The sequence below is a fragment of the Psittacula echo genome (genome assembly GCF_963264785.1).
Source record: "Psittacula echo genome assembly, chromosome: 5".
NCBI lineage: Eukaryota > Metazoa > Chordata > Aves > Psittaciformes > Psittacidae > Psittacula > Psittacula echo.
The window spans coordinates 72370679-72442767 of NC_137739.1; the positions used below are offsets into that span (position 1 = coordinate 72370679).

At 40.7% G+C, this 72089-nt stretch overlaps 2 protein-coding genes across 2 annotated transcripts; one reads left to right on the forward strand and one right to left on the reverse strand.

Moving 5' to 3' along the window:
• Positions 1-154: 154 nt before the first annotated feature.
• DHRS7 (dehydrogenase/reductase 7) lies at positions 155-20104 on the forward strand. The gene is made up of 7 exons (XM_080619025.1): positions 155-412; positions 4372-4524; positions 10467-10573; positions 11514-11753; positions 17012-17134; positions 18957-19172; positions 19900-20104. Exons 1-7 carry the CDS (start codon positions 277-279, stop codon positions 19933-19935), a joined length of 1011 nt encoding a protein of 336 aa, XP_080475151.1. The 5' UTR covers positions 155-276; the 3' UTR covers positions 19936-20104.
• A 3456-nt stretch (positions 20105-23560) lies between these two features.
• Positions 23561-40552, reverse strand: PCNX4 (pecanex 4). The gene is made up of 11 exons (XM_080618781.1): positions 40440-40552; positions 33862-34588; positions 32067-32246; positions 31461-31975; positions 30524-30624; positions 30254-30376; positions 29635-29998; positions 26925-27028; positions 25436-26472; positions 24716-24902; positions 23561-24350 (listed from the first exon to the last, which is right to left on the reverse strand). Exons 2-11 carry the CDS (start codon positions 34548-34550, stop codon positions 24099-24101), a joined length of 3552 nt encoding a protein of 1183 aa, XP_080474907.1. The 5' UTR covers positions 34551-34588; positions 40440-40552; the 3' UTR covers positions 23561-24098.
• Positions 40553-72089: the final 31537 nt, after the last annotated feature.

Sequence of the window (72089 nt, forward strand, 5' to 3'; positions counted from 1 at the left end):
GGCCACGTCCAGGGCGAATCAGAGCGCCCTAACCCCGAAGAAGACCTTCATCCTTGTCACACGCGTGGCCTCTCACCTGCAGCCTTGACTCCTCCCGCCCCGCCAGCCCGGGCCGCCTCGGACAGGACAACGAATGGACAGGGGGCCTGCCCGGCGGGTAACGGGAGTGGAAGGGGAAGGAGAGGCGGGGAAGGGGCCGGCCCCAGGCAGCGGGGCGGCTCCCGCCGTGTTGCTGCCCTGATAAGTGGGCCCGCATGCCCATCCGCGGTGTCGGTCATGGCGTGGGGCTGCGCTCTGTGCTTGGCGCTCGCGGGTGGCGTGTTCCTGATCCTGCTTGTGCAGCTGCTGCGCTGGCTGCGGGCCGATGGCGACCTCACGTTGCTGTGGGCCGAGTGGCAGGGCAAGAAGCCAGGTAAAGCCGTCAGCCAGCAGCCGCCGGGAGCGTGGCGGGGGCCCGGGGTGGGGCGCGGTGGTGGGTCTGTGGCGACCCGTGAGGGGAGAGGGAATGGCGGTTTATGGGGAGGGGAGGAGAGGGGACCTCAGCGATGGGGATGAAGTCGCCTCAGGCTCGGTAGAGCCAGTCCTCAGCCCCTGGCCGGGGGCTCGTCTGTAGAAATAACCCCAAAGCATAGTTTTCCTGCCCTTACCCAGCAAGGTGTGTGGTGCTTATCATGCCAGTAAAGCAGTTCTAAAAGCAGCTTGAGAGAGTAGTGAGCTCCAGCAGATTTATGGGGAGGGCTGGCTTGTTTGGCCCAAAAAGGCTTGTTTTGTACTGTTCTGGGCAGATATCCAGTTCTGGCATGAGCGTGCGGAGGAACTGAGGCTGCCTGGTGAACACGTGATTGAGGGACAGTGTCGAAGGAAGGGCTGATAAGGGCCTGTAGTGGTGGTAATAAGATACATTGCTTGCTGTATTGTGCACCTGCAGTTGGTAGCCACAGTTACTGCATCTTGGGCCTAGGATCAAGTGACCCTCTTAAAATAATAAGGAACTCATGGGCACAACCAGATTCTGTTTGTGTTTGAAGGATCAAAGGACAACATCCAAAGTGACTATTCGATTAACTAATTTGACAAGAGAACTAACATTTTGAATTGTCCGACAGTGACCTGTCATCATTATAATACTAAAAATCATGCCCACAGCTAAAAAAAAATCCTGGCCCAGGTGGAGACCCTTCCCCTAAGCATGTGTAGGAACTAGAAGTATCACAGCAAATACTACAATTATATGTAGATTACAAACAATCACTGTAACTGGGAGTGTATGACCTTTTGTAGTAGCTTTTGTGTATAAATGTACAGAAGAAAGCCAGCATTGATGTGCTTGATTTGTGGAACAGTCCACACTCAGACCTGAATAAACAGTATCTCTCCTGAGCATGTGGAATTGGTTTACTGCATGCTGGGCACAAATCTGTTTTTCGGACAAGAACAGGGTGAGGGGTAATGGCTTTAAATTTAAAGAGGATAGATTTAGATTACATATAAGGAAGAAGCTCTTTACTGTGAGGGTGGTGAGGCGCTGGCACAGGTTGCCCAGAGAAACTGTGGCTGCCCCATTCCTGGCAGTGTTCAAGGCCAGGTTGGATGAGGCTTTGAGCAACCTGGTCTAGTGGAAGGTGTCCCTGCCCATGGCAGTGGCATTGGAACTGATGAGCTTTAAGGTCCCTACCAACCCGAACCATTTTGTGGTTCTGGATTCTGTCTCTTTCTCGTGTGCTGTAAACCGTAATTATGGAGAAAGGTCTTAATACAGGTTAGACTGGTTTTATTTCAATCATTCAATTCTAGAGGGAGAATTCAGTTCTGGATTGTGTCACTGGCAGGTGCTGTATTGCTTCCCATCTTCTAAATACTTGTGTGGACAGGAGGCAAGGGTTTCTGGGTGCTAGGTAACTTTCCTGATGGGTTATGTATTTCATTACCTGAACAGCAGTCACTCTAAAGGGTGTGCTTTTCACAGGCAGAGTAATATTATCAAGACAAGGAGGATCCTTTTACCTGTGACAGCTTACATATCTGAAAGCCAGCTCCTAAAGCTGGGAATAATGGTATGATTCTTTACGCCTGTGGGGAGGAAGTTCTCCTTTAAACCTTCCCACCCCAAAGTTTTTTCATAAATGAAAGGACATGGCAACCTTGTGCTACAGGAGCTATAAAATGTTGGGAAAAAACCCTAAATAGAGCTACAGAAGCATTTCCTGGATTACTTGTGGTACTACTCTGTTCAACCTCTCGTGTGCTATACCTTGTAACACAGTAGTTAATGGTTAGTATAATGTTTTTATTTTTTAATTTGGCAAGGTTAATTTTTAAACTTATTTCCAGTAGCAACAGGGCTTTAATTGTGAAGCACGCTGCTGGTTTGATACTTGTTCTACATTGGCATTTGAGCTAGTTTTTCTGTTATGTTAACTCCAGTAACTCAGTGCTTAGTAACTGTGAGCATTGGGGAATCAGTGGAAAACCTTCCTTATCTCAGTTAATTAGTCTGCCCATAGAACACAGTCCTGAATAACTGCAGTGAAGCTGCCCAAGACAGGTTGGGAACAGTGAAACTAAGTGGTAGAGGGAAGCGAATTTGTTTTCAGTAGCAAGAAGAGATAGATGAGTGTGGTAAGCAGGATTCAAAGTATGTCTGTGTGTTGTTTTGATCACGTAGTGTTTTGTCTACATGGGTTTTCTGCCAAAAAAGTAACAGGAGAGATGAGCCCCCATGTTTCTTGTGGTTAATTCAATGAATTTGTAATGTATTGGAATAAAACTGTAGGAAAGAGTGTGAATAGAATTTACAGACAGCAGCTGTTTGGTATAATGATTAATACTGTGATCATTCCTACAACTTCAGCAACATCCCTTTCCACTTCACAAGTTCATAACCTTAGAATACATCTCTCACTTAGAAAGTGATTGTTGTTGCTGTTACTGGTTTTGAAAAAAAAAAAAAAAAAAAAAAAACCCAAACCATCAGTGCTTGGTTTTAGGAGGGGTTTTTCTTTGGCTAAAATACAGTCAGCTTAAAAAAAGATGAACTTACTGAAGTAAGCAGGAAGTAGAAGCACTTTCAGCCTGTGGCTGCAGTGAAAAAGAGGTACTTTTGATAACTTTTAAAGGAGTGGATAGATTTCAGTGAGCTTAGAAGTGCTGTTCCGACCTCTTTTTAAGAATAGAGCTGACTTTAATACTCAGGAACTGTATTTGGATCTGCTGTTTGAATTATACCATGAAAACTTTCTTGGTATAATATTGTTGGAATGTTCTTCTCTACAAACTTGAAAAATAGAAGGAAGAGCTCCTGTCAGTGCTCTGAGTACTTGAGTCAGATTTTCAGTAAAACTAGCATTCACTAATCTTGAACTCATACAGGTGTTAGGCAATGATGTGTTCTGGAAAGTGCTCTGATATTAGTGATCATTCATCACAGAATCATCGAATGGTTTGGGTTGGAGGGGACATTTAAGGATCATATAGTTCCAACTCTCCTGCCACAGGCAGGAACACCTTCCACTAGAGCAGGTTAATCCAAAGCCCTGCTTTGAATACTTCCAGGAATGGGGCATCCATAAATCCTTAAATCACATTCTAGAATTAAATGGGTGTTTTTCAGGCATATGTTGTGTTTGATTATTTTGGATGTGTGTCTGGAAAGCTAAGCCTCTTCCCAGTCCCCAGGTGTATCGTTGCAAACAAGGGGAACAGGCATATAAGCAGAGGAGTAAAAGGAGTAATTTTTACTACCAGTTGAAAAAGCATGTCTGAGCTGAGGCTATGAGTACATGGAAAATTCACATGAGCTTACACCTTGGGAACTCAGTATACTGTACTCTGTCCAGTGCGAGAACTAACCTGCATCAGATACAAACCAAAGTGGATGAACAGCCATTTGGTTTGTTATGATTAATTGTCTTTGTTCAGAGAGTTCTATTCTGTTGGCAGTTACTTGGGAACATTTTTGAGGTAGAACATTGTTGGGAAAGGTTTGCATAGGCTTTTATTTGGATCTGTGATACAGTAACTGTTTCCTGTCATTCTCAAGAATTCTCTTGTCCCTTTTCTTCTGAAGCTCTTCTTGATGAGATTAGTGAAAATGGTGTGTGTGGGTGGCTTGCAGAAATGCCATGCTACTATCAGGTCGATAAGCAGTGTTTATTCAGGTTAGCCTTGGAACAAAGTTCAAGTGGCAACAGAACAGCTATGAACAATTTTCACAACTCCATGTGACCAAAACATAAAGAAGCCAGGATTTTGTAATAGGCCCTCCAAAAAACCATATTTCTTAAAAGCATTATAATATTATACCCCTGCAGTGACTTCATGTTTCTCCTAGCATTGGCAGTGTGTAAACTGCTGTCTTGATTCTTTTGATAGAAAATGAACTGTGTGGAAAGGTTGTCTGGGTGACAGGAGCTTCGAGTGGAATAGGAGAAGAACTGGCTTACCAGCTATCAAAGATAGGAGCCTTGCTTGCCATCTCAGCAAGAAGAGAGGATGAGCTGGAAAGAGTGAAGAAGAAATGCCTTCGTAAGTACAACTTACTACTTCATGTGAGCAGTTTTGCTCTTGCTGTGATGAAGTTGCTGCAGAGATATTAACCCCCACATATTGCAGGAATGAATTTCATGGTGAAAGTAAACTTTATACATAGCTTCACTGTACAGTTGAAGCTGGAGTTTTCTTTTTGTGAGTGAGAAGCCCTTGTGCATTATGAGTTTCTTCATAAGCCAGTGTTACCTAAATATCTTGTGATCATTTGCAAATGGTCTTGTAAGATACTAGATTAAGAAAAGTAATAAATACTGTGGGGAATGGAGGAAACAGTCTCATGGGTATGATCCTTTTAAGAACCAAGCCATATGACTGCATGCTGCTAAGAAGTCTTCTTTCTTCAGGTTTGTGCCTGTTACAGACAGACTGGCAACTGACTTTCCTTTTTGGAGAAGGAATTAATAAAAATGTTCAGAAGTTGTTCTGAGCAAGTGCAAGAAAGGATCTCCTGTAGATCAAGAAGAACAAATGTAAAGCAGAATGTTAAGCTATTTCAGTTATCTTTCATATGCCTGCTGAGTCAGCAGGCTTTCATTTCTCCTGTCTTTTTCCTTTCTGTTTTTGTGCTCAACAGTGAAGGAGATAGCTAATTTATGCTGATAAACAGAGGTTTTGAATGTGATTAACATACCTTTATCAATCTTTTTATCCTACATAGCTCAGTATGCAGTGTTTTATACTGTATTACCACAGTTCATTCTTGGTAATGTTAATAGAGTGTCCGCAGTCTACTTGGAATGTATGCTAGTGAATAATGATGTTTGTCTTGGGTTAGCATCTCAGCATTTCTAGAAATCTAAAAGTTGGCATACTCCAAAAATCTGTCAGGAAGCTTTCAAAACTGTGCAGCTCCTTAGTTCTATTTTCTGATGCTTAAAAAGCTCACTCAAGTAGTTATCTTCAAAAAGGAGGATAAGACATAAGATGACAATGTGGTTAAGTGGTAGTTTGTCAGGGCAAAATTCCAATGCTATATGGTGCAATGTTTAGTGGTCAGTAGAAGTACACAACTACATTTGTGTCTGTGGCTGGTTTTGACATTGCAAAAACCCACTAGATAGCCACAGTTATGGCTCCTGCCAGTCTATGCATTTTCAGACATTTGTATGAGAGTGCAATGTGCTAAGGAATACTCAGAAATAATATTTAAATACATGTGAACCAATTTATCTAAGATGATTTCTGCCTCTGTTGACTTTTAAGTGACCTGTGAAATGTTTTAGCTGTGGTGCATACTGGCTTTATAGTCTTATGTAGCCATGTGTTTTGCGAGGATATGCTACTGAACTGTAACTATAGGTCAGATTAGATATATTGAAACTCTTCAGTGACATAGTTATTCCACATTTTCTATAGCCAGCATTTAAGTAGTGGAAGAGAGTAGGTGGGGCCACTTCCCCTCTTATCCTTCTCTTCTCAAGACTATATAAACCCAGCTTTAACCCCTTTCTTCGATTATTATGTGCAGTAGCCACCCCAGCCATCTTAGTGGCCCCCTATGCTATCTCCAGTTTATTAGTATTTGTCTTGAGCTAGTAGTGTCCAAAATTGCACACAATACTCTAGATGCAGTCTTAGAATGCTGTGAAGAGGCATTTAAAAATCACCTGCCTCAATCTGTTCTCACTAGTGCAGCCCACTAACATCTGTAATTGCCAGAGCTAGTCGCTGAATTACATTCAACTTGCTGTTGTCCTTCCATCTGGACATTAGGTCTTGTTTGGAGAGCTGGTAGGTAGCCATTTGGATGTTGGCCTGCAGTACTGCATAGCATTACTCTATCCCAGGTGTGAAATTTTGGATTTGACTTATTGAGCTTAATGAGGTTTGTCAGACCATTCTTGGAGCTTGTTAAAACACCCCTGAAATGACGGTCCTACCCTTCAGCACAGCAACTGCTCCTTTGAACTTGATGTTAACTGAAAGTTTGATGAAAACCTGTGTTTTGTTCCATCATCTGGGTCATTAATCAAGACATTAAAAGATACTGATCATGGAGGGATACCACTGGCCACTAGTTAGACTTTGAATGGTTGGTTACTGTTTTTTTTTCTCTGGTGATCCAGCCTGGTTTTCACTGGCATTGTAATCCACTCACCTAGAACCCTGATATTTCCCCAGTGTAGCGTCCAGGATGCTGTGGAAGACAACATAGAAACCTACCTAGTCAAGGTAAAGAACCTCCACTGTTCTCCCATTGTCCCCAGAGCCAGTCATCACATAAAGCAGTTAAGTTGGTCAGGCATTATATGTTTGTGCTAAACCTATGCTGGCTTTTCCCATTCACCTTCTTGTCCTTTGTGTACTCGGAAATTGCTTTCAGGAGGAATTGTCACATAATTTTTCCAAGGACTGAGGTTAGGCTGTGTGGCGGCTGTGTGACACTTGGTTTTCTCCAGTTAATGGAGAGCTACTTGACTTACCAAGTACCTTCCAAAGATGAGTGACATTGGTCAGCTCTTTTGAATCTTGGATGTATATATTGCCTGCTTGTATGTGCAGTTTGTCCCTAACTTGGTCTTCCTCTGACATTTCATAGTATTTCTTTCCCCCGGAGTCTAGCTTCAGGAGTGCAGGAGACCTGAGAGGAGATCTTGCCAGTGAAGACTAAGGCAAAGAAGGCAATGAGTACTTCATGTTTTTCTGTGCCCTTTGTCACTTCCTCACCATCCCTATTCAGCAGTGAGCTCCCTCTCCTGTCTTCCTTTCGTTGGTGCTGCACCTATACGTCCTTGTTGCCTTTCACATTCCTCACCAGTTTCAACTCTGAGAATTATCTTCTTGATCCCATCTCTGCATGTTTGGGCAGTGGGTCCATGTGCTTCCTGGGTGGCTTGTGTCTGCTTCTACCTGCATGTTTTCTTTTTGCAACTGAGTTCAGGAGTGTTCTGTATGGTTTGAGTAGTGCAGGATGGATTAAGATTGAGCTGCAGCATGTAACATCAATTTGAATTTGTCTGAATTACAGGGCATAATTTGAGCTAATGGGCTTTAACATGCCTGCTGTAGATGCTGTACACAGCAGCAATGTAACTAGGTGATTTTTGTGTTAATGTCAGAAACCAGCACATGTATCTTGGTCAAAATTTAGAGACACCAGCCTGTGGTACATGTTTATGCATCATGCACTGCTTAAAAGCTAGATGAGAGAGAGAGAGAAGGAACGTACCGTAAAAGCTATGGTAATACCTGTTGAGTCGTGCATATGCCAATTTAACACTTCATTGCACTTCTGCAGGAGGGAGAGAAAACAGCTTGTATAGCTTACGTGGTTCCTGCGGGTGGCTTCTACAGAGAAGTAGGAACAGTTCCCCCAACCCCTCTCTGCAGCATGAGTTGAATTTCACCAGTAATGTTGGAGGCTGTTTTCTCTCAAAAGCCTTAAAAAGTAAAAAAGTAGGTGGGGGAGAGCTTTCTTGGTTTGACAAAGCTCAAATAGGATTTAAATATGGATAGGCGCAGTGAATGGCAGTTTGTAATTTGTGGAATTACATAGTAATTGAGGTTGGAATGGACCTCAGGAGGTTATGTTGTTCAGCCTCTGCTAAAAGCTCATGATCTATTAAAGGGCACTATACAAGATAGAAATAAAAGGTAGAAGAAGAAATGCTGAAGAGCTGGAACATAAAGGCCCTATGCTAAGTAAGACTGATCTTGTTACAGGAAACTGCTAACTTGCATTAACATGTATTGAAAAGAGTTGTTAATCTGTAAACCTCTGGGGGATCCTGGGGGAAGGAGGTGTACACTTGATGTTGTAACAAAATGCTGTTCTAAGTCAACATTACTTACGCAGTTGTCTTTCGAAAAACAAGTTGGCTTTGGGTGATTCTAATCATATTTCAGTTAAAAAGTAACTAGAACTTAATGGACCATAAGCAGGGAAGAGGCAGCCTTTAATTGCTTTAATAGGAGAATGTCAGAAGACCTGCTGCTTGGTGGTTGATCCCAACCAGAAGCCATATAGTATAGAACTGCTATGTAAGGAGACTTTAAAGGACCTCCAGGAAACATAAAGCTGTTTCACAGCTGAGTGAGAGTGGCCATTGTTCTGGGTAGACTGAGCTTTGAGATCTCAGTTTCATTATGTTGCACCTGAGAGCTGGTGGCTGTGTGCAACTGACACTGCATCTGAAACACATCATTAAAGGGTGTTTGCTGAAGTATGTTAGCATTTGTGTAAAAGGATGAACTATAAACTAAGGTCTGGGAGCAAGTGTTTTTCTGGGTTATTGTAGTTGATGGCTTAAAAACATTGGTTTGGTAACAGGCAGAAAAGGAAGTGGAATACTAGAGGTAAAAGGAAAGGAGAACATAATTTTGACAATGTATAAATTGGGACATGCATGTGCCTTCAATACTGTGGAGAGTTCAGGTCATCTGCCAGATTAAAAACAGGATGAGTGGACAGTAAAAGTACAGAAAAAGGATAACAAGAATGTCAGAAGTTTTGTGAAAGCTGCCTGTGAGGCATGACTAGAGCAAGGATTCCTCACCCTAGACAAGAACTAGGGAAAGTGTACAAGTCTGAGTGTGTTGGGGATGGAAGTCAGATTGGACTGTGGATTGCTCCAAAACAAGAACTGTTCTTCTGGTTTAACATTTCCTGAAGTTTCTTACATCATGTAAAAGAGCATTTCATTCCTTATCAGCAGTCTCTGTCTCTTCTTTTGCTCTTTTCTCCCCTGCCTGTATAACTTTCTTGGCTGAGTTGATTATGTGGTCTTGTTAATCCACACCAGGAACATACCATGTCTCAGTAGGTTTTAACTGTGCAAATCTGCTTGAGGGAGCATGAGGTAGAGTTGTGTCTCTCAGAGAAGGGGTTAAACTACATGGATTTTAGTGGTGTATTTCTGGAAGAAATGGAGGGGAAGACGCACATGGAATGGTTGGAGGGATCAGTAAGTGGAAATACTGGTAGCTTTAAACCAGACAGATGGGTTTATTTTAACTAGTAGCCTAAATACTGATGACCTTTGAACAGAAGCAACTAACAGATTTAACTAGCCTCCTTATTTGTACATCACTGTAAAGGTAAAGTTCAACCTTACCTGTGTATGTGAGAAGTAGTAATCAAAAAGTGAGAGCCCTTGGCTCACTAAAGAGGGCAGCTGGTTAAAGGAGAGTAGTAGGTACACTTAGTTGTGGCTAGGAATCAATTTAGAAACAAAAGTAGCACTATCAAGCTAACATAAAAAAAGTAGAAAAAAATAATCCTGTTAAATGTAGCTAAAAAAAGCCCTGAAAAGATAAACCTTAAAGATTTTATTTTTGTGAGTCATCTGCCCCAAACCCCTAGGGTCACACATCATTGCTCAGGAAATACTTTCTGTGGAAAAGGTCAGTTGTTCTGAAGGGACAGTGGTAAAAACGCTCAACATGAAGGCTTGATGACAGCTGACTTTTATTTCAGGAGATGGATATATTAAAAGCTGTCAGTTAAACAAAACCCTTCTGTTTCTATCTCCTCCAGTGACTCTTCAACAGTCTAACTTCTCTGGACTCTGCCTCATAGCTACTCATATATAAACATGCTTGACCAGCTAACATACAAGGAAAGTGCCAAGGCTGCCAATACATCGTGCTTCTGATTGTCTCAGTGAGAAATTTCAGTTATGTGTTACTCCCAAAAATTGTAATTTATTTGGGAAATTGAGTGAAAAGCTACACAAGGTCAAGATTTTCAGAAGCAAAAAACATAATGGTGAGAAATAAAAGACTGGGTAGGAACAGATTAAAAATTAATTCTGTGTGGAGATCAACATGAAAACAAAGCAAGCATTTTATTTCTAACTCAATGTTATGGCTTCTTGGGTTCTTTTTAGTGAAAATTTAGTGTTTAAAAGCACATTACATTTCCCACAGTTGTTACATTAATAGTCTTACTGGTTCCCATTTACTTTGTTTGTTTTTAGAGATTAGCAGCTTGGATGAAAAAGATATCCTTGTTTTGCGTCTTGACTTGACTGATAGAAGCTCTCATGAAGCTGCAACCAACAGTGTTCTTAAGCATTTTGGGAAGGTAAGGTGTGCTTTTGGGGTTAAACTTCTTTTTTTCCCTATGTCCTATACTTGCATTTATGTTCATGTTTCACTTCTGTCATATGGTAAATTCACTTGCCAAAAAGTACCTGAATTTTCATCCCTTCTGTTGCTTGTTTCTGGGTTTCAACAGAGGTGCAGCAATGAACAAATAATCACTGGTCATTGCCAAGAACTAAAAATTCACTTGCTTGATGTCACTGAATTTCTGGGCCAACTGGAGCAATTTAGAGCTTAAAATTGTGTTTGGAAGTCAGAACATTTATTTTGTAATTTCAGTAAGGCATGTAATTTGGGCTCAGAACCATATGGAAAAAAACTGATTGTCAGGCACAACTGTTTGCCTTCTTTGGTGCAGAGTTTTCTTGATGGCTAATCCAGAGTACAGAGTTAAGGCAGTAGCAGTCAGATCTAGCCAGTATTAAAAACAATGTGCAAAACTTCAAGCTAAGCCTTTAGATCACTTGATTTCACTGTGAAATTAGTGGTACCAGATTTGTTTCTTCTGTTCTTTACTTTAGTAGATTCCTGCTTTTGCACAAAACTTTTCAGATGTCACCTTGCAGGACCCAAATGTTAAAGTGTTTCTTGCTGCAGTGCAGTAAGGTTAAAAAAATGTTGTGTGGAAAACAAGTTTTCAGATTCCAGTGTTCTTGTACTAGGAATTAACCTTGTTTGGCATCAAACACTGTATTCCTGGTGAGTTGACTCAGCGCAAAATGACCCAGCCCTCAATTCAAAGGGGATATCTAGTTGGGGGGGGAGCAACTGCTGAAACTTCTTTAGCAGCTCATACATCTTACTGGTGTATGGTAGAGATTACACTAGAGGGAAGGAAACAGCCACTTAACAATTGCCTGAGAAAGCACACATATTAAAGGAGATGTGTTCTATTAATTTATCATTATATCTTTCCTGAGATTGATGTTTTGGTCAACAATGGTGGACGTTCCCAGCGCTCCTTGTTTGTGGATACAAACCTGGATGTCTATAGTGCCATAATGGAGCTCAACTACCTGGGTACAATCTCTTTAACAAAACATGTCCTGAATCACATGATCCAAAGGAAGAAAGGAAAGATTGTTACTGTGAGCAGTGTGATGGGTATCATGGGAGCTCCCCTTGCCTCTGGGTACTGTGCCAGCAAGCATGCTCTGCAGGTAAGTTAAATTTCTGAGGTTAACTAAATCTTGTGTAATAAACCAGCATAGGTTAGTGCCATAGCCAAAGGACTTTATTTTGCAGTGAGAACAGAAGTGTCACCTGTAATTGCACACAGCATTATGCAATTTCTTCAGGTTTTGAAAGTTGTTTGGAATTTATTTTCTCTGAAATGTGAAATATATCTGCTCCCAGTGTAAATTTATTTTCTTAACTAAAATTCAAATGTCATCTTAGTTGGGTTTAACCACTACGTAGTTAAATACCAATGAGAAACCCAAGACCTTAGCCTCTGGCTTTCAGATGAAGGAATACCTAAATCTGTGGATTATTCTGTTGCATCTAGAAACCCTAACATTCTCATCTTAATTCAGTTAGGGAGAAGGAAAGGTCACTGATGAGAGTTTTAAGACTACTGGCAGTCTTTAGGACAGTAAAGTGAGAACGGTGAGTGGTAAAGCAGACTATTCAGAGATTAGAATTCCTGATCTGGTGGGGAGCATCTGAACGAGTCTTCCTGGCAGTTCTGAATCACGCTTAACTTTCGATACTGCTTGGAGAGAGCTTTTGACAGGAGTCTCACTTGTGTAGAAAAACATTGAAGAGCTCAAAAAAGTTTCTGGAGGGAAAAAAAGATTGCCTGCATCACAGAGGAATTGCTTATTTAAATAGGAGATTTGTTCAGATGTGTGTCTTTCATCATTGTTTGATTTCTGGCTTATGTGTGTTTTGATCTCAGTAAAATAAACTTTCAGTGTGCTCAGGTTTGAAAAAACAGCACCTTTTTACTCCCTGCTGGGTTTAAGCACATAATCTGAGTAAATAACATTGCTTAAGCTATGGGATCAATGGCCTTTGATAGTTTGTCTTAACAGCAATAAAAATGTAACAAGTGGCTGGCTGCAAAGCCACCAGACACTTGAAAGAATTAAGATGTAAAAGACAGTGACAGGTCTCTGCTAATAAACAGTTTTCAGTTAGTGGTGGGGAGAGATCTGCTCCTCTACATTTGAGTGCCAGTGGTGAAATTGCTGCCAACTTTTGGGTTAAGTTTAGTAGATTTAAATTAGAAGAATGCAAGGAGCAGAAGCATGAATGCTTCTGCTAAGAATCCCCTTATGCTCCCTTTATTTAATAAATGTTCTTCTGGTTGAATTATCTTTTGGGTGTGGTGTGGCTGGTTTAAGCATGGCTCATTAGTTGCAGAGCACAAGGAATTCACGTGTTGCTGTAAAATAAAACCCAAAACAACTCAGAACTCTGAATCTCTTGTTCAGGTGGAAAATATGGGCAAAGCTTTAAAGAGAGAGTTTCTGGCTTAATTAAAATAAGCTAACTGAACTACTTGTCTCTTTGTTAGCTTCTGCCTCTGCTCAGTAACCAGGCCAGACCCCAAGCTTCCTTTCTTGTTTTTCTTTCAGAGCAGTTCTGCTGTGCAGAGTTGCAGGTGTTAAAACATGTGATTTGCAAAGTAGATTTCAGAAAGGCTCTGTCTGAGAGTCTCTGGTCAGTCTGGAGTCATGGCTGGATGTGGGCATGGAACCCCCAAAAACTAGAAAAGCTTTTTTTTAAATATCAGACTTCACCAGTAAATTCAGGGAAGGGAAATCTGTCGGAATGGCAGGCCCCTCCAGTAGCCCATTGCCCAGCTCTGCCGATGACCAAGAAGAAATGTCTAGAGAGAGGGTAGGGGAAAGATGTGACAAAGCATAAAGTGATGCTTTTCCTGTTGCGTTTTCCCAGCATGGATCAGCCCATATTCTAAGATCTTATTGAAATGAAGATTGCATTTTGGCCACCAGTTATTAAATATGCAAGCCTATCTGACATGAATTCATCTGTTACGGTTTTGGGTTTTTTTTTAATTCATGCTTTGGAGTCCACCGCAGCTGATACAGTTACTGCTGCAATCTTATACAATCTTAATCATGCCTTTTATGAAAAAAGTCCCTTCTTTCTTCCTTGTGTTTGGCTTTGGTTGTGGTTTTGGGTGGTGTTGTTGTTTTTTAATTTCTTTTAAATGGGAGTTGGAGGAAGAAGGAAGGAATTCTGTTAAGAATTAAAGTTTGTTCTTGATACAATTGTGCTTTGATTCACGACAACTGGAATTTTTCATGACAATGTTCTACTGATGAAATTACCCTTTATTTCAGTTCTGGAAGTGCTGTAAGAGCATGAGTTGAGGCCATGGGAGTCTGCATGTGACTGGTGCAGCTTCTCTCCTGGTGTGATGATGCTCATGAAGATCATGTGCCATTCATCTAGTTGCAATTCATGTAATTGGAGGCATGTGGGGTGGATCAGAAATGATGGCCTTCAAAATATTCCTTAATCACGAACTTGTCTAATAAGCACATGGACTGCACTGAGCAGCAGCCACTACTCTCTTTGTTTTCTGGTCATTAGGGAATCGTTTCTCAATGTTTCTGTCATGGTAGAAGTTGGCTCAGCCTTGCTGCCTTTAGCATATACTAGGATTTGGTCACAAAGCTGGAAAGCCCCAGGGGAAGGAGAGGGCATGCAAACCTCTTGACATGGAGGAGGATAGCAGAATGGCCACAGAGCAGAAACAGGAGCTAGTTGTGATCTCTAACTACATGCATTGCACGTTTACTGGCTTTGCACTCCTTTAATGAAATTGCACTGACTTTGACAGTGCAACTCAAACAGCACTCTGAAAAAACCCTCAGCAGCCCTGTGTGCTCCAGCTGCTGTGAAGGTGATTTCCAGAGATAACATAAGTTCATTGAACCAATGCTCAGTTTTTGGTACCTTGCAACTTGCAAGGTTGCAGGCTCCCCTTGGAATACTGGAAGAGTGGTGTGTGCTGCAGCCAGTGCCCTCTGCGGGAGGGTGTCTGAGGTTGCTTGCAGTGCTGTGTGCCTTTGGTGGCTACTCAGGGCTGCAGGCAGGTGCTTGCCAGCATCTGAGCTGATGAAGTGCTTTGTCACAAGTGACCAAGTGATGTTTCTGGCTTCCTTTTCTATCACAACATTCCCAGACACAAAACCTTTCAACTCCTGGAAGCAGAATCATAGACTCCTAGAACAGTTAGGGTTGCAAAGGACCTTAAGATCATCTAGTTCCAGCCCCCCTGTCATGGGCAGGGACACCTCACACTAAACCATGTCACCCAAGGCTCTGTCCAACCTGGCCTTGAACACCACCAAGGATGGAGCACTCACAACCTCCCTGGGCAACCCATTCCAGTGCCTCACCACCCTCTCAGTAAAGAATTTCTTCCTTATATCCAATCTAAACTTCCCCTGTTTAAGTTTTAACCCGTTACCCCTTGTCCTGTCACTACAGTCCCTGATGAAGAGTCCCTCCCCAGCATCCTTGTAAGCCCCCTTCAGATACAGTACATCTTGTGTTTGTGTTCTTCAGGCAAAATGGGACTCAGTTCTGTTCCTCACCACAAGGGATGGTGGGCTGGGAGGGCTCTCACTCAGTCCTGTTCATTAACTAACGATTGCCCGAAGGAGGGAGGACAGCTGTGTAGGCCACTGTTCAGGCTGTGCTTCTAGAAGAGCCTGGGCTTCCTGGTGAGGAGGATATAAAGCACTCGCGAGCAAGGAGCAGCACCATGTCCTCCCCTTGCCCACGTGGCCATGCTTGTAACACAAGCTGCCTCCCTCTCCCCTTTGAGGTCTGGTGTCTTTACACTTGTTATGTTCTCCTCAGCAGGACTGGCGCAGTCCTGTCATGGAAGTTGTGCCGTGACTTGGGAGCTAAGGGGGCTTTCCTGAGATAAGTGGGCCCAGGACCCCTCAGGGAATGAAGGGGATGTGGATAGTGCAGGTCAGGGCTGTAGTATTAGCCCGGAGACAGGAATAGAGCCCAGCATGTTGGTGCCATTTCTGAAGGTGTGCACTGAGACTGGAGGAAGCTCCTTTCTTTCAGTGCAGGAGGCGATCTAGGGGAGGGCCTGGGTTTTTAATCCAGAACAGCTGGGTGGTTGGCAGATCTCCCATGCTTTCCCATGTGTTTGGAAGCAAACTCCTGGTCATACGTATCTTAATGTTAGCATTTAATCCTCTGGAATTTGCGCATATCTAGGCTTTGATAACATGCTGTGAAGGTCTGATACCATAGAATCGGGACCTGTAGGTACTTCTGACTTTAAATACACACTGTAAAGAAGCTGACCATGTATGCAGTCTATAAGCTAGAATTAGTCACCAGCAACTGGGAAATTAGAACCTGTGTTCTTGGTTATATGTGTGCACCAGTGTGCAGCCTGGGGCCTGGCTTTAGTGTATAGCCCCAGATGATGACTTGTGTGTCAGCACAGGAGTGTTTCTGGCTGATGTTAGCCTGGTGTTGCAATTTCTGAAGGGCTCTGGGTCAGCCAGCCCTCTTCCGGAGCTGGATGGGAGTGCAGATTACACATTCTTAGCACAGTGGGAGAAGTTCATCAGCTGTGCTCACTCTCTTATGATAAAAAACTGTGTGTTAGAATAAACAGGGAAGTGTTATTACTCAGGTCAAAGATAAGACACAGTGTGGTATTTGCTGAATCATATCTCTGCACTGCTTGACCAGCAACTTCAGTAGGAAGCACCTTCCTGAATTGGTCACGTTCCCTATAATAGTTGCTGTCTAAATGTGAACTTCTACAGAGATTAAGAAACCTTTTATCCTGTTAGCTTAAAGGAAAGAAATACTTGCAGTTTTTGTAATTATAGTTTAACTTAGATATACTGGTAGTGTATTTCTGAGCTGAAATAAGATTTATAACTATGTGAATGCAAATTTCAAACTCTGCAGTGAATTCAGCAGTGTAGAGTTACCTCCTAAAAATATCAGGATGCATCTTTGACTTAATCTGCTGAAAAATTTTTCTCCTCTTACATGGAACCAGTGCCACTTACTCAATAGAAACGATTGAAAATAGAAACACCACAAAGAACAATTCACCTGCAAAAGGTAATTTCCACAATATTGTAGTTCTTGAAGTTGGTGGCACTTACACTGCCAAGGCTGTCAGGGTTGACCTCGGTACAAGGACAGCAGCATCTGGCTGTAGTTCAGAGAAACTACTGTGTATTTGAGAGGTCAGCGACACATATCAGTGTCTGTAATTGCAGGTATTAGCCACTGAATGTGAAAAGCCAAAGAAAGTAGTAGGAATTGCTTTTAATGTAATACCGTTACCTTTACAGCATAGAGTCACTGTGTAAATATATAGTCAGTTAAGCCTTGCTACACGTGGCAATATGGCAAAGCTGGATTACATCCTAGTCTTTTCTCTTAGGGCTTCTTTAATTCTCTTCGGACTGAGCTGACTGACTACCCAGAGATCAGTATTATCAACATATGCCCAGGGCCTGTACAGTCCAAGATTATACAAAATGTCTTTACGGAGAATCTTGCAAAGGTAAGGACCCAGTTCTGTTGAGATAAAACTGACTTTTGCTGCAGGATCAGTGATCCTTTGTCATGGTTTAAGCCCAGCCAGCAACCCAGAACCACGCAGATGCTCACTCACTCCCCCCGCTTCCTCCCCCTGCTCCTGGAGGGATGAGGAGGAGAATCAAAAGAATGTAACTCCCACGGGTTGAGATAAGAACAGTCCAGTAACTAAGGTATAACACAAATCACTACTGTTACCACCAATAATAATAATGATAAGGGAAATAACAAGGGAAGAGAATACAATCACTCACCAGCTGCCGACCGATACCCAGCCCGACCCAAGCAGTGATCTAGCCCTTCCAGGTAACTGCCCTCAGTTTATATCCTGGGCATGACGTGCTGTGGTATGGAATACCTCTTTGGCTAGTTTGGGTCAGGTGTCCTGTCTCTGCTTCCTCCCAGCTTCCCCTCCTCCCTGGCAGAGCATGAGACTCACAAAGTCCTTGGTCAGAGGAAACATTACTGAGCAACAACTGAAAACATCGGTGTTATCAGCACTGTTCCCTGGCTGAAAGTCAAAACCACAGCACTGCACCAGCTACTAAGAAGGAGAAAAATGACTGCTACTGCTGAACCCAGGACATCCTTCCATGGTTTTATTTATCTCCTCCTAGCATACACTCACCTCACCTTCTTACCAAGAAATGCTTTGGTCAGTGCAGAACTATATATGGTCTTGTAATTATTCGTGGTGTCAAGTCCATATCAAATGAAAATAAAGTTTGAGAACTGTTCTGCCTTCTCTCTTCCAACACACACAATCCCAGTCTGGTAAAAATTGCCATACTGCTGCTGTTAAGGGGAAAAAGCCAGGATTTCCTAGACACAGTTCCGCGTGCGGAATACTGCCCTTCCTTGCCCAGGTGCCTTTTTGTTTGCCCTAGTCCTGACATGCCCTGCTCGGTTGACGCTGCTGTTGGCAAAGCAACTGCAGTCAGCTGGGGCAAGGCGTGCATTCCTTTCCTGTTAGTTATTGTTCAGGGAGAAGAAAGAAAACCTTCCAACTGCACAGTTGCTTTTAATAAGCAATTTAATTTTTTGCCTAACAAAATAGCTGGCAAAAATGGCTACTATGATACATCAAAATGTAATCTGTCATAAGTGCAGTCAATTTAAAGCTTGGGATAACCCACCAGTGAGGGCAGTAGGGGTGGGGGAAATCTCCTATGGTTGAATTGAGTTCTGAAAGAATTTTTTTGGCTTGCAAAACTTCATACATCTGTGAAAGACAAGATGTACTTTTTGAGCAGTCTGGAAAGCTTGCAAAACAAATTCCTCAGATTTCAGCATGGCAAAAGCCCTAGGAAGACCAAATCTAGATCAGAATTGCTTTTGCTCTGGGAAATAAAAGAACAGATTGCTAGAGCAGTCTGTTATTACTAGAGTGACACATACAAGAGTTCACATGGCTATGGCTTAAGTCCACTAAGTGATATGCATGCACAGGACTTCAAGACACCCCTGTCACTGAATAGGCCTGTTGCTTTGCTTTTGTTTGAGGTGACTGCCTGCACAGCAGAGCTGGCAGGAATATTTAAGATAATGGGGAACATGGTCTCATCTGCTAACCCAGTTACTGAGCAACTTATAGCATATAATGAAAACTAGAGGATAGTGAGGGCTGGGTTCCCCAGAGCCAGTCTCTGCTGTACTGGCTGGATTATTCTACTTGTGCCAAGTGAAGAAGCTGGGAAGAATGTGACTGTGGCACTGAGATCAGCCCTTCCTTTCCCTCTGTTGCTCACAGATCCAGGTCTAATCCCTCCTTGGTTTCTCCCCTCCAGTCTATAGAGAACAGCGGTGATCAGTCCCACAAGATGCCGACCGACCGCTGTGTCCGGCTCACCCTGGTGAGCACAGCCAATGACCTGAAGGAGGCTTGGATCAGCGACCACCCCTACCTGGCTGTTTGCTACCTCTGGCAGTATGCGCCCACTTGGGCCTGGTGGCTGATGAACAGAATGGGCAAGAGGAGGATACAGAACTTCAAGAGCGGAATTGTAGGTTTATTCCTCTCCTCTCCCTGCTTATTTGCCTTTTTTACTCTGCTGATAGACTCCTTACCCATGGGAATGTTGGGATTGCATTTTGGATCAGTTTCTCTTTTCACTCCTCACTTCCCCAGCAACTGATGCCAGGCCAGACTCCATTGCCACATGCCTGCTTGTTTAGAGTTAACTGCAGTATGGGCAGCGCACAGCCAAGTCAGAACGTCTTGCTCTGATTTTCCTCACATGGGCTGCATGTTCAGAGCTCACTGTTAATGCAGAGCTGAGCTATACGGCACTAAGATAAATTACTGAATGCAACTTGGATTTAAGGCTATTGAAAACACCTCCCTGGTTGTAGCTAGTTTTTATATCAGGCATGTAATCTGAGCACCTCCCAGGAGTATGTTAAGTGATACCCCTGTCTGTTGGGGCTCTTCACTCACATTTTCCTCCTTGAAGGTGGATGTGCAGTGCAGGGCTCTGTTCTTTCAAAACAGAATTGGTATCTATTTCTACTGTGGTTTAGTTGAACTTGGTGCAAAACCCCAGGTTCAAGTACTGCAGAAGCAGGAAATGCAAAAATAAGGGTGGCACATGCAGCTTAAGACTTCCTGCTTCCACACTGTAACTGTCCACTATCACAAGCTGTTTCAAGCAAAATAACATTCTGGGTGAGGGACTTAAATGCTGAAGCAAGCGGGGTGGGACATACTGACTGGATGTACTCTCACTGCAGGATGCTGATGCCTCTTACTCAAGAAAGAAGAAGTAAGAAGCATGTACAGAACCCTGTTGCTCTTCTGCTAAGATGGAGAAACTGTTTTCATGTTGTGTGACTGCAAACAGCAGCTTTTTATATCTGTTATACCTTTGTCGTCATGTAAGCTGGCAAATCTATCAAGCTATATACACACTTGGCTAAATAAAAGTCTTTTTAAACATACCTGTTTCATGTCAAACTACCACAGGGTGAAGTTTTAAGCTTATAGGAACAGGGGCAGAAGAGGCAGTTTTTCTGCTGCTATGACATTGGCAAACACTTACTGCGCAGGCTAAAAATTCTATGCCCACAGGATCCCGTTTCTGTCACTTTCATTTCTAATGGACACGGAGGAAACTAAAAACAGCCCCACAGGTAGAACAACAGGTGAGGATGTGCAGTTTGTGTCTGAAGTGTTCCTTTGGGAAGGGGAGACTGTTTCCTCTTTGCTGAGAGCAAAATGCATACTTACGGCTAAATCTCTTAACTTCTGCCACATTTAGATGTATTTAACCTTTAGGTATCAGCACCACTGCAGTGTCCACATGTATGTTGGACGTGTGTTGGACAGCAACAGCCAGGAGGAACTGAGGACTCTGCTTTTAAAAGATTTACCATCCCACTGCCACGCAGTTCAGCTGTCAGAGGGCAATACCTCTTGTAATTAATGGTAACTCACCCGTAGCTACAAGCTCGGTGATCTCGCTGCTGACAGCGTCCTCTGAGATATGTTTGGACATACCTCAGGCCACACATTATCCAGGTAAGAAAAATTCTTACTTCTATCATTGATAATAAAACAACAACAGCCCGTTTAGAAGTTGTTGACACTTTCCAACTACAGCAAAGAGTAAGCCTAAAGTGATGTTTTCAGTGTGACACTTGACAAAGATGGAAACAACTGTCTAGGGACAAAACTAAAGACTAATGAAATGACAAGGATCTGGTTCCTCCTCCTTCTTGGAAAGAGGAAGGTTCAATTTACATGCTGTTGTTTGTGGAACATGCTAAAGAGGCAGTAGCAAGTCTGCATGACAAAACGCAGTGACTTTAAATACAACACACATGCTTTTGTCTCCATGCCCTAATCCACAGAAGATGTGGCAGCGCTGCACCCTACAGATGGCTTGTTTGCAGTTTACATCCAGGTTTTTCTGCTTTTCCTTTCCCAAACAGCATGAGCCTTTGTGCCCAGAGAGGAGCTCACTTCTTGTGCCTGACCTGAGGCCAGGTGCTGCTGGACACATTAAGCACAGACCTGCTGTCATGGACCATGCTGTGGCCACCACCAGCCTGAGAACAGAGATGACGGGAAGCAGGGGATGACAAAATTACCTGTTAGAGAGGAAGCTGATGTTCAAGGAAAATGCCAAAAGCAGAAACTTTCCAAAAAGAACAGAAGCATTTGTGATCTGCAAATGGTCACCTCCCTAACACTTCATGGCACTAAACTGATTCCTATTGCTTTATGGTACACAACTGGGACAAAGGCAGTCTCCAGTACTTAATGTTTTTGGTAAAGGCATAAAAAAAGGGGTGAAAATCCTCTAGTCAAGATTTAAAATAAAACTCTTTAAAACTGGTTCTCCAAAGCCATGAAGTTGTCTCCTCTCATTACCTCTGTGTGATGAACATTGCAACCTGTAAAGCAAGTAGATGTTCATGAGCATTAAGTAAAGCTGATGCACATACCTCATTAGAAAACAGCAGTTCTCAGTGGTCACATGGGAGAACCATGGGGTGGGCTGTTGTCAGCGTGGTCCTAGACACTGAGTCCAGCACTTGTACTGCCTTGGTAATCCAAAGCGCAGCACATATGAGAGACAAGGCCAGGTTTGAAGATACTCTAAATTCCTGATAAATCAAATAAATGCTCTAGAATAAAGCGGAAACAGTTCAAGAACACACAAACAAAACAGCATGTTTAACAGGGGCACTTGGCTGCACGTACCTGTGATACAGAATAAGAGTCTGTAACTTGTGTTTCTGCCAAAATAAAGAATCTGAAGAGGGTTCCAGAAAATCATAATGTCAGTCGGGGTCATACTGTTGCAAAACACACTGGAACATGCAAACTGGACACACCGCCTGCGACAGCAGGGGCCAGGATGTTACACTGCACTGGAGCCTGATGCCACATTCCCGTGCACAAACAGGAATTCTGCACATTACTAAGTCTGTTCCTCCATCTGGTACCAACCGAGATCTCTGCTGGAACACGAGGGCCAGTTACCAGCAATGCTGTTCAAGCAGTTTGGGTACCAGATGGAGAGAACCAGAGGAAAGCAAGAAGAAAGGATCACAGCACACTCCAGTCCTTTCTCAATTAGTTTATTCAGTTTACAGAAGAGAAAGAATGAGGGTTGAAATACAGCTACCTTCAAATGAAAGACTGCTGCTGCAAAGAAAAAACGGTAATGAAATTTTCTGTGACCATACAGAAGACAAGTAGTAAGAGGCTTACAAAGAGGCAGGGAGGTTAAATTAGATTTAGGAAAAACCCAACTGCTGCAAGAACAGCAGCAAAGAAGTGGAGTGAACTACTTGACGAGTTCATGATACTCCTGGTATTGGAAGTTCTAAATCCAATTATACATTTCCCAGGAGTAGCTCCTTTTGAGCAGGAGCTTTCTAAAAGCCCTTCCAGATCAGCTTCCATGAGTCTGTTTCTAGATAGAGCTCATGGCCAAGCAAGGTGATTTTAGGTTACCAGTGCTTTCTTATTTACACTCCTGTACGCCAGACAATCACATTCTAAAAGCTGCTTAAACTAATGTTTGGTGTGGATTTCATCCTGTACCTCGGAGTGCTATACCATGGAGTTTGACAGGGGTTTCTTTACCACCTCTGAAGTCCACTTCACCATCTGCATGTTTTAATAATATCATTTATAGTTACTGATCTGAAGAGCAGCAAACAGCTGAGTACACAGTCCTGTGACAGATGTCACTTGATACAAAAACGTCTTAAAGGTGAGAAGTCATAAACATGCTCCAGATAATACAATGCTGGGTGTTCTAAACCAGTACTAATTCAGTTATGGAGCAGATTTGATTTATATTGATTCTACAGGTTAAAGACAGACAACGACCTACACCCCAGGCAGCACATGCAGCAGTAACTACGCTGTAACTACCGATCTACGGAGAAAACATTTACGTGCTAATGACTGGTTGTAACAAACAGGATAAATGAGCCACTGGAGAGATGACCCAGGCCTGTTTCAAGGAGCCCTGTAATGTTACAAACCAACTGCCAAATGATGTTTTAACCTGTGGTAAGGTTAAAAAAAACTAAATTACTTCTGGCACGGACAGCTGCATTTCCATCCTGCCCCCCACTATCAAATTCTCTCAGTGTTTGTGGAAGACTGGTTAGTGCTGTGGATGTAGGCTGCAAACAACATATACACCCACCCACACACCACACATATATATATAAAATATATGGATATTGGAAGAAGAGATAAAGTTAATGCATTTGGCCTTAAATTCCTTCCCTCCCCTAATTATACGTTTACTTCATCAGTAGGTCACACAGGTTAACACAGTGTGCATTCCGACACATTAATATATAAATTCTCTTTGCCCTCAAAAGAAGTACTTTGGTACAAATCGTCCTTCACAACTCACTTTGTACAGAGATAACTTACTGCAGCCAAGGAAGACCAGCTGAAGTCATATATTTTAACAAATGCTAAACTGAATTTGGTACAAAATGTCAAGAATAAAAACAAAATTCATATAAATAGTTGTATGTACACCTCGGTTACCAACTCTGTGGTTGATGGTACTACAATGAGCTGTAACCTGTCAGTGCAAGTCACCTGTCTTAAGAAGAAATAAAAATACACCAGAATGCACCAAAAATAGTTAATGATCAGAATTATGCTGCTCTTCTCCAAACTGAAGAAGAGAATTTCAGCATCTCCTGGCTCATCAGCCACACAGGCAATGGTGTCTCACATGTTCCAGCAGCCAGAAAACTATCCAGAATTCCCTGCCTGCCGAAGGTCCTGGCTAGCACCACTTCTGTGCAAATCATGCACACTGGCTTGGCACTGCCACCCAGCGTCACTGCGAGAGCAGTGTATAAATGTTACACAAACACTGGATTCCCAACATGCAGATGGCGAATACCAAATAGCAATTAAAAGAGAAAGTGCTACTGACATTCTAGAACAAAGGTAAATGCAGAAGTTCAGAGGAATACACGGGGTAGCCAAGAGGTGGGTCTGCAGCTTGCACAGTCAGGTTTCGAAGGAGAACAGGGTGTGCTTGGATGCTGTAGCGTTCTTCATCATCGTTAGTAGCATACAGCAGCTCCCAGGACAGATTTGCCCACTGACCTCTGACAGCTTCGTCATTAAGTTTTCCCACTTGTACTAACAGCTCCTGAAGCGTGAGGACTCGCCCAGTGTAAATTCCCTGTAAGAACAAACAGATCAAAACATTCAGCACTCTGTACATTCTCCAAGCATTTGGTTCCAGAGCACTGAATGAAGCTTTAGGGCTACATACTATGAATATCATCCCCTTAAAAATGGCAAAGTGTGTAAACCAGTCTCCTCGCTTCAGTTCTTCTGCCTAGAAAGATCATCAGGAAATACAGCTGCATCTGAAGAACAAAGTGGTGTGAACTTTCAACAGCAGTGATATGAACTCTTCTCCAGTACAAACTTGAACTTTCTTCGCCCAGCCTTCATGTTTTGGAACACACAAGAAAAAACCACAAAAGCAGTGGAAAAAAACCCCGAACTCTGACCTTGCTTACTAGTAATTTTTCTGCTTACCATGTTTGGGTCATGCCCAAGTGAAAAAAGGTATGGCTTTTCCTGAAGAACTGCTTGCTTCCACTCCAGATCCGATACCAGTCCAATGTACCAATCGTTCTCATATTCTTCCAGATAGTTAACCAGCTCTTTGAAGTTCTCAATCGGACCCAGGCTTGCTTTGTCAACCATCAGCTTAAAAGTGTATCTGGAAGGTACCAGAAGTCATACAGTAAGTAGCACAGCAAAAGACAGGAGGAAGAAAGCCTCTTCAGGCTACAGTGGGTGGAGAGGCACCATCGAATGTTACCAAGCAATAGCAACTTTGTCAGTTACTGCTTGTCAGCTGAGTCACTGGAACTTGGTAGGGGTATGCTGTTAGCTCACCCAGATGTAAAAGACATTAAGCTTAAACATCTTTCATTCACCTCAAATGCTGTTCCTGCTGCCTGATAATGGAAAGTGCCAAACATCTGACTCCATCACAATTTTCTTAGATTATGGGGAGAATGAAAATGGGTTGATTTTTCCCCACTTAACACAGCGGATTTCCAGTGCTGGAGGCAGCTTCTGCAGGGAAGGGAGGAAGGAAAGAATCTCCATATCCCTCTCTCCACTGCAAGAATGTATTTAAATAATAGGGTTTTAATATGAACTACTCTTAGTGAAAGAGTTATTTACTTTCACAGCACAAGACTCTCTATAATAATTTTTATAATCTGAGGGAATGTTTTCTTTTACCTGAATGCTTTTAACGCAAGTTGGAAGAGCTCTGGTTTGCCGGTAAGCCAGTCCAAACCAACAGACCATGGAATACCACCAGTGTATGCTCTGAACACATGGCTTGGGGCAGGCACGGTGTTATCCAGTCCAAACAGACCAAAACAACACGACAATACTCCATGAATGTATAAGTCTTTCAAAGCTTTATCTTTTATAAGGGCTTCAGGTAAATTGTAAGGCTTTTCTTTCAGATGAAAGAAGTCCAGCTGACTCAAAATGAAGTGGTACCATTCTTCTGGAAACCGCTGCCTCATTTCATTTACTTTGGAAGGTGGAACTGGGGCTGTTCTCCATTCTTCAGGGATGCTCAATAGCTCTGAGTAAGAGCAACTAAATTCAACCCGAGGTAAAACTTCTTGCTGTTTCCCTTTGTCTACAGCAGGAAGCCCGAGCACAACAGCCCTGTATAGTTTATCTTCTGGTGACATTTCCTGTGGGATGCCTTGGCCCTGTGTTTCTACAGATCCTGGAATAGACAGATGTACTTTTGGTATATCTCCCAACGGCCCAGCTTCTTTTCTGTCCTTTATTCTGCTGCCGGGTTCAAGATCAAAAATGTCACTATCATCAGTCCAGTCCTCAATTGTATCAACACTAAAGCTATCTTCTTCCTTCAGAGGCCGGGATCTTTCTACTGCACCTTTACGCTGGTTTTCTAAAAATGATCCTTTTTTGCTCTTGTTGGCACTGCCTGGGCTTTCCCATGTTTTTGATTTTTTATAACAATACTGAACAAGCATCCATACAAGCACCTTAATGAAATCATCTTTCAGATGCTTTAAATTCTCATGAGAGTCAATTATTCCGGATAACACATTTCTGGCATCAGAATACAGCCGCACGGGTAGAACAGTACAAGGAGTCAAAATGTGTCCAAAATGATGATTAGGAGAGAGAATCTTCGTGTGCTCCTGATGTTCAAAGGCCATTTCAAAAATTTCATCGACTCTGTGCGCTTCAGCTGCGTGACAGGATGTTTCCTGCAATTCTAACCCCTAAAGCATAAACAAAAACAATTTGGCTTTAGCCTTCACCAGTGCATATCCTTAAATGCTAGCAAGCTGGTTTCTTGCAGTGATTTTTTTCTGAAGAAGATAGTATTGTCAGTATTTCCACAATTGAACCTACAAATCTAACTAGAGATAATAGTAATAGCAAAGCATTCATTACAATAATAGACACAGCTCAGTATCTAAAAAAAAAGAAATCTTTGCCTCAAACAGATCTTATTAGCCAGCTTATTAAAGATAATGTGTTACAAACTAGATAATAACAGAATTCATATCTGCTAAGCACATATCTGTTGCAAGACTAGTTAGTATAGCAATAACTCACATCTTAAACAATCAACTTTAACATCAGGTTAATTAGTTACACTGCTCACGTTATACAGCAAAACATCTGTATGATTCAGAAACATTAATGTCAGCCCTCATCATGCAGTTACCTTAATGTTAACACCACAGTAAGTGAAGCCTTTTTCTAGCACCAATATCCACATCAGCCTATCCTGAAAGCGGCACAAATAATGTGATCCAGGTAGAGAGAGACCTAGATGAGGAAAAAAAAACAAACAAAAAAACTCAAACCCAATGGTATTATTGTGGTATTATACTGATGAAAACTTTTCTACAGGCCAACCAAAGAATTCAATTGCAAACACAAAATATTTCTGCATCAACACCAAAATGAGTTCAAACCAGCTAACTAGTACCCTGGAATCTTAAAGAAAGTAGCTGCAAAGCTCAATCTTGCAATTGCAGTGTATGTTTGAAGAAGTCATGGAAAACTGGGAACCCCTCCAAACTGCAGGACTACAGGATTCACACTGCACTGGAGTTAAGTCACCCCACCCTCAGTTCCCTTTGTAGAGATGACTTTAATGATTAAAGATCATCTTTGGTTGCATTTTCAACCGCACAGTTCCCACTGATGTCACCTAGAGATCTAAAATTCTTATGACCACCAAACGCATTAAAGAATCGTCATGGCACATGGGTGTCTTAACAGTCCTATTTGCTATGGAGCATGAAGTTTATTTGTTATGGAAGAAATAAAAATGCAGCTCAAAGGGATTTGTTACCTACGCTACCAGTTCCTAAACTGACTTGTCTGTATTCTAGAATGATTAGAAAATATCCCTTAGGATGTGAAATCCAGAGTGTAAATCATTCTTTTCAAGTGTCAGCTTACCAGCGACACAATGTAACACCCATTTTATGAATACATAAATAGAGGCAAAGCAAGAGCAGCTGCTAATCTTTAAAGATGTGTGAATTAGCAGCATACACACTGAACACTAACAGTAGATACAGTAGAAATCACCTGTAGTCTTTCTGAAATACCTCTGTGTGTGGGAATAAATGTGATGCCACTGTATTGTTTGACATCAAAAGTACAGCCACACAAAATAAATGGGAATTTGACATCAAGTCCTGAACAATTTCAGATCACACAAAGTAATTAGTACTCAAGCCCCCACACAACCTCGCTCTCACTGTAAAAATCAAATAACACATGTCAAAAAAAGGTACTTTTTTTCTCTTCTACCTATTTCAGTAGAAGTGCAATGCCGAACTTCCTAGCAACCGGTGGTTATACTGCATTTCTTAAGTTATCCCTACTGTTAGCTTCTCCAAAACAATGGTGCTGTTTTTAAGCACTCCATTTGCTGCCAGTTTATGACCTATTTCTGCTGTCTCTCTTATCCAAATGACCACTCAATTGCACAGAGAATTTTAGATTTAGAATGTTGTAAGATGAAATCAGTGAAACCAACCATTAAGCTGTAGTTAAAATTTAAGTAACCTTTTCTATCCCACTGAGCTAATGAAGTGCATTTTCTTGCTAAGATTTTGCAAAGATTTTAATTATTTTCTTGCTAGCTGTTAAAGCTACTAAAACTCCTTTACACAGAAAAAAGGATGGTTTTAGACACACACAAAGTGGTACCTCTTCATTTTGAGCTCATCTGAGAACACACATTTTTTCTTGCTTGAAGACATTAATCCACAGATTTTTCTCATTAAAGAGAAGACTCTCACCCCCTCTAGACTACTGTTTTAAATTATTTAATCTGGGGCATGCATGCCACCACAGTCATGACGGCTGTGGTGTCACGATGGGGATATATATTAAAAAGATGTATATATTGAAAATATGTATAGACGTAACAGATATATAACATATATATATAAAAACCATACCTAGGTTTCTATATGCAGCAAACTGAAGTGTCTCTCTTCTTTAGAGAAGAGCTTCTTAGCTTTATTTTTTAATACCTTTCTCTACACCTGCAGTCTTCAGAAAAATGTCGTTAAGGTTCATTTCCACTGCCTTCAAGTATTAATCCATTTTTCTAGTCATAGGCCATTTTCCAAGAGGCTTATGTAGATATTTACCCCTTGTCTAAGAATCAGAATCCCAGAATACCAGGTTGGAACGGATCTCAAAGATCATCTGGTCCAACCTTTCTGGGCAAAGCATGAACTAGACTAGATTGTCCAGCCACATTCCCAGCCAAACCTTAAAATGTCCAGTGTTGGGGAATCCACCACTTCCCTGAGGAGATGATTCCAATGGCTGATTGTTCTCATTGTGAAAATTTTCCCTCTAATGTCAGATCAAATCTCTCTGGGAGTAACTTTACACCTGGGAATGTCCATTACACCTTGTCTTTTCCATGTGACTCCTCATAAAAAGGGAGTCTCCATCTTCTTTGTAGCCACCCTTTAAACAGTGAAACATGGTGATAACGTCTCCCCTGAGCCTTCTTTTCTTTAGGCTGAACATCCTGGTTCTTTGGTCAAGAGAATTTGATTTATTCCCTCCAATTAGGTGGGATGAATGCATACTATTCTTTTTTATTCTGTATAAAACAATTAGGATTGATACCGTTTCATCACCATTTAATTTCTCTGTATTTCAATGATAAACTAGAGGGGTTTGTTTTTTTTTTTTAAAGAATGTAACAAATGGAGATATGAGAAGGATGAAAGTACTCACTTTCTCCTCAACTGAACAATCTCTGAACATCAGCTTTAACCTGTGCTGTGAAACATGGTTTAAAAAAGATGATACGAATCTCCTGGTCTCCAGTAAAATTGTTTCCTAAAACATTTAGCTCCATTCCTTCGCAGTGTTGCTAGTGTACCTACCTAGGCTACCAGCCGCTAGTGCAGACTGCAGAGCAACTGCCAGACTTGGAACCATCTGCTGGTAGTACACGGTATCGGAGCAAACACACGCTGTAGTGCCCGCAGGTCCTGGCCAGCTTCGGACAGGCCTGGGAAATCCGATCAAAAACACTGGTAGTGTGAAGAGCGGCAGCAGGGGAGAAGAAAGGAGCGCGGAGATGGCAATGAAGGTCAGCAGGATTGGGAAGAAAACAACATTGAGTGTGATTAAGGTGGCAGTAGATTTACGGCGTTGTTTTTTCTCTGTCCACGATGTCAAAAGAATAGCAATGGCAAACTGCAACTTTGAGACAAACTGGAGCAGTCGATCCCGTAGGATGCCAACCTGCAAGATACATATAACAAGAACGTTTATTTGTATCCTGTATCATAATGTATTCAGCACCGCCAAAGCTGCCTTATCAACACTAATTTTAAAAAAATGAAGCATGATTATCACTGACTGGTGTTAAGAGTTTACGGTACAGTTTTTTAGCTTCTATTTGCTAGGTTCTGGACTCTAATTCTCTTATAGGGGAGGGCAAGGAAACAAAGGCTGTAAGTGACAACTATCAGCTCAAATTTACATTATGACAATTACCAGCAAGAGTCTGATTCCTGTATCAAGGCTCCTGTTCCACCAGAGGTCTGGATTAAACACCAACATTTGTGCTACTGACACAACCACTATGTCCATTAGGGCATTTTCTGTATTCTGCCAGACCTAAATAGAGATACATTAGACATACATTTAAAAATGTATTTATCTATCTCTGCTTTCATGACCTGGAATATTTCTTCCAAGTCACCTTAATACTTAAATCACATACAAGAGAATTTCTTAGGCTAATGTATTTAAAATTCAAATTACCATCCTAAATATTCTTGTGAATCCAATGCAAACAGACACAGAATGGAGATTTTGTAGCGAGCGGTCTAGTGCCAGGAATGCTATCATAGCAAATGGAGACACTGTAATTAAAATAAAACAATCATTGATTTCCTTTCAAATCCATAATTAAAGAATACAGAGGTAAGCAGTCTTATTTCAGAATGGAAATCTTAGCATAAAAAGAGGACTCTTCCCTCCATTATTACAAACTCCTCTTTGTATTACGCTTTGAGGCTATCAAACAGTGTATTTGTGCTAATGACCTGAGATGGCAAACATTTATATTGATGCTTAGTTGTTACTTGCTATTACTTTTTTGTTGTTGTTTCCCCAAGAGAATGGGATGACTTAACAAGTGAAAAACAACCACCATGGGAACAGCACTCATCAATCCACTTCCCCAAACTGGTCCTTCTTTATGAAATTAAATAATTCAGACCAAACCTTGGTTCCCCAAAAGTAGATACATTTGTCCCTAACCTACCAGAAAGACGACTGTTCTTTTTACTAGTAAATTGTAAGAACCAAGTCTTCAGTCACCTTGAAGATTCTCAGCTGTTTCCAAGTGGCTTTTAAAAAGATCTACAAGAGCCATTTTTTCAAAAGTGAGTACTGATGTTATTTATAACTAAAACTCTTTAAAAGGCCTTGGTTTCTGAGCTGGACTTTTTAAAAGCTCAACTTTTTCGGCTTACCCTTAAAAAAAGGCATAAATAACATCACTGACCACTTTTAAATATTCTGATCCAGTAATTTCGACCTCAAAGCACAATTGAGCAAAACATCAACAAATATTTCCATCTATTTGTTTTTTTCTCACATCATTCATCGAATCTTGCACATACAGTAATTCTAGCGTTGTTTCAATCTTCCTACAAGCATTATCTAACAAACAACAGACAGTGCGTATTCCTACCTAGTGTTAGCAAAATCCTCCTGACAACACCAACTTTCATTAGCCTTCTTTGCTTCTCCATGAACACAGTCACAGTCCTGACATCCTTTGGATAATAGGGGTTTCGGAAGACTCCAAACAAGTACACTCTCTGAATCTCTCTAAGAATCCACATAATTATAAGTAATATGATCAGAATGTAACTTGCTATCGCCTGAGGACTGCCTTTGGAAAATGATGAAAAGCCTGCAAACTGATGCAGCAGGCTAGCTTCTATGAGAGCAAAAGTCAATACAGTCAAATAAAAAATAAATTCCCTCCACCCAAATTGTATTCTAAGACCTCTGTGCATATTTTTAGAGTTGCTGGAGGCTAAATGGCTGACCATGGTGTGTTTGAAGGCAAAACCAATCTCGCTTAGGTTAAGACTCAGTATGAACCCAAATCCAGTCATGAAGAGGATCACACCGAGAGTGCTGGGAATGAAATACGATGCTATTGCTGTTCCAGCAGAAATGAGAAACATTACTAATAACCTGTGAAGGAGAAAATAAAAAAGATTTGCTTGAAAAGAAAAAGGTTATGAACAATATTGATATATTTTACAATTATATAAACAACATTTACTTTGTGTTACTTGACATAGGTGAACCTCCTAGTCCAAACGCCAACAGTTGTTCCATTCCCCATAGAAAAAGTGCATCAAGCGGGGGCAGAATTCCCATTGCCCATAAGAATGGCAGAAAGAGAAATACAATGTGTAAAATCTGGTTTGTCTGTTCTAGAATGGGTGCGTTGACAGCAAACCTGGATAAAAGAATCAAATAGAAGAGTATTTGACTTCTGTGAAAGAAATACAACCGATGTGTGGGAAGACTTTTTAAGTACTACAGCAAATCCAGAAGTATAAACAGTGCATATTCAATCTACAAAACCTCAATTATTATCTTTTACAAGCAAAAATAAGGACATACATTTATGCTTGGGGCAGTAATATGCCAATTAGAACACCAGAACACAGGCTAATTTTTCATTCAAAAGATCTGAAGCCTTCCCTTAACTCATCTGCATAACCTGACGTAAGTATCGTAATTGTTTTGATACTGTTGTGATAATACACTCAAGAAATACTTGTACAAAAAGGCTTTCGGAATTAGAATTTCAGAATTACAAAAGCGAAACTTTATGCAAGTCCAAGACCCAAGAGGTAAGCCTTAACGCTGAAAGAACTGGCATGTTGCCTGTACCTCAAGGGATAAACGCTCTTTAGGAATATAAAATGTTATTTTCTGCATAAAAGTATTAAAATATTCCTGTAAAAATACAAAGATCAGTATTAGAAATCTGCATAAATTCTAAGTCATACATAGTTCACCAGCTAGCTAATTAAGTTAAAGGTAAGATATTTGGTTCCTGTCTACTTCTTAATAAATAAATAAGCAAGCTTCAAAGGAATTTTGTTATGAATTTAAATAATGTCTGAATCTTCTCCTCAGGAAATTAGAAGAATTTGGGGTCCAAGGCCACAAGTAGCCAAGGCTACTCAAGACTATGGTCTGAGGCAACTAGGGTAAAACCATTAACAAAGACATCTCCAAATGCAAGACAAGTAAAACCAAACATTTGGGTTTTTTTTTTACACACATTTGAAGTACCTCAACCATAAAGTATGCGTATGACAAAGTGATATAAATATCACCTGACAGGGAGAAGGAACGCATAGAGTAAATCTAAAAGCATTTTGCTTCAAGAGATTCTACAAAAACTTAATCTAAGACACTCATCTGAGAAGTGGAAATATAAAAGTCTCCTATTTGCAGACTGTCATAGTTCTTGTGTATTACAAAAGCATTTAAAAATCCAAGTTCAAAATCCATATAACAAGATACAGCAATATTCACATTTGCTTATCCATTCATTGAAACCAAATTCACACTCCTTTTTGTCTGTAGCGTAAAAGCCTCTGCAATCACTTTGCAGAGATTAAATTAGAAAGTATCCCAGGATGAAATCTGGATAAAAACCCAGTAGTCCTGAAGTTTGCAGTGTTCAGATCTATGATTCCAGGTCAGCAACATGTTTTTTCAAAACACATGCTTTAAAAGGATGTTGATGCAAGTGCTCTGGTACAAAAATACTGAAACTGACACAGTATAAGATAATTTTAGTTGTTCCCTACTTAGAAACTGCTCTAACCACTCTTCTTAATTTACATGGAATGCTATAAAAATTTAAGAACCACTTTTCATGCACAGTGTAATGCCTCAATTTTTACCATATACTCTCCTTGCTTCTGTCTCTGGAGTTCCTACAGTTGATGAAAATACCAAAATAAATTTTCCTCAGAAGAATTTAATTTTTCTCACCAAAATTACATTGAATACCCATTACTTTAATTAGCTAAATGCTGCATTAGGTTTACCTGTGTGCAAGATCCACTGCAATAAAGACAAAAATGTAGAAAGGTCTCATCAGAGCAGTGATTTCGTAAGTGTCCAGTGCTTGGAAAGTAGCTGTTTCAGTAGCTGTATTTATGATTAATGAATACTCTCCTATACATATAGTGAGCCATCCAAATACAAAGATCATAACAGTTCCCCCAATGTTGCTATACAGCAAAGTTATTCTGTTTGGCAGCAAATACCAAGTTCCCAACCCACACAATACCCCTGCCAGAAGGGAATGAAATACGGTGTTGATTATATACTTCTTGCCAGGAATAATAAATTTTACTGTCTCTGAACCTATACAGCTGGAAAATTCAAACTCATCTTCATCTGTTAGGGTATTCTGAATTTGCATTCTTTCTACTGTCACTGTTTTCTGCTTTGCATATAGATTTGTCATCTGAAGAATAAGTGCAGTAACAAACATCAGTCCTCCTGAGAGTGCTGCGGTATAGTAGTCTTTCATAATGCCTAATTGGTACAAAAGTGTTCCTACTCCTCCCAAAACCCATGGTATCAAGAAAAGAATAATCTGATTCACATATATGTAAGGAGGGGCACAATAGCCTAATTTAAACCGAGGACCTCCCAGCACAGTCTGTGGAAAGCGCTTCAAGAAGAACTCCTGTTTGTAATCATTCAGCAGAGGTACATCTGGACCCATTCTTATTACTCAGGAATGCCGAATAAATATCATTTTTCCTGTAAGAGAACAGAAGGAAAAAGAAGGAAACATTACTGAATCTGGAAGTCAGAACTTACCCAGGGAATTATTTTGTGCTATCTTCATTTACCAAGTTATAGTGGAATTCTGACATGCTAGTGTTAAGACATCATCCTAAAGCACCCATAGAATCTGCTACAATACAACTACAAAACAAACACTGAAACTGGAAAAAGACTCTATTTTGAAATATGAACATATGCTTTAATCTGAAATTTCAGGCAACAAATAAAGCATATAATCTGGTTTTGGGAGATGATAAAACAAACTCATTTCCACACCACAAGACCTTCCTAAAAATGAAATTTTCTTCCATCTGGTCTGGTTTTAATCATATCTTGCCATAGACCTCTAGTTCCAATCAATTCTGGTAAGGATCACCATATACAAACAGAAGAATCAGTGACTTCAGTAAACAGCCATGAGAGTGTGTCCTGGGTTCAGCCATGAGTGGCAGGGTGTGGGGGACTGTATGGGCAAATATCTAGTCCTCTGGGCCCCTCCAGTCGTTTGGAAGTGTCGGAGATGGAAGGCAGCCATATGGAGTCCCCGACGACAAGTTGCAGAAACTGCTGAAGGAAAGGGTGAATCGAGTCAGTCTGCTGAGGTGAAAGCCATCCAGCTGGCCCTGGACATTGCTGAACGAGAAAAGTGGCCAGTACTTTATATTGACTCATGGATGGTGGCAAATGCCCTGTGGGGGTGGTTGCAGCAATGGAAGCAGAGCAACTGGCAACGCAGAGGTAAACCCATCTGGGCTGCTGCACTGTGGCAAGATATCGCTGCCCGGGTGCAGAACCTGGTGGTGAAAGTACACCATGTAGATGCTCATGTACCCAAGAGTCAGGCCACTGAGGAACACCAGACCAACCAACAAACGGATAAAGCTGCTAAGATTGAAGTGGCTCAGATGGACTTAGATTGGCAACATAAGGGTGAACTATTTTTGGCCCGGTGGGCCCATGACACTTCAGGCCATCAGGGCAGAGATGTGGCATACAGACGGGCTCATGATCAAGGGGTAGACTTAACAATGGACACTATTGCCCAGGTTATTCATGAGTGTGAACCATGTGCCGCAATTAAACAAGCCAAACGGTTAAAGCCTTTTTGGTATGGAGGACGATGGCCGAAGTACAAATATGGAGAGGCCTGGCAGATTGATTACATCACACTCCCACCAACCCGCCAAGGCAAGCGCCATGTGCTCACCATGGTGGAAGCAATCACCGGATGGCTGGAAACATACGCTGTGCCCCATGCCACTGCCTGGAACACTGTCCTGGGCCTTGAGAAACAGATTTTGTGGCGACACGGCACCCCAGAGAGAACTGAGTCAGACAATGGGACTCATTTCCAGAACAGCCTTACAGACACCTGGGCCAAAGAGCATGGCATTGAGTGGGTATATCACATCCCCTACCATGCACCAGCCTCTGGGAAAATCGAACGGTACAATGGGCTGTTAAAAACTACACTGAGAGCAACGGGTGGTGGGACTTTCAAACACTGGGATATGCATTTACCAAAAGCCACCTGGTTGGTCAACACCAGAGGATCTGCCAACAGGGCTGGCACAGCCCAGTCAGAACTTTTACATATTGTAGAGGGGGACAAAGTTCCTGTGGTGCACATGAAGAATTTGCTGGGGAAGACAGTCTGGGTTATTCCTGGTTCAGGTAAAGGCAAACCCACTGGTGGGATTACTTTTGCTCAGGGACCTGGATATGCTTGGTGGGTAATGCGGGAAGATGGGGAAGTCTGATGTATACCTCAAGGGGATTTGATTTTAGGGGAAAACAGCCAATGAACTCAATTGTATGCTGTTCCCTGCTATGTAATGCTTTTATAGCCCATCAACTAGATGTCTTCAGGTCACCAGCGACTGGCTCTGACTTCCTTCCAACCATCATCCCATCAAAGAATGAACTTTGATGAAACCAGACGAGTTCTGTGGTATCATCAGCAGGCAACAACTCAGTACTGCACCCAGCCTCTCCTGCTCTGAAAGACTGTTACAAGAGATGGAGCCCGACATCACGGACCGGATGAACTCAGCAGCTTTATTTGGAAGGGGTTGGTCCATGCACTAAGGAATGCTCTGTGTGGATGTGTGTGTGGATGTGTGTATATATATATATATATATATATTTATATGAGACAAGAGTGATGGTATAGTGAAAAATGTGAGATCTGAACATGATGTGAATGGTATGGAATAAGGGGTGGATACTGTCCTGGGTTCAGCAGTAGCAGTCATTTTTCTCCTTCTTGGTAGCTGATGCAGTGCTGTGTTTTTGACTTTCAGTCAAGGAACAGCGCTGATAACATCAACGTTTTTAGTTGTTGCTTAATGTTTACTCTGACCAAGGACTTTGTGAGTCTCATGCTCTGCCAGGGAAGAGGGGAAGCTGGGAGGAAGTAGAGACAGGATACCTGACCCAAACTAGCCAAAGAGGTATTCCATACCACAGCACATCATGCCCACTACATAAACTGGGGGCAGTTACCCGGAAGGGCCAGAGCACTGCTCGGGTCGGGCTGGGTATTGGTCAACGGGTGGTGAGTGGTTGTATTCTCTTCCCTTGTTATTTCCCTTATCATTATTATTATTGGTGGTAGCAGTAGTGGTTTGTGTTATACCTTAGTTACTGGACTGTTCTTATCTCAACCCGTGGGAGTTACATTCTTTCGATTCTCCTCTCCATCCCTCCAGGAGAGGGGGAAGGAAGGGGGGGAAGTGAGTGAGCAGCTGCATGGTTCTGGGTTGCCAGCTGGGCTTAAACCACAACAGAGTACAAGAATACAGCTACATTGAGGTCCCTCTAAAATGCAAAACCTTATGAAATAAACTAAAAAAAAAAAAAAAACAAAACCCCAAAATATTAGTAGAAACATTAAAAACCGTTTTCCACATCAGCATTTTTACTGTCCCACTCACACAGCCTAGCTGCAGAACAGGATCTCACTGTACTAAGTACTATACAAAATGTAAAATAAACAGATTACTTTCCATTTCCTAAAACATATAAAATAAAAAAATAAACACAGTACTTGTGAGTTTTGGCAGAATTGGCATATATTCTTCTATACGTCAATGGACAAAGCTGAAAAAAGGAAAAAAAAAAAAAAATGATACCTGTAGCTATTTACAGTGAATCATCAAATAGAAAGCAGATACGAATACTCATTTAGAGGACCAGGCAATGTAGAAATAATGAATATACATGGCAACTATGATATTCAAATATAATTTTATTCTTCTAGTCATGAAAGGACGAATCCATGAATGACAGGTAGAAATACTCAAGCTAAGAAACAGGGTGAAAAAACAGCACAAAAATGCAGTGCTAAAGCACTCTAATAATAATTCTAAAAAAAAGGATTGGTTGGGATGCAGTAGGAGACATCCAAGTACTGAAATTCTGACTTTCTTCTACTGCTCCTGTATAATCTAATGAACATGTACTAGATGTAATTGCTGAGGTGTTAAAAATGAAACATGCAGCTGCCATGGGGCTTCGAAACTACTGTAATCCCTTCTTTCTACAATACTAATTGCATTTAGGTGCTCCCAAGAACAACTTGGTCCTTACATTTAAGCAGGTATCAGTCACTTGACTGAAGGTAGGGACTGGTCATCATGGGACTAAGTTAAAAACCAGCACAAGTAAGAGATTAAGGGCCATTCATATGCATTATCACGACTGGAAATTTGCATTCAGGGTCCACTAAGTCAATCCACTCCACAACGAAAGCAGGGCCCCACAGCCTATGTAACGTCTCTCCTTGCAGGCTGTGAGTTTTCTATTTTCATTTTGGAATTCCCTTCCATTTTGGAATTTTTACACATAGTATAATGAACATGGAATATTGAAAAAATTGAAGGGTTTTGGTCATACTATTAAAAGCCACTGAAAGTTTCCTAAGAGAAAGAGAAGGCAGCTCAGTCTTAATGGAAAAGACACATGTTGACAATGGAGAGAGGAATTCATCACAGTCATCTCAGGAATTTGAAAATGTAACTGGGACACACCCAACTAAAACCAAATTTCAAATGCAATTACAAAAAACAAACCCAGAACAATTCAGCCAATCTTGTTTAGAAAAAGAAACACTGTTTAGACGGGTACATTAGGCATGAAAATATGTTGCTGCAAAAGTTACATGCAGTAGAAGATCTGTATGTGTGCAAATGCTAGAAGCCAAGTTTTAAAAGAAACAGACTCAGTAGGTGCATAGTTTTTCTTGAAAAACAGTTTTCTGGCAGCTTTGTTTTTCTGCTCTAGGAAGGACTATTTTGGTTTCAAGTTCTAGTCTGCATTTGCGTTTGTCAATTTATATTGCTAACAAAAAGTTAACAAAACATTCCCCTTACGGTTTCTGTGTAAACAATAGACATTTTTGTGTGAGACACAAAAAGCTACGCACATAAACAATATAGTTCTTCTTGGCTATGTTCCAAAGCAAGCCATAAAAAGAACTGCATTTATTTATAAATGAAAATCCCAAGACTGAAGTTCACAAACTATGGAAACGATATCCTCGACTATCCTGGCTTCTAAATAGTCAGGTAGCACATTAGGACGTCAGAAGCACTCCTGAGTGTCTCACTGTTTCTATGCAAAGCCGTAGCAACAAGATGCACTTGGTGAACATTTACAGGACCTGGCTTCAATACGCATTCCTAACATCCAGGCCTGGCCTGACTTTGACAACTTGCCTGGTTACCCAAACAATCCTCACAACAGTTTGTCATCACCAGCAGGGATCTGTGTGAGATACTATTGTGACAATGACAGCAAAAGGACTTCATACCGTAACCTAATTTAACAAGTTCCCCCTTGCAATATCTTCTGTATGTCCTCATCACAAAACGAAACAAAGCTAATCTTGCTCAAATTCATGCAGAAATTCACATGAGGGCATGAATTTTTGTCTAAACAAACACCATCCCTCACATCCACTGCTGGTGGATTAGCTCGATGCAGTTTGGTTTTATTTCAAGCTGATTACAAAACACATGTACAGCTCTCAGCCATCTAAGCTGCTGAAGCACATAAGGCTTAAAAATACATACCTCGGTGGTCTTCAGGTCTTTTCATGCAACACTAACAACAGTTATAAACCACCTGCTAGCATGGGAGGGAGGAATGCCAGCGTGGGAGGCACGCAGAAGCCCTGTCCAGACAAACTCTGGTGCACTCCATGCCCACCTGCATGCCAGACGCGCACCTCTACTCCATGGTTGAAGTTCAGAGGTCCTGCAGGCCGGCTCCCAACCCAGAAGCCAGACGGAGCAGGCTGAGGCCTCTCCTCATGGCACCGATGCCATCCCCCAGGTATGTAAAGTTTTAGGCCATCACGCTCCATCCAGTTCTAGGATTAGCATACCACAACCACCTTTGGGAAGGGCGGCAGATCATCTCCTTCCCGAGACACCTTTGCACCTTGCTAGAGGGGCTCCCACCACAGCCACTGCGCTTCCCACCCAGGAAATCAAAGTAATCAATCAAGCGCCGAAGCACAGCCTCTGCTACTGTCAACTCCGGAGGGTAAAGCAGGCCGCCACCGGGCCCGCCGAGGCACGTCCGGCGGGCATCGGCAGACGGGACAGGCTGCCTCCCCCGACCGGCCCCCGGCTGTCCTCGCATCGCCACCTCCCCACTGCGGGGAGGCCCTGCCAACTCTGCCTGCTCCAGGGAAGGGCCCTGCTGCGCCCCGTTTCCTGCCGTTCCGGGCAGAAGCAAGTGCCTGCCCATTGCGGCGACCGGTCGGGGCCACCGAGAGGCAGCCGCGGTAAAGAGCCTCTACAAGACGGGCACCTACCTCTGGCCCGGGCTTGGAGCAGGTCAGGGGCTTTGCGGGGCGGGGGTAGATGAGCAACAAGGCTGAGCCTGCGGAGGGAGGAAGGATGACGGAACGCTTCCCCCCCACCCTGCGGCTGTCCTGAGGGAGTATGAATGGCACAGGCCACAGCCGGGCGCTCCTCCTCCACGGCCGTGCCCCCTCCGCGGCGGCGCTGCTGTTGCTGCTGGGGACGGCAGGGTGTGCAAATGAGGAGGAGGCGGTGGCTAACAGCGGCAGTGAGGTCCGGTATTGCCGCGGCCGCCTTCTCCCGGCACCGCCCCCCCTTCCCTCGTTTCGGCAAGGGCCGCCATTTTGCCCGCCTGAGGCAGCTGGCGGCAGCGAGGCGCGGCGGGGGTGTGCGGTGCCTGCGGGAAATGGCCCCGGCTGGCGGGGTGCTGGGAGCCCTCCGGGCGTCTCCTTGGTGGAGTCGGTGCAGGAGCTGCGAGCGGCGGCCAGGACGAGGGCTGGCCGCCTTCTCTTCACTCACCCTCACGGCAGCCTGGTGCCCGAACTCGGCGGCCCCGCTCCGCCCTGCCCGCGCTTCCCTCAGGAGTGCGGGTTTTCACAGCTCGGTTTTCCAAACGTAACCGTCGTCTTTCGGTTGTAAAATGAGGTGTGAGGCATTTTTCTCTCTCTGGCCTGCCAGCAGGTCCTCGAGGTGAAAATAAGGGAAGGGTGAATAAAATGCCTCTGTCTGCAGAGGTGCCAGCCGGACCTTGTGATTCTGGGCCTCCTCTGTCCATTGGTCCGTGTTTCCCGTTCCAGCAGGGCTGCTCTTCGGGTTTGATCCCTTTTCAGCTGATAAATTTCTCACCCAAACGTCTTTGGTTTCTTCAGGTTTCCCAGTATCCGTCTGAGACGTGGAATGGATGTGTCAGTGGCTGTTGTTTTCATCACCTCTTAGGTCATTTTCATAGGCTTCCCACATTAACAAAAGCGCAAAACCAACCAAATCAGCCTGTTTCTTTAACTATTACAACATTCAACATTAATATGCAACATTCTAATGTATTAAAGCGTTTAGCACAAATACTCAATCCATAGCATTCTGATATGATACTAAAATAGTCCTTGAATGTTAATGGTCTTTCTGTGTTTATATGTAGCTAATCCAAGATGAGAATGATGGTTCTAGCCACAGGAAGGGGAAAGTGCATTCTCAGTGTTTTCTTCTAGGTTAAATAAACAAGCATTCACTGGCAAATTGGAATGTAAATCCAAATACTGCAATACTGCTTACCACTTCAAATTGCTCCCATTAAACATTGAGAATATTTAACAGACTGAGCATGCTTAATATAATTCATGTCTAATAATACTAAAAGGTATAACTCACTATATTCATTAGAACACCAGGGTGTGCATGTCTACCTTAATATCTGTGTTACATCAATCACCATATAAATTCTTACAAACAGTTATATTCATTTTAATGTGAATCCCTAATTTAACACACAGGCCTATGCTTAGAATTGATGCAACACAGATAATAACCCTAATGAATACAGCCATAAAAATGTATATAGTGATTCACTGAAATCAATTCTTACTGGAAGCATCATAGCCTTTCTATAAGTCCGTTAATGTTTATTCTTCAGAAATAATAAAAAGGCAGTTAGATTGAGGTATCCAGGGGAAACACTACCAAAGAAAAATGCGTATTTACTTTTACTGAATTTCTTTTAAATGAAGCTCATTGGGGGAGCCTCCTGGAAGACAAATAACAAACATCTTAAAAAAACCCAAACATGATTTTTTGTTTTTGTTTTTGTTTTTTGTTTGTTTGTTTTTTTTTTTTTTTTTGTTAAGTATTCTTGAGTTAAGATTTACTCACCCTGTCCTTCAAATGTATCCGTTGCAATCCTATTAAATTTAAGAGTTTATATGTCTCAGATATTCCAAGGTAAATAGCATATCTCTACAATTCAGTAATGGTCAGTAGCAGGTGTGTACTTTTTGATTGAGAAGTTTGATCTTGTCCAAATTTACCAAGTCAGTTACAGTTTTGTAAAGATGATGATTCTTTTCTGGAATAGGTAAATCTAAATGACAATGCCAGGGGGGAAAGCATACAGGAGATTTATTTGTTTCCAAGCTCTGCCACTTGTATTTCAAAACGCAGAGGAGGCTTTTTACCTGTCCTCTTTTCCTGTGATTTCGCTTTTGCTCAAAATAATAAATCTGAATTTCAGTCAGTGCAAACTCCGAGCTATTTACTGGAGAAGAGAGCATTCTATTTTATTTCTCTTAAGAGTTCTAAGAATTTCCTTGGTCATATAAAATAAGTTAAAACCTGCTAATGGAGTAAACTGTTCTAGGTAAATTCTGCCAACCTCCAGGTCTCCTTGGCAGATGTATCACACAATGTGTAGCTGTAAACATGTGAAGTATCGCACTGAAATTAATAGCCCTCATGTCCTTAAAATTATAATACACAAACTATTTGCACACCTGGGACATGGCTTTTAGCTTGCTTGGTTTTAGTTTGTGAAAGGGCTGTTTATTAGTCCAGACTCTCCAAATAATAATTCAGCATGTTTCCATATTTTTAATGTTTACTTTGTTTAGAATGATACATGCAGGAGCAAATGTTTTTCTTACTGGCCTTTCTCATCTTAAAAGATAAACCAAAAAGTGATTTCTGTTCTGGAATGCATCTTTGTGTACAATTATAAGGGTAGGAGAAGCAGATTCTTTTTCTTATTTACTGATTATTAGCGAAGACAGAGCTTGTAGGAAATTATTCTTTTAAAGATAATTAGTGCTGGGTAAGAAAAAGGATTACTTCCAAATCAGATCATGGATGTTGGTTATTACCTTTTTCCTGATGCCCAAAGTTACAATTACTGTCACATCGAGGTCTATAGGCTGGCATTCCCAAAGTGATGTCAGAGTGAAATCTGACTCCTCATTTTACTCAGTCTTTTTGTTCTGCATCCTATACGGGACCCATGTTGTGTACCTGTGTAGCTGTCTGGAAAGCTGTGTATGCTGGATGTGTGTTATCCATGACTACTTTTCTGTGGCTCCCTTGGAAGTAATGCCTTTCGACAATATGGCCTTAGGCTGGCAGGAAAACAGACTAAGGAGCTTGCTTCTTCTGAATGACTTTATCCTTTTAGAATAAATTTCATGAAAAAGTACTCCATTCCTACCTCTAAGTATGCCTTACTGAGGGCAAAGACTTTTGATGTCATTAATGAGGTACCATTAAGAGCTTAAGAGTAACAGTCATCCATGTAATGAGTTTTGTCAACTGAAGTGTCAACCCCCATTCAGCTACCCTTCCTGTATGGGGGCTAAGCATATACTTCAACTAATTTCAGAATTGGTAACTTAGCCACTTATTATGACATTTAAAGCAATATGAAAGTATTTCTTATCAATTTAGTTTTGTGTATAATGTAGTTTGGATTTTAGGAGAACCGTATTCTTCCAGTATTGCTCCCAGTGGAGTATAAAGCAGTCTGAGTTTACAGGGTTCCTTTTCGTTTGCACAGGATATTCTTAAAAATGAGGAGCTGTGAGCTGAAATCTTTTCGTAGTTTTCTTTTTTCCTCCTTAAATTTAGTGCTGAAAAAGCCCTGATTAAGGAAGTAATCTAGTTAAATATTTTTTGTTTTGGGAAAGACTCACTTGCCTTGGAAGACTCTTTGAATTGCTGTGTTTTGGGAATTTGTCACTGATCTGAGGAGAAAGGGACAGAGAAAGAATTACAAGAATTACAAGAATTACAAATTTGTTTACTACTAGAATCGTAAGTGACAACCCAGGATTGACTATGGGATATTCTGCATCTTTAGTCTGACAGAGTGCAACAGTCCTGTGGCCATACAGACTTCACAGTTGTCACTTGTTCACAGTCCGTGGCCTCACGGATGTTGTGGTTATAAATGGAGACAGATTGTGTGCAAGATGCCCCACTCCAGCAACAACCTTTTACACAACCTTTTACTGCTGGAGCTGAAGGACCTTAGCAGTCCTTGAGCGCTTCACCCAGTTGAGAATGGTCATATTCTCTCCTGCTAGTTGTTAAAGACTAGGTTTAGATCATCACTGTCCTGCATCCAACTTGGCAATGACTTAAAAAAATCTTCTTGACCCAAAAAATTAATTCAGAGATCTTAGTGAGACATCTGGGCTTTGCGCTAGTTTGGGAACTGAGTGAAACGGGTGTCCCTGGAGTTCGATGCTCTTTAAGTAGCTGCTGATGTTAGCTGTTAGGAAACATTGCTCCAGGAGCAGGTCTGAGCTGCTGTCTTAGTGCATCTGATTTGTGGTTGTGCATAAAATGCCTTGAATCCCTCGAGGAAATAGTGCCCTGGACAAGGCTGATACCTGCTTAAGAAGGACTAAAAGGCAGTGGTGTGGTCTCAGGAACTGCCTTTAGTGAAGTAGGCAGGTGGCTGCCCACCCCAAGAGGAAGGAGGCTAAGGACCTTCTAAGCCTGAAAGAGTCCAAATCACTGTGCTGTTCTATAGAACATGTCATAACCATGAGCCTACAAACAAGGCTATGGAAGAGCTTTTATCTGCTATTATCTGCTAGTCTAGTAAAATCAGACTAGAGAGGGAGCCTGATCCCATCACCCAAGGATGAGCATTTCCCTTGTGGGCCTGGCTGAAAGTATTAGTCCTTACCTGTTGCTTCTAATTATGTCTTAAAAAAAGCAGACCGGTGAGGGAAGATCTCAGCGTGAAGATTCTCACATGAAATTCCCACAATACTGTGGAGTTCAGCTATGATGTCTTGGTATACACCAGAATCATCACTTGCTTGTACAGCAGGTACAGGTTAGGTCTACTGATAAATCTCTCACACAGGGAAGAGATTCGCTGCCAGCCATCAAAATGCTTCCCCAGAGCAGAGCTGGCCTTTCAGCGCCCTTGGGTGGCAGCATTGAAAAGTCAGCTTAGACGGGAGAGGTACATTTGGGTGAACCGGTTGCTTTTGAGAAGAGCTTGAGAGCATGCTTCTGTTTAAGCCTGTCCAGCACTTTTGTAAGTAGTAAACCAGTAAGTATATATAGATGCAGATAGTAAAATATTGTTCTGTGCTGGTGCTCAGCACACTGCAGTACTGTTAATTAAGCTTTGTTAGTTTGATTTCCAGTTTTTCTGACATAGGTTTTTTGATCTACTCTTGCAGAATTCTAAAAGCCTGCCTTTTTTATTTTTAAGTTCAAGTACATTTAAAAAAGATTTTCATAATTTCTGTGTGTCCAGCTTCTCTAATAAGATTGGACAGATTCTCACAGTTTCTGTTGCTAATATGATTCCTGGCAAATAGAGCAGAAGGTTCAAGAGAACAAAAGAAATGATCTAATTTTAGTAATGGTGCAGACTGAGTCTGTCATTTTTCTCTCTGTTACCTGCCTACCCTTTCTGAATGTCAGAACCTCTCCCAGCATTGCCTCTTTTCAGTTTGAATTGAATTCTTGTTCTTCCTCAAGGACTGGGCATGATGAGTTTTTAGATACTCCTCTGAACAGAAAATGGAGTATTTGAGCAGCTTATCAGTGAAATTCTGACTTGTCACAGGTAATTTGCTAAGAATGAACCACTTCTAGTGAAGTTGGTTTTGCAAAATTAGAAGACCTTATACCTGAAATTTCACTTAATATGTATGTCAGATTTCTATTACCCATTTTAAATCTTAAATTGAAGCTTGAGTCTTTTACCATATGAAGACAGTAAAGAAATTTAGTTTCTGAAAGATAGAGGTTGCATAGTGTAGTAGGTCTGCTCAGCTAGGAAGGTGCTCAGACCTCTGTTCAATGAAATTCTTTAGCCTGTGCATAATTGAAGTATGAGAATTAACATAAAACATATTCTTTCAAAGGCAATGGAAATACTAACATGTTTAAAATTGAATATATGCTTTCAAACTTTGCTAGGTTTGGATCTCGGGGGGATTGTTCTATTGAACAACAATTTAGTCAACCTTTATTCTTGTGCTCTTGTTTTGGATGTGAGAAATAAACAGGCTGTATTTGCAGTTTGGAGGAAGAAAATTACAGACATCTGATGTGCAGAACTGTTCAAGAAAAGGAAGAGTAAAGAATAACATGGTTTGAAGTGAAAATTGCTTGAGCAGTAACAAAATACAGAGGACATCCTTTCTTGGATGTTAATTTATCGTGTGTACAACAAAAATACTGTTGTGGTTAGAAATAAATTACAAGTCAACATTTAAAGACATAATATATTACAAAATGAAAAATAAAGCCAGCCTAAAGATTAATTTTGTTCCTGAGCAGGTCTACTTAAATAACCTTGTCAAACTTGATTAAAAATGTGCAGTCATTTTTCAAAATAAGTCATCCCTTAGTATCTAGCTCCAGTTTGTTTAATTTCATGTCATCTATATAGAAGGGGGCAGGCAAACATTGCAATTAAATCTGTCAAACTTATAACCATATTCATGTTAAAATAATTTCCTATGATTGATACAACAGACCACACTATTAGGCCTAAAACTTGGCTTTGGAATACACTTGATGTACTTCAGAATAGTATTTTCATCTGCAAATGCTCAGTAAATAATTAGGCAGACCTCCTCCTCTGACTTACGTGACAGACGTAAAAACTAGGCTGAATGATTCTGAGATGGGAGGAGCAGTGCTTCTCAGCTTTGTGTCCTTAGGAGTTGTATCTACGTTGTTTTTTCTGAAGTCATTAGGCCTGAAAAAATGGAAGTTAAAATATATTCCAGGAACTGGAGCTTACAAAAGCCCTCTGCCAAATAGGCAAGGTTTGCAATGAAATCTCCCTTATCTTGACCAAGCAGCTCATCATTTAACCAGGAAATGGAAGGGAAGGACCATTCTCTCTCCATTCCTGTTTCCCCTGCATGAAGAGGTTTGGATGCTTCCATGCTGAGGCTCAGCTGAATGCAGTGTTCCAGCTGGGACAATGTCGTGTACTAGCCTGAGGGGCTGGACGCAGCAAGTTGAATGGTGGTGGGGAATGCATTGCACCATGCAGTGTGAACAAGAGTCAACTGCCCCCTTTCATCCCCTCCATCTCCCGCCACGGTAAATACATACATAGCTGTCAGCCTACCTCTTCCCAGCAGTGATCAGTCTTGCTTATGCCTTCCCTCCTTCTGCCTGGCCATTACTCTCCTTCCACCTGCAGTTATGGAATAGCACAGTGATTAACTGAATGTTCACGAAATGCTGCTTTTCAGGTGGAAGACTAGAAATGGACCAGAGGATCTGGGGGTTGCTGAGACTTTTCCCCAGGGTACAGGAAAATCAGCTCTCCCAGGCCTCACTGTTGGATGTTCATAGCTCTTGTTTGTCACAGAATGATTTTCTGGCTGGTCTAAGGCATCCGTACCCTTTCTGGTGCAGCAGAGCCTGTGGCACAGGTTCAGTCACTATTTCAGTCAGCCCCTCCCACTGCTATCACAGCTCTTACTGGGGTGCTAATACTATGGTACTGTGGTAATGATGTCTATGTTCTTGAGGCACATTAAGAAGTCTGGCATATAGCTCACGGCTGGAGCTCAGATTCTGCAACAATAATGTTTATGTTGGCATGCCTTCAAGCAGAAACTCACATTCACTCCGGCTGGCTGTTGTGATTCTAGCAATCAATTCAGCTTTTCCAGTGGCAAGAGTTTGTTGATACAACTTGTTGCTCTTCCTGTGGCAAAACACATCAATAACCTGGGAAGAGAGCTATCTAGGCAGTCACAGAATCACAGAAGCTTTGAGGTTGAAGGGACCTTTGGAGGCTCTCTAGTCCAAGCCCTGCTCAGAGCAGGGTCAGCTACAGCAGGTTGCTGAGGGCTGTGTCCTGTCAGATTTTTAATATCTCCACGGATGGAGACTGACATTCTGGGCAACCTCTTCCAGTGTTAGAGCTTATACCCAGTAAAAACTTCATATGTTTGAATGGACTTTTCTGTTTCAATGCTTATCCATTGCCTCTTGTCCTCTCACTGGGCACTACCAAGAAGAGTCTAGCTCTGTCTTCTTACTCATTCACATTGGGTGTTTATATACATTGATAAGATTCTCCTGAGCTTCTTCACACTAAACAGTCCCAGCTCTTTCTCATATGAGAGATTATCCAGTCCCTTAACTCTCATCCTGGCCCTTTGCTGGACTCATTCCAGTGTGTCCATGTCTCTTCTATACTGGAGAGCCCAGGACTGGATTGAGCACTGCAGATGGGACCTCACCAGTGCTGAAGAGAGGAGAAGGGTCACTTCCCTTGACCTGCTGAAGACCCATTGGCCTTCTTTGCTGCAAGGTAAGCTTGCTGGTTCATGGTCAGCTTGGGGTCCCCTAAGACTCCCAGGGCTTTTCTTGCAAAGCTGCTTTCCAACTGGTTATTCTCAACCTTTGCTAGTACTTGGGGTTATTCATCCCTCAGTGCAGGACTTGGCAATTCTCTTGGTTGAACTTAGTGAGACTGCTGTTTGCCTGTTGTAAGCCTTTATAAAGAACTACCCAGGATAGAGCTGGAGTGATGGAGATTTAAATACCTGAGGTTCTCACAAGATCCACATATCGTTAGTTGCCTTTTTTTTTAACTCATGATCCTCATATCTGTGAGAACCTGTCATCAGGATCTTACCGTCATCAGGATATCATCATTGTGAGCTCTGGAGGCTGTCAGAAATCTGAGATGAGAACAAAAGCAATCCATACGATGATGAGCTTTGTAAGCCTATGCAGAAGAAAGTTGTTTAATTCTCCATGTTGTAATCTGAGTCCTAAAATTTTGTTTAAATGATAGCAACTTTGCCCCAAAATAAATGTGTATAAATGGGATCCTCTTGGTTATGAATGAACCACTTATTTTCTGTATATTTATGTAACTGAAATTCATAGTTTCCTCTGTATACTGTGTTTTTTCTGGAAGGTTTTTCTTTCCAACAACAAGGCCTTACCGCCTCTGTCCTCAGCTCACACATGGTGAGGAAGTAAAGTGTCCATGTTGTTTCCCGAGTGTACAAAATATAGGAAACTGCTGGCTGTGAAATGTCACTGACTGGAATCACCAGAAGACTGAGAAATGTTCTAAATATATTAATTCTTTTCCTTGCCTTTACCATGTTGCCTGTTATTTTGGGGGCAGAGGGACCTAAAGCCTCACAGAGCAGTCTAATAGAACTTCCAGTTTCTTCCTTTGCTTTTGCCATTCACATTGGACAGTCATCAATTCGCGATGTGAATGTATGCCCAACTGTGAAGATTTGTTACTTCAGGCCCTACCTTGAATCTAGACTTTCCGGTCTACAATGAGTGGCTCAGACAGTGCATTAAGGGCATCTGAAGCATAATCCTGGTTTCTGGGGAGTCCGTAATGAATATGCTTTTGTGCTTTTGTGTTGGAGGCAGCCTATATTTTCAACCCATTTGGAAGTCAGGAGTACCCAGGCCTGTTCTTTTATCCACACTGAGAAATCTAAGCACATTCAAAACCCTCTACCTCCCTTTCTTTACCTAAACTCACTGAGTAATTTTTGACAGATAAAGGTAACCTACTTACTTTTAATTTACTACTTTGGTTTGAAATTGCTTTGGTTTCCTTCAGGTTTTATGCTGCAAATTTATCAATAGCACCAAAAATTACATTTGACAGGCAGGTATGCAAGTAGAATATCAACATTATAAAGACGATGTAGCAAAGGAAGGAAGGAGAAATGTTGCTAAAATTCATTTTGGATATTTATAGTTAATCTGCTCACTTCTGCAAGTCATGGCATAGGGTCTTCATGGTATGGTTGTATGAAGCTCTTTGGGTTCACAGTGGTCTGGACTGCAGATATTAACCTTTCAGCTCCGTTTGTTGCATGGCCGGCTGTAGCTGAGTGCCTAGCCTGGGACTGCCTTGCTGTCTGCATGTCTTGCAAGTACAGTGCCCTGCACCTTTCCACTGGGATGCTTTGAATCAGAGGGTGAAAGAATGGCCTTGTGTTTAAGTTACCAGACTGAGATGCTTCCAAGATAAAAAAGTGGACATTTCTTTAAACAAATGGAGTTTCATCTAACCTTCATTAAAACTGGTAACTTCAGCTTTCCCCCTGGAAATTAGGTACTGCTGAGTAAGTTGGTTGGATACCAGGTGGTAGGAGGGAAAACATAATTATTAAAGAAAAACAAACCCAAATCCTGCTTCATGAACAGTGTTCATCTCTTGTAAGTAGGTCAGAGTTGCTGCAGAAAATGTAGTGGTAGTTATACTAATGATGGGCTCTGGTTTGCTTAATAGCTCCTGTTAACATTTCAGACTTTTTTTCCCTTTTTAAAATTTCAATTTTGAAGTCAGATGATTCATGATAATACGTTTTTCCTTTTGCAGTTAAGATACTGGGCAGCAGCTTTGGGAAGCCGTGGTGGTGAGTCCAGGTCCTCAGGTCTCTGAAGGAAGCACCCATGAACCAGTCCCTGGGATTAAGAAAGAAGCAGAGGTTTTAATGAAGCAGACTCCATTCTTTGGAGGGGTGATGTGAGGTAAAGGAAGCTCCTGTTGCTTATGTGATTATTGCTAATTACTGTAATTGAACATCCTCATGACCAGAATATTTGGTGCCTGAGGTAAAGCTGGATTGCTTCTGTCCTTTTTTCAACTGTCTCTTGGTGCCCTCTCGAGGTAGGAGAGCAGCCAGTTTTATTTGCTATTTTACAGCAGCTGGAACACAAACTGGAAACACAGACCCTGGCGAATAAGCTGAGAAATAGAAATTGCTGTTTGCTATTAAAAAAAAAAAAAATAGAGGAAATTTGCTATAAATTCATGCAAAATCAGATTGGGTTTTTTTATTCCCATTTAAAAAAAGTACATGAATCTCTTTATGTCCAGCTTTTCTGTGAGATCAAGCACTAGAGAAGACACAAAAAGCACAGGGGATGCTACTTCATAGTGCCTGAGGCCACAAAGGTGCATATCACTGCAGTGCGAACAGCAGATCATTGCAAGGTCAAAGGAGGAAGGAAGCACATTTCCCACAACATGCTCTTACGGCCTTGAAGCTGAGCACAGAATGCATCAGGAAATGCTGACATGTTTGGAAACTAAAATGGATTAGGAAATCTTGACGTATTAGAAAGGCAAACCTTTGGGCTCAGGTCACCTAGAGGATATTGTGCTTGTGGGGAAAGTCTGTGAGGGAGTTGCCTGTCCCTCCTGTTCGAGGAAGCCAGATGCTTTGTATGTGATCACCACCTTATTGTGAAAGACTGCAAACTAGGTTTCTCTTTAAAAGTGACTATGAGGTGTTTGGTCTTCAAATCTCTCTTGCCGGTGACAGCAGATTTTCCTTCCAAAATGCTCATCTTAAATCCATCAAGGAGCAAGGATTGGCGATACTGTGGGTCCTCAAGAGTCAGTGGGATGGGGTTGAAGCTGAGTGTTTGGGGCAAGAACATATCCTGTCCAAGAGATGAGCACGCCATGGATGCACAATTATTTATGAGTAGTTTCCCTTACTGCTGAGCAGGATATATATAATCTCACCGTGCAGCCCCTGCGTTCACCTTTTCACAGGATCCTGAGTCGCTCCAGGCTGTGCCTGTCTAATCCCATTCAATGCTGGTATGGGGGTTTCAGGAGTATAGACACGGAGGGAATTGCTGTCTATATTTTGTTAAAGTATGTGTCCTTTAAGACCTCCTGCTCCTTCCAGGTTCCCAAACAGCAGCACTCACTGTGAAATCTGCTGTGTCCCTTTGACCAAAAATTCTGTTTCTTTGTTTTACAGTATAACCTTCAGACTAGATGAACACAGGGTGCTTGATCTGCGCTTAGTCTGAGAGTGAGCGAAGGCTGTGGCACCCTGTGGAGGTATTACACTCACAGACTGTACACCTTCAAGGCCCACCAACATGGTGGGGCAATGAATGCAACTCTACTTGGCTGTCTGACTGGTGTGACACCTTTTCTCCTGCTAGCACAACAGCCGTGATTTCCTGAGGCACCTGAAGCAGTAGACGCCTGGGGAGCAAGATTTTCTCAGTGAAGGGTTTTGTTTTGCTCTGGTTTTCCTCTGCTGCTCTTACATACCATGGGCTATGTGGACTAGTCACAACAGCCCCTCCTCCATCCTCTCTTTTATATTCATTTTTTAGAATTTGGAAGGCTTTTAATGTTTTGATTTTGTGTCCAAATTGGATACATTGTAAAAGTTTTTTTAAATATCTCTGCTTCTCATAGAAAACTTTTGATGGGGACAGTTGGAAATAAATGTAAACAAATGCTGAACAACATGCTGGATCTGCAGGCATAAATCCCCTCCACAGACCTGCAAATCGAAGACTCAAAGCTCCTGTTACGTTGAAAAGAGGAACACTTGGGCTCAACAAGGGATAAGATGTTAATAAAATCTTTGTTCACTGTTACAATAGGGAATAGCTAAATGTGGTTTGGGGTTTCTGCCAAGTTAACCCTGACTTATGCCCATTCTCACAAGTACTGCTAAGAAAACCCTTAACCCTTATTAAAGATAAAGAATGAAAAACAGTTAATACTTTTAATTTTGAATGCTGTATTTAAAGCAGAAGTTTTTATTTAAAAAACATTCTTTATTCCTTTTGCCTGTTGCTAGACCAGGGCCTTTAAAGAAAATTCACATTTTATGTGGCATTTACTTTGTGAGTAAAAACCAGTTATCTTAGATGGTTTGGAACTGGCCCTGTCCTTAGTATTATTGGAGTCCTATTTTTGTTAAGATGAAAGTGCAAATGTTCTGAGTCCTCCTGAACAATGCTAACCTGGCTTATTTGACTGTTTCCTTCCCTGTGGTCTGTTGGACTCTGCTCATCTATGGTCTCTTCCCTGTTGTTCGTAGCTTCTTGGAGTGGGAACAATGTGCATGGAAGATTTAGATTCATGACTGAGCAGAATTGCTGTGGTAATTGGAATAATAACAACAAAAATAATGATAACAGAAAAGTAAGACAACAGTCAACATTTCAACTTTTTATTTCTTCAATGAATAAAGGCAAAAGAGAGACAGCTTCTGTCTACAGTTTTGCCTTTCATTTACAACTGTGCTGTTAGGGACACAAAGGCTACTCAATAAATGGTCTTGGAAACCCTTTTCGTGAGTAGGAGTAGGAGGTAGGAGGTGTTGTTTTAGGTGCATCTCCACAAGAAGCTGGTAATGGTACGATGATAAGTAGTATTACCTTGACAACTAGAGAAGAAATGAAGGAGAGAGGTAGCAGGTGTACCTGAGTGCTGTCTGGTCAGGTCAGGATGTCTTGGGCCACAGAGGTCCAGCAGGCTGGCAGAATATGCTGGGGTGATAGTCACGTTTTTTTTCCAGCCCTCATACCATCCTCTGCTCTCCTTTGTGCCACCCACTCATCTAAGGAAAGGTGACATCTTTATTCTGGTAGAATTAACTAATCAAAATACACTATGGTGTTTCAATTATGAATGTTTCCTCCCATTCTTAAAATGTTTCCACTTGTTTTCTTGGCAGGACCTTGAGGATCTCTCCTGAGAGTTCCTTTTACATAGATATGCACAAAATGAATAGTTTATCTCCACCTCCTGCTGACTTTATAAATAATTTGATGTAAAAAGCTAAATTGGACTTCTGCTGTGTCAGATAACTAGGGAGTACCAGCTTCTAATATTCCAACCACAGACTGGAACAGACTTTCCAGTTTTAGAGGCCAAAGTGGCCTCTCTTTCTTCCAGTCACCTACAGCCTTTCTTGGAAATTTCTGATACTTTTCCCTTCTGGCTGTTTTGGGCTCCCCAAAAATAAGAGAGGTTTTAGGGCTTCCAGCTGGCAGAACTTCTCTTGTGAATGAAAGCTATTTACTTAAACAAAGAAGATATGGTGGGACACAGAACTGTTTTTTTTACTGTTTCTTGTTCACCTTACCATGTACATGCCAGAAAATACTTTGCTCACGGCTGAAGGTGAGCGGCTTGTTTTTTGGGGTGTATTCATCTGCGCAGTCTCATTGAAGGCAAACAGAATTGCTTCTCTGAGTCATGTCACACATGTGCCTAAATGATTGCAAAAGACTGAAAGGAGTTGGGAGCAGAAATAATAGCACTACTTCATCTCTCACAGAGCAGTGCCAACAAAATAATGAAGCCATGTGAATAAAGAACCAACGTAATAATCAAGCTCTAACCATTTTTGGAAAATTAGCACTTCTTCCATAACAGTAATGGCTGCTGGGAAAATGGTACAAAATACTAACTGTCAGGTTAAGCACACCTTAATCAACATATGCTGAGTCCCAGTGATGTGTCCTCAAACCTGTTACTTAAGTACTTGTTAAGGCCAATTAAATAAAATTTTCAAGCCTAATAGCACAAACCACATAAATAACATAAAAGAGCCATAATGGTTGAATGGGTGGATGTTTAGCCCTTCTTGATTTAAAACAGTGAAGTGAAAAATGTTGGAGCCCTTGAAGATGATTTCGAAGACAGGGAAGTGACTGTGCTACACAAACAGCAATCAGAGACAATTAAGAGAACTGGGACAAGTGCCTCATTCTCTCTGCAGACTGCATGGGAAATTGCGCTTTACATTTCAGTCTCATTGCATTTCAAATAAGGCCCCCAGCTATGTTATTTTTCAAGTCCAACTCAAATCAAAAGATACTGCTTAAAATCTTCCTATTACTCCAGAAGTGAAAGAAATGATTGCCTATGCTGATGAGCCTGGAAGATTGTCTTGGAAAGAATTTGACAGTTTTGTCTCCAGGTCCCATTATAACATTATTAGTGCCTCTGAAGAAGACTGACAGAGCCTGAATACCAGTGTGAGTACGAGGGTAGTTTAGGATGACTCTGTGCCGCTGCAGATTTCATGTTGTTTCTCTGCACCGTAGAGAAACTGTGTGCTATGCTGTGCATGTGTTTTCTTTTAAAGCTTAATCTGATGAAGAATCTTAGCAAGACCCTGTAGTAACAAAAGAACAGAGAATACAAGCAAGCTAAAAAAATCCCATAAAATGGAAAGAACGAAAATAGGGAAAGGAGGAAATAATTATCAATTTCTAATTATAACCTTGTCCCTATGCAGAATGCATAGCTCATGAGTGATACTTTTTCAAGAACTTTCTGTTAAGCATGGAGAGGTTTCAGTACGTGGTTCAGAAGTCTCCTGATGTACAGAAATGGTCTCAGTTTTGTAGCCTTCTTCACAAAGACAGGAGTGCAATGAGCTTTCAGAGCTCTTACACCTCTTTTGGTTTGTCATAATATGCTATGATGCCTAAAAATGAGCACCTTAGTTTTTAAACATGCTTAAATACCAATTTAAGTGACTACACTTCCGCTGCTGCAGATGTGCATCTGCATGTCATTTGTGTAATACTTTTGCTGGTGTTTAATCTCTTAGTTATGAATAAGAAGTAAATGGGAAGTAAGATGAACATATTGAATTAAGTTCCTTACTAGAACATCAGTGATTTTTTATGTGATGCATATACAAGACAGACTGTGTACTTAAAAAAAAACGAGAACAAAACAGGGGCTGGAGACAAGGGATGTGTGCTAGAGGCACTGCCTGGCTGTGCCATCTTGGGAGCAGTGCCCAGCTAACTGCTTGTGTCTTTTTCCTCCTTGCTGCAGCCTAGGAGAGCCAGAACCCTGAGAATGCCCAGTCCCAAGTGCTGCTTGCTTTGTCTGGGCTCTGTGGAGCCACTCTGCCTTCATCTTCCTTCATCTCTGGCTGACTGCTGGGGAGCAAGCAGTGGCCTAGCTACTGCTGTTGCCCCATCACAAGTTGTAGTGCAGAGGCACGCAGGGGGACCATGCACTTTGGCTGCCTGCCTATGTGGTACCCAGTAAACCTTCCCTTAACCAGCCCTGACTTCTCTGCTTGCTGACTGTCATGAAAACTGTAAGATGAAGGGGCTGTTTTGCATACGCTGAAGTGATGCAAGCTTTGCCTTACAAGTTTTTCCAAGGAAGTATCAATGTCAATCTCATCTTACTGTTTTCTTTGTATAAGGCACTTTTTTATTTTAAAATTGTTTTGTGTTTGTGGGGTTTTTTTTGGGTTTTGTTTTTTGCCTTTTGGTTTTTTTTTAAATTAAAAAAGCTCTAAATGTAAATGTTCTATTATGCTAATTAATAGAAAGTTAGTATAAGATCTCTCCAGTCAGATACAATCAACTCTGCTTAAACCAGATCATCTTAGAAAACAAGAACCTAAATCAGTTATTTCCAGATTAAAGATTTAAACTTTTACATTTCACTATGTAACAACTGACTGAGGAATAAATTATGGTTATAATGATGATCCAGTACTTGCTCTCCCCAATCCAGTATGTAAGCCACCCAGATCACTGGAAAAAACAAAAAAGCAATGTCTTGTTGATTTGTGAGGGCTGCAGAGCAAATGCGCTCACTAAAATGAAGAGGAATTTGAGAAGGAAAAAGGCTGCTTCTGAGTCAGGGATTGTAGAAGTAATTTATAAATTGTGGTGCCCCCAAAAGAAGCGTTTCCCAGTGTGGTGTCAGAAAACAAGTCCAGCTAGATCATTCACATATGGAACTACTGCAAAACAGCATTCACCTGATTGTTTTTAAACAGCTTTATCAGAATTACATTTAGAGGCAAATCCTTGTCACACTAAGACAGATGAGAGTTGCGTGACTTAGTTTCTGTATTACACGATAATTAACTTTTCTTACATTTTCACGTACCTCAAATATGTAACTCCTAACTGGAAGGAACACATTTATGTACATTAAAATTATATAGCTAAAAATGCAACATTTTTTATTTTGTATTCACTAGTAACTCTGTGGCTCTGCATTAATATCTCTGTGATGGCTTTTGAAACAGAGCTGAAAGGCCAGTGGGAGCGAAGTACCAACCTGAGATTGCAGTCTAGCAAGAAAAGCAGTGCTGTCACTGCAGAGGGACTTCCAGCAGAAGAAGTGATGCTTGCAGTTACTGAGACTGTCAGTTCAAATCTGTGTTGCTTTGGTATCCTGGATAAAGATCAGGCCAACTTAAGAGTGGGCGGCATGCTATGCAGGCAGATGATAGATCGGTGAGCAATGCAGAGACTGTGTAGGAGCATCAAGTGTGGATTCTGAAGGCAGTGTTCCTTGCTAGGAGACTCGAAACAGCTGGCCAGCCTGATGTTCTTAAAAACAATCTCTGTTTTAGGAAGTGCCACAGTTTATTTCTTTCTAAATGATGTAACACGCTGAACAAATCAGAGATGGCGGAGAGGAGGAAGTATTGTTGGTTAATGTTGGTAAAGTTGGCTTGAGATGCACAAGAAGAAGGAAGTGGAGAAGGGGCATTCCCTGTGCTTTTCTGTAGTAGGGCAAAACAGATCCCAGCCACTGCTGAGTGGAGCAGCAAGGGGCAGTGCCATAGCTGCTGCTGCTTAAGGATGGGGAGGAGAAATCTAACCTTAGATTCAGAAGCTGGAATTCATCACAAACTCACACTTCAGCCTGCCTCTCCAAAGAGGATCTGTGCAGGGTAGGAGTGCTGTGGGACTAGGAAACATTTACTAGACAGGATAAATTTGGATTCCTGTTACAAACTGGGAAACTGAAACCCAAGGTGAAAATCTGATACCAGTGCATTTTAGTTTTGAAGAAAATAATTTAAAAGAGTTTATCTGAATTTAAATATTTAGCTTTAACCACTTTATTTCCTAGCATGCTAAACTTTAAATGGTTAAATTAAATGATTCAACTCCAAGTCAAAACTGGGCTGCTATATAGGAATTTGAATGATTTGTCTTCATGTGCATGAGCATCCCTTTGACTTACAGTATTTCGTCCCTGTTGTTTGCAAAATTGATAGGATATTCCCAGAAAGATACTCTCTCCAGACTGTACTTTATTCTGTATTATGGGAATCAGTGCAAGCTGCAAGTCAAACACCACTTCTACTCCATCTTCTGTAATTAATTCATTATTTCTTTCAAATTACCGTGTTGTGCTATGTATTTTGCCAGTGTTGATGTATATTGGGCAGTCAGCTCTACAGTCATTCCAGGTTGCTCTTGTTTGTGTTACACTTGTTGTGAAGTTAGTTTATATTTAACCTGGGAAAAAAAGTTGTAAAAGGCCAACACAAAAAAATAATAAAAAAAGAGAATGCATCTTTTGCAGTCACTGTCATATCCAGTCACAAACTGGGTTAGAAAAGGACAGGATGAATGAACTAATAAAAGGAGTATGTTTCTGGTTTTTGGAATTATTTTAGATTTGCTAAATTAATAATTAGTAAAAAAATATTGCTCAGTAAGAGCACTGATGTATTGCTGGGTGCATGAAAGGAACAAAAAGAAATTACACCAGCAGAAGCCCTGGTTTCTGGAGTATATTTACTGATCTCAAAGTTTTGTTCTCACTCACACATTATATAAATAGGACATTACCTAACTCTTGGCCCTATCCTGGCTTGCAAAGATCCAGCACAGAACATTATGCACCTGTAGCAGAGAGAAAGAAAACATTGCCATGATCACAGCTCTAAGTCAGTGATGTTACAAAAGGGTGAATCAGGATTTAAGTCTGCCTTGTTTTTTTTAAGGTCACTGATTCTCTCTAAAGAAACAAAACAACTCATAGGTTGTGTGTGTGCACACACATACAATAATTAAAAGAATTAACATGGGACTTAGTTTGTATTGCAAACCAAGATTCCCGTTAAGTGGAAATTTGCCATATGCTCTCCAACACTAGACACAAAGAGCTATTTTACCAACTTAAACCTCAGGTTTGCTGTAGGATTGGAATGCCCATTGCTATTGATGAACTTGTTTAGTTTAGAGCATTGATGTTAATTTTGGGGACTGTAGATCATGGTTACTTGAGGAGAAAGTAGCACAAATAATAAAATGCAGAGGTGCCAGTGAGCTTAGTGTAAAGAAGACTTGGAAGTTTACATATCTTCCTTCTTTTTTTTTTTTAAAACAGTCCAATTATATACTATAGCAGTAACTGGGCTAACAGCAGCCATATGATGGAATAGCTTGTAATCCGGTTGTGGATCTAGCTCCATGAGACAGACTCCAAGTAGATGAGTTTTAAATCTCCTTAGAATTAAGAAGGGTTTGGCAACCAAATTAATTGTTTTGGAAAAATCCTGCTTTATGGATCATGAAGAGGATAAAAAGGGAAAAAACATGTCATCTGTAGTGGTTAGTCAGATGTTCTTTTGGAGTTACAACGATTTCCTCTCTAATTCCTCTTCTTGTTGACATTCCCGTTAAAAGAATAATGAGTACTATGTTCGTTGCTGTAGTGCTGCTCATCCCTGTGTACATTATGAAATCTTTGCATTAAGCTACCCAAATGGATTGAATCACATTGCAAGGCAGACATTAAAAACAACTGCACTCAACTGTAAGCATGCATAAAAGCAAAGTAAAAACTAACTGATACGCTATGAGACGAGTGATAATAACCTCTGGTATCCTGTACAATAGTTTGTGTGGGGTGCATACAACCGAGATCATGCATCAATCTGGTTGAGCAGGACTGAGTTATTTTAGTCTTTGGATTTTTAATATTTATGTAGTTACTCTTTTACCAATGAGGTTGTGATGCTTTGGAAAAATATGTTATATGTATTATTAATGCCATGTTTAAATAATGGGAGACAATTAAACAATCGCTGGGTAATAGTTTCCCAGGTGTATTCCTATTTTATATGTTTTGTAGCTATATAATATATTCCACAGAGACTACATTACTTAATTATGCAATGCTTTTAAAGTATTTCAGTAAAAATAGGTATGCAAAAAAAGGTATTATTATTTCACAGGTGGCATAAAAGCAGCTTCATTAAGGAGACTGGTACTAATAGTCCTTTAATAGAGAAAGCCAGGAGATGGTTCTTCACATGGTACATTAAACAGTGAAATATGCCAATTTTGACTTGATTTCTATGCTGCTAAACTACCCCACATTCATTTGCTTCAGCTTTAAGCCCTTCCATTCTAGTATTCTCTACCCTGGTTACAGAATTGCAGCTTGCTTTTCACCTATCTTCTAACAGTTTAACATAGATGTCTGGGTCCAATCCATTGTTCCAATTGTATATAGTTTTAAAAGCTCTGCAGTATTTTACTCTTTCCATTATATCTTGGCTTCCCTGAGCGCTCTGCTCACTGCATTTTGCTTGTACTGGCTCTGTTTTCTAAACCCATTTATGGCTTTTTTTCTGTACACAGTTGTTCATTGGGGAGCTTAAATTGACTTCTCTCCATTCTGTTTCCTTAACTAAAAATGCACCATTAAGGTTGATTGAAGTCTTTTGAAAACACTTCATAAAAAATGAAAGGCCATAAGAAATGAGGCTACCAGTGTTTGCAAATACCTATTTTCAGCCAAATTGATGGGAAGGAATAAGAACTGAAATTTAAAGATTCTGCTGATAAATATTTGTTTGCTACTTGTTTTTATAAGGATAGAAAAAGGATGTGTAAAACATTTTGAGGAATAAAATGTCGAGACATTAACAAAATATGACGTGCAGTAGCTTTTTGTTGCAGAAAGCCTTTTCCCCGAAAGATAACAAGCACAGTTCTGAGGAGAGAAATGGCAGAATGAACAGAAGATACTGGATCAGTCATTTTCATCATTTTCTGTAAAAAAAAATATTATTTTTATTCCCTAATGTTTATCTTTGGAGAATACTGAAAATTATTTCTTTTTGAAAGTAACACTTGAACCATGGAATAACCTAATTATCAGGAATAGGAGGAGTTCTTAATAAATTGCTTTACACATGGGAGAAAAAGAAAGGTTAATTAAATCAGCGAAACTTTGAGTGTCCTTTCAGCACAAAAGCATCTGTGCAGTGGGTGAGGATATTAAGTATGTTTTACATTATGTACATGTATACTTAATAAACAAAGCAGCCTCATTTGACAAATCGCCCACCAGGAATAAGGGAAGTCAGTCTGAACAGCATGCTGTATTGTCAGGGAAACTTTTATGGACATATGGAAATACATCTGCTTTAAAAAGAGAAATATCAAGAGGGATTTGCCCAAAGTTAAAAGCAAAGCAAGTGCTTTAGAATCAGAAGTGATTACATTGAAAATGGCAGCTTGCTTGTCAGAGCGGCTGAGGCGGCTCCTCACCGAACAAAATACTGATCGTTCCAGCTATTTCCAGGGCCTCCTAATACTGCTGCTTATATTTAAAATATATATATACTTTAGAAATGTGGAAAGCTTTAAAACAAAAATTATTTGATTTTAGTTTATTTTTAGATAATTTCTCATACAACTGCCAAGCATATTTTATTTACAAGATGTTTTACTTCTACAGCTTTTTCATTTCAGAAATAAAGATATTCATTCTGACAGTCATCTCACTGAGACATCTAAAATGCAGAAGACTTCAAGACTTCTGTTACAGAGCAGTAGCAAAAAATCTGCATAGCATGAGTTTTACTATTTTGATAGACTTTTTCCAACAAAAACTTCTTAATAGAGGAGAAAATCCCCTACCTAGCCAGCAGATCAAACTCAGGTTTGAATTCAAGATCAAACAAACTTGTAAATGAAAGCTGTACCCAGGCTTTGCATTTAATAATATGAGTCATTTAAGATTTTTGCTCCTTTTTATTTTATAGAAGCAATAGAATAAGCCCACCAGACCCCCAATGAGGTAGTATTTGATGGTGCATGTGAACACAAAGTGTATCATACTCTATCACTTCCTTTAAGAATTCTCCTGTTAATGGAGGAAAAGAGCAGTGAGATCAACAAGAAAAGTAGCTCAGTACAGGAGGTCGTGCAGCAGCGATGAGTTTTGTAGCAGAGATACAAGGAAACCCTGCCAATTTCCATCCCATTAAACAAGCTATGAGCTATGTGTTGGACTCCCTGGGATTACCAGCAAACCCCTGCCAAGCTGTGTGCTAGCTCTTGCTCAAATCCTCTATCAATTATTCAGTTCCTTTTATGCAAATGTTTCGTAGAAGCAATGGAGATCCATAATGGGAAGAAGAGCAACATCCATTTAGAAAAATTAAACAGTAGATGAAAAACGTGACACTTTGCAGGCAAAAGCTATTGAAGTGGGGTAGTAGTGGTAGTTTTTAAATGTCTGCATGGGTGCACAGAGGAGGAGGTTCAAAGTTTTGCTTGCTTTTTTTTTTGATGATCAACTTTATGCAAAATTAAATAAGAAGACACTAGACAAAGACTCCAGCATTCACAACTCTGCCCAGGGGATGGTTGCACAAGTGAGGCCTCTATAGCAGATCTGTCTGTGTTCTTCAGGCTGTAAGCTTTCATTTTGTATTTTACAGGGAATGTATGCAACATGCCTGAATGCAAATGGTGTTTATACTAAAGAAAGGTTTCTCTGTTCTTTAGAGCCAGGAGTCAGAAAAAACCTAAGGGTCACTCTTGCATCCTTTTATTAGGCAAAACATCCCACTGATTCCAGTGGGATGGCATATACAGGGTCAAAACTTCTCTGCTGTAGCACTACTACAGTTCAGTGGGCCAAATTCAGTAATGGTGCATGCAGAGACAGTTCCATTCCCATCAGTGGGAGTAAGCCTGCTGAGTGAGGTTCAACAAAGATGCTCCAAGGATTGCTTGCTTCTGGGATTCTTCCCACAGAAGAGACTGGTAAGTAGATGCAGACAATCCTGGGTGCATCCAGCCAAAGAACTGATCATGTCTCTGCTGCGAGCCTTTAAGTCCTTGTCTGGGATTTTACTTGAAGGTTTATCCCTTTTCTTGTCAGTGAACTAATGACAGTCTTCCTGCTTAACTGCCTGCGGGCTGTCTGACCACTGGTGTCTGGGTCTGCACTGGCAAGTTTGGAAGTGATGATACCCCACTGATGCTTCTTCACTGCAAAGGCTGTGGTGAAGCTGCTCTCATGAACATAAACAGGTTAGAGGGGATGAGAAGACCTCCACCATCCTGTGTGCTCCAACATCAATTATAGGATCTCATAATAGCCTTTAATTTTATAGCAGAAAATCAGTGTTTAATAAGGCAGAAGCACAGGAATATGACCACAGTCTCAAAGCTTCTGTCTCTGTCCAGCTGCAGCCCCTTTGCCACACTTGGATAGCAGTACTCTGTGTGTGCAAGAAGTGTGCATCAAAAGCAAATGAAATGTTATTTAATCATAGAGTCATAGAATTGTTTAGTTTGGAAAAGACCTTTAAGTTCATCGAGTCCAACTGTTGACATAGTGCTTCCAAGTCCAATAAACCATGTCCTTTTCTTTCAATCTTTCAACTTAATACTGTGAGATGACACCTAAATGCTGAGGAACTTCTCATGGCTTGAATCTGTATTTCATGGAGTTCATGTACATGGTCCGGTGTTGTAGCTATGTCTTCTAGACACAAAGATATCTCCTCTATAAGCTTTGTAATGTGAGTGCCCTGAATATTTATGGTGCTTCTGCATTTAACTATTGTTAACTGTACTGTTATTTGCAAAGGAAAAATTTTGCTAAACTAGGAGAGACTGAAAGTGTGTTTAAATGTTTAAATGGAGTGCAATTAGTCCCTCAAACAGAAATATGGTTCCATTATAAAATAGTACTCTTGAAAAAGCGCTGGTGATAGGCAAAGGTGGAATTTTAAAACCCTGAAAGAGATGGAAATTTGAAAAAGTATTATTCACAAGCATAGATAAGTTCAGAGAATAAAAAAGAAGCTATAGGGGGTACACATATATTTTCTGATTTTGTGTTGATCACATTGTGCTTTTACAGTCTGCAGAAATGAGAGCTATTCACCTGCAACAGGCCGGCAGAGCAGTGCTCTCCCTCTGAGGTGAAGGTAGCATGCCACAGAAACCTCAAGATGTTTAGGAAACTTTAGGTGCTTTAAGGCACAGAATATTTCTACTCAGAATTATACGAGCAGCTTTCTGTAGGGTTCAGAATTACATGGAGAGCACAAGAGCAAAAAGCTGCACTGAACAGATTCTGCAGAGAACTATCTGAGCTCACTCATCTCTTTCCCCTTATCCCTAGTTAAGGCCAATTGTTCAGTCTTGCCTTAAAATTCAGTTGTTACCTACTGGGGACTTCTATTGACCTTGTACAGAAATCAGTAACACGTACTCATGATTCATGAGAAGTTCTACTTTTATTTTAAATGCATAGTGCAACCAGTTCACACATGAGGGGCTATCTTCTGAGCTGTGTGTGCTGAGGTAAGCAGAGGAACAGGTATTTTTGTCTCCCCCGGCCTCCCCTTAGAAGTGCCTGTTTTCCCTGAAAGTACTGTGTCCTTGCTCAGGTCGCTCTGGCTCTCCTGCAGTGAACAAACCTGACTGCTAGCAGGTGACAGCTAGGCAGTGACCTTTAGATCCAAGTCATCTGTATGAAAACCAAACCAGTCACACTGAGACCCATTTCCCAAGAGGTCAGGGCTCCAAATTAATCAGAAAACAAAAATAATCTGACCCAAAGGCTGTGCTGCTCTCACATCTCCCTGTTCAGCTCTGGAAGCGGTCTTCCATTGCCTTGAAATTTCAAGAAGTGGATGTAAATCTGATTTATTCTGATGCAAATTTGCCATAACCCGAGGAAGTGAGGGGAGAGCCTCTGTTGCTCAGTATAACGTCAGCATGTTTTAATAGCCCTGATGCTGAAAATCAGCAGTACAACAAAGACACCTCGTGGCTGTCCTGCAAACCGCATCCAGACAAAGATACCAGCCAGAATGGGGATCTGACCCCAGCGTGGATTGTCTGTGGCCAAGTTACGATCTTCACACTTGCTGCCTGCCATCTGCTTGGAAGTAATCCTTTCAAATGACCTAGGAGAAACAACAAATAGTACGTGCAATAATATCTTAATTGTAAAAAAGAAATCATATAATTCATAAAAAATTGATGATAGCTTCCAAATTAAGCACAGAAACTCAAATTATTATGCTTAAAAACCTCAGTAACTCTAGTAGTAATTTAATTTGACCTGATATATGAAGAGAATGCTATGAAAAATTTATCAGGTCTGGAAGTAAGTTCTTATATTAGAAGCAGTACTCTAAAGTCTTCCAAGAACTTTAATTTTGTAGTAACATGGTAAGTTATACAAAATCACTTTGAATATAATTTTATTAGAAATCAGCAGATATAACATGTTTATAATTTTTTATACAAGTATATTTTTAAAAACCCTATATAATCCTATATACTATAGAAGAAACCCTATATTTAAAAAATATAATATGAAAAGTGATTTTTTTTTTAATAAAGAGAATAATAAAGTCCATAATTACATTCAGGCATGTTTTCACTGCTGTTCCTTGCACTCGCTCAAACACACACAGATATGAGAAAGGCTCTATAGGCGCAGTAAGCACATCTATTACGATGAAGTGGCAATCTTTGTGATTATATTTCTGAACAGCAAAACAAAATCATGCAGAGTAGATTTAATAGCATAAAATCTTGATTTGATACATCCTGGTGGTGTTTTTCCTTCCATTCCATGAAGATTCATTGTACTATAATCCATGATATTTTCCCAGTTCAGTACGAATGAAGAATAATTAAGTCAGGTCGTGGAGCTCTTGGAAAAAAGATTAACCCACTATATAGTAAAGGTGCAGAGACCAGACTCTGCCCTCCATTTTTCTAGAATAAATCTGAAGAAATCATACTGAATTGTGGCCTGTTGTCAACTAAATTCTGAGATCTTATTACATATTTATACCAGAGTGAGTCAAACCAGAACAAACCAAAGGTATCTCTTTGAGTCTCACAGGATCCAGATATTCTGCATGTGCATAACTGGTTGCTTTACTGAATTAAGTAATTTCATTACATAAATATTACACTAGTTTTAATCCTACTGCAAATCAGCTATCACATTCCCCATACGAACAGACGATTCACAAATGACAAGCAGAGAAATATTACATTAGTGGTTCATAAGCATCCCCTTGCATCTGTTAACTCCAATCTAACCTGTTGATTTCTCTGGATAAGGAAAGAGCTTTTAACCCTGTTCCAGTTGTAATAAGGTGAAAACAGTACCGAGCTAATACGAGGGAGCCTGTGCCCCAGAAAGTGACCTGAAAGAAACCGTAAGATAACAGCATGTTATCTTGTTATCAGTCTCATCTACAAGCAGCTGATGGATGAAGTGATTGACTACAGCTTTGTGCCATCAAAGGATAAAAAGCTAACATGCTTACAGTATAGGTGTTTCCATTTGAGTCCAAATTATCTTTTTTAATCGTATTTTTTTTGTAGATTTTGCCTTCCACTGAAATATAATTTATAACTATAAATGTTTTAAAATTAACAAAATGAAGCGTGGAAGATCTTAACATTCAGACAAGCAAACACATCATATTCTACTTTAAGCAGGGACTGTAGTGGAGACTCCAGTGGTAAAGTGAAGTGAAACTGTTTTTCACATTATACAAGGATTCAGACTCCTTTTGTACATTGAACAGCACATTACCAGCTCTTGAATAGAATGGGAAAATTCAAGCAAATCCATTTGTTACTTTTTGAAATAAAACGAGGTGAAATTCTGTCTTTTTAGAGCTTTGCCTTCATAGAATCATAGAATAAAATCATAGAATCATAGAATAGTTAGAGTTGGAAAGGACCTTAAGATCATCGAGTTCCAACCCCCCTGCCATGGGCAGGGACACCTCACACTAAACCATGCCACCCAAGGCCTCATCCAACCTGGCCTTGAACACCACCAAGGATGGAGCATTCACAATTTCCCTGGGCAACCCATTCCAGTGCCTCACCACTCTCTCAGTAAAGAATTTCTTCCTTATATCCAATCTAAACTTCCCCTGTTTAAGTTTGAACCCGTTACCCCTTTTCCTGTCACTACAGTCCCTGATGAATAGTCCCTCCCCAGCATCCCTGTAGGCCTCCTTCAGATACTGGAAGGCTGCTATGAGGTCTCTACGCAGCCTTCTCTTCTCCAGGCTGAACAGACCCAACTTTCTCAGCCCATTCTTCCTGTGTGGGTTGTTTCTTCTGACCATAACAGAAAATACACACGCTTTAAACTTTAGAATTTATGTATTTCAAGGGCAATACATGTATTAGACATAGACCACACTTGAATAAATTACTTGGCAGTAAATTTAAGTTACTTGTAAAATCATACACAAGTGTTATGGTTCACTAGGTCACATACAAGCCTAGGACAAAAATTCAGTTCAGTCCTAAAGATAACTGTCTTACATGCATTCACCACTCACCCATCCTGTGGCCTCCTCTGCTTATTTTCATACAAGAATTCCACATGCAGTGGCTCACTAGCACAAAATTGTTAATTGAATGTTAGCTGTCCTAAGAAATGTCATGGTTGTATGAGACTTTGAATACCAGTGGAGCAAAGGACACTGGGCTGATTCTGGGCATTGAAAGAGCTTTGTCAAAAGACCTGAAGCAACCTTAAAACCTTAAAACTTTCTGGACTCAAGAAACTAGGATCTTCCTTCCTACATAGATACACAGTCAAAGCTGAACTTAGATTACTGTCCAAACTAACTCTTTGTCTACCAAAGATTAAGGAAGAAATGCTTGGGTTCATATGGTTTCTGGTGATGGAATGCAACTATAAATTTAGCTTAAATGACTACTGTAGTCATCTTGCTTTAATGTATCAGTGAATCTTCCTTGAAATTCAAAAAAACAAGTATACTGATTAAACACAGATCCTCTAAACAGCAATAGTGGAAAGTATCATGTAATGACATTCTTGTTTCATTTTTATTTTAGAGTTGTGTGAAGAATTTCTGGTTATTAATAAAATAAAAATAGAAATTAATAAGAAATATCAGTAACAACTGTAAAATGCTACAAATATCATCTAAGTTAAGAAATTTAGGGAAGGTAATACTTCAAAGAAATTTAACCATGGTAAAGTAAGAATTAGGTTGTTAACACACCTAAATAGCTTTAACTCTACCTAAAGAGGTGCCAGGAGAGGAAAGGTTGAAAAAAGGCCTCATTTAGCCTAGAACATCGCTCATCTAATCTGGGATGATATGACTAGTGTTGCTTCATTAGAGGCAAACATTTCTTTTTTACTATCTGGGTGCCTTTGCAGTGTTCTAATTTTAGCATGTCAGATTTAGTAAAAAGTAAGCTTAAATTGGAAACACCCGGACACTATGGGACTAATCTTACATGAAAAGCAACTGTGCATACTGATTCCAGAAAGAATCACCTCATTGACTTACACAAATGATTTCTGGGGAATCTCTTTAGGTAGTAAATATTAGTAACCAAGATGGAAATGCAGAAGTCCTAGTGCCAGACCTGTTTGTTCACTGTTGTCGAGAAACATTTGATACAATAAAAAATGCTGGTTTAACATTCAGTCACACTGGCTTCTTCCAGCTGCGGGCAGTCAGTAAAATAGCAAGATAGTTCTGTTTGTATCACAATTATTAGATAAATTTCATCACAGTAACAACTTTACACTTGCATTTCTGCTTCCCTACCTAATATTTTTAATTATTAAACTAAACTAGATTTTGTGCAACAGAAAAAAACCTAAGCAACCAACCCGAAAGTGGTAGAATAAGATTTATCATGGATTTGGGGGGTACCAGCTTATTTCTGTTAAAACAGCTGGCTCCATTTTATAGAATAGTCATAGTTCTAGTTGCAAAATTTTAAATTCTTGTCTAGATGCTTTCTTAAATGCATTCCAAGTTTTATCATAAGAAAGCGAGTAAACACATTTTTTTGGTAGATCTGAAAACTGAGGTAAAGGCAATGCAGCAGCATTCAGAGAAAGAAAAGTAATGTTTAAAGAAAAGTGCTTTGACTGCACCTCCCCTAAACAAAAAGGTAAGAAGCATCAGCAGTGTTAAGGGCTGGTAACAGCCTCACCGCCCTGCATTTTCTGTGCTGCCCTGATGCAGTTGGCTAGTTCAAGAAGTAGCACTAAGATGCACCAAGTGATTTAGAAGATTAGTTGCTGCTCCTTTGGCTTGCCTCAGAGCTCTTTCTGCATGGATGCTTCAAAGATTATTTGTTGTAATTCCTGGATTTTTAGACTTATCTGTAACATAAGATGCACACGGATATTCCCCCTGGACAGCCTCATCCCAGCTGCCGATCATCAAGTACTGCACTCATTCTTTTCATCTTTATTATTTTCCTCACCAGAACAATGTTACATAATTTTTTTTCAGTTCCTAGCATAATTTAATTTGCAGACTGAAATGTGTTAATAAATTATTATAATAATTTAAAAAATCCTAAAAAAAACCCAACAAAAAACCAAACAAAAACCAAACCCAAAGCTTTTGAAACTACTGAAAAGGTGACTCTTCTGTTAGTGATTCAGACTAAATCTGAAGAAGCATCCTGGGAAGCAGAACTGACCAAAATAAGTAATCCTCCAGAAAACACATTCCTCAGCTCTGGGAAGGTTGTGAGAAACTTACAGACTTGCAAGATACCCAGGAAAGATAAAAATGTCCTTGTTAGAAATGCTTTATATGGCCATATAGCATGCAGCATGAAGGAGTATAACTATGTTAAGTATTTAGGAATATGTAATCCTGTTTGGTTTTGCTCACTTTCATTTGACTTATTCACTAGAGGCACTTCAAGTTCATGACCAAATACAAGATCAGAGCCAAATAAATGCTTAATGTTTTCATTCAGATTCTCATTTGTTATTCTGAGATGATTACGTCTTGTAAAGTTTGCTGGCAGTGCAGGAAATCCAGAGTCCTCTGGAGAGTTTGCAACTGAAAAACCCTTCATAAGAAAAGGAAAATATAAAATATAGTTTACATTTCTTGGTCTTTATGATAGAAACATTTTTCTGATTTTACAGTAATATAAACAGTAATGATCAAATTTTAGTCAATAGAGAACCAAAGATCAGTTCTTCAAATTACTGTTGTGAGCTTAAGATGTGAGAATTGCATTTTCCAGATAAGCTGTTAAACACAGAAGCAGCGCAAGTTGTGTACTTTAGAAGGTACCAGTAGCTACAAAACTCAAATGCTTGAAACAAAATGTAATCTCTTCAAGAACAAAGCTACTATAATGCACTGAAACTGGTTTTACTGAAAAACCAATGCATTTTCAAATGTAAACTCATTACAGGGGATGGCTGGCAGGGGGCTGATAAAAATTCGGCTTTGAAAGAATCTTTATAGTATTTTAAAATACTTAGTAGTTCATAAGTCTCACTTTGTGACCACCACTTCTTGTAGCAACTGATTTAAAGGAGTTGATGCTAGTCTGTGCTGATTTGTTAGTTTTGTAAAAACAGGGTACAGTACACTTACAACAGTGATTGACTGCCTCCTGTAAATCATCTCTAGTTCAGCAGTGACAGTGTTAAAAGAGGTTTAACCAATAGCATGAAAAAAGAAAATACTATTATTAATAATATTAATACAGAGTGTTCCAGTGTCTACATAAAACAGTACTAAATAAACTGCTAGCCTACTTTCTGCTGGGAAAATCTCTTTTGAAGCTTAAGATCAAAAGCACTTTTTAAGCTTAGGCAACACCATACGGTTTCAGTTCTTGCTTTCCAACAAGCACTTTAAAAAGCACAACTAAAATGCAACTGACAAACTTGAAAGATCTTTTGTGTTGTTCCACTTGAATGATCTAATGAGAAAATGGCTCAGTTCTGTTGTAGCTAATGAGGTATAACATCTTCACTGAACCTGAGTATAAAACAGATACTTCTCTAAAGATCTAGTCTTAACATGCTTCTATTGCTTTACTCATTCTGCCATGTTTTTATTTAAGTGATGTCCAATGAATAAAAGCACAGGTCAGTTTTGAAACAGAACATTTACACATGAAATTACTCAATCCAAAAGTGCTTTGAACTCTGTATACAAGCATTGTGGTTTCAAGTGGGAAAATGTGTTTCACCAGCTTACTAAGGCCCTGAGCCTGCAAACAGAGATATTAATGTAGCCAGACAGAGATCTGTGATAACACATTTTTGGCAGATAAAATTCTGAGATGAAGGCCAAGTGTATGTGAACTTAAACCTATCTATTTCAGCAGTGACCTACTATCAACGTGAAGACAGATTTGGCAAAAGAGTGAAGATACCACTAGTATCAGTATCACTAGCATTTATTCTGGTAGTACCTAGAAGCTATTATCCTGATAAAAGGCTTTATTTATACAATAAAATGTTTATGCCAAGAGATCTATACAAGGATGCAATGAGGACGTAACCCATAGGTGTGGGAGGCATTAGGATAACAGCAAACGGGTTAGATTCAGTGCATCAGGTAGTATTTGCAGCTTAGCAAGAGTTTAGACAGGTTGATGAGGACAGAATAAAACTGATCATACTGGTGCTTCTTATAATCCTTAGTATTTATGTTTCAAATATGTAAAAGAACTGGTTTTATGCTCCGTAAGTATGAAACTGAGACATGAAGAGAGAACTAGCTTGCACAGCTAGTGGGAGCACAGAGTGGGAGCAAACTCTAGATCACCTCATTGCACTATTGATCCTTCTGGGGAAACTGATGGTTAAAATGCATACTGCAGTCTTTGAGCTGGAAGGAAAGAATTCTGTTCATCAGACAAATCTCCATACAAGTTTCATGCTGTGATACAGAAAACACAGGCCTGCTGTCGGACAACAAACTCTTTCAGAAAGTGAGCAGGATCTTAGTGATAAACAGAACTAGAGAGACAATGAACCTTCTGTT

What these genes read in the sequence shown, in the direction of transcription:
- PCNX4 (XM_080618781.1), bottom strand. Translation starts at nt 34,550, where the DNA reads ATGGGTCCAGATGTACCTCTGCTGAATGATTACAAACAGGAGTTCTTC. An exon ending in ACTGTGGTGTTAACATTAAG is followed by an intron (nt 26,473 to 26,924) that starts GTAACTGCATGA and finishes TTTATGCTTTAG; the next exon opens with GGGTTAGAATTGCAGGAAAC. An exon ending in CTTGCGTTAAAAGCATTCAG is followed by an intron (nt 24,903 to 25,435) that starts GTAAAAGAAAAC and finishes GGTACCTTCCAG; the next exon opens with ATACACTTTTAAGCTGATGG.
- DHRS7 (XM_080619025.1), top strand. Translation starts at nt 277, where the DNA reads ATGGCGTGGGGCTGCGCTCTGTGCTTGGCGCTCGCGGGTGGCGTGTTC. An exon ending in AGTGAAGAAGAAATGCCTTC is followed by an intron (nt 4,525 to 10,466) that starts GTAAGTACAACT and finishes GTTTGTTTTTAG; the next exon opens with AGATTAGCAGCTTGGATGAA. An exon ending in TTACGGAGAATCTTGCAAAG is followed by an intron (nt 17,135 to 18,956) that starts GTAAGGACCCAG and finishes TCTCCCCTCCAG; the next exon opens with TCTATAGAGAACAGCGGTGA.